The sequence below is a fragment of the Prinia subflava genome, chromosome 3, assembly GCF_021018805.1.
Source record: "Prinia subflava isolate CZ2003 ecotype Zambia chromosome 3, Cam_Psub_1.2, whole genome shotgun sequence".
NCBI classification, from domain to species: domain Eukaryota; kingdom Metazoa; phylum Chordata; class Aves; order Passeriformes; family Cisticolidae; genus Prinia; species Prinia subflava.
Window position 1 is genome coordinate 100323263 of NC_086249.1, and position 60669 is coordinate 100383931.

The window sequence follows — 60669 nt, forward strand, 5'->3', positions numbered from 1 at the left end:
CAAGGAGAGCCCTGAGAAACACAGCGAGCCTTGCCCAGTCCAGTGCCAGCTTTACTCCAGATGAAGAGGTGTGGAGCTGGTAATCCAGACCATCCACACAAAATTAATTCCATGCATAAACAAGCATGCATATGAGCCTGTCATTATAGGCTCCTACCACGTAACTTCAGCTGCCTAACGTTGAACAGGCAGCAGGTGAAAGCCCCGTTGGAGGTGCTGTGTCTCCCGTTGACTCAGCAGGATGACAAACCTCCTCACTGGTGCCTACAGCCAGCCTGGCCCTGCTCCCCCTCCCACTGTGCCAATCCCTCCCCAGGCACTTTTCCATATGCAGCAGGCAACTCACATGCTGCATATACATCACTCCTGGTGCCTGCTGCTATCCTACAGACATTTATAAAATAGTTATTTGGAAATGGCAGAGCTGCTTAAAGAGACAGCCTGCTAAATCTTGGGATACAACCCTTCTTTCTCCTTTGCTTTCTTCTTTCCATTTCTCTTCTCTGCTGCTCCTGTCCAGAATTTGGCACTGCTGTAAAAGTTGTTGTGCCAGAGGGTTTAAAAAATTAAGATAACCTTCTCCTGTTTTATAGAGGTCCATCCATGAAGACCAGAATTTTCTATCCTGCAACAGTAAAGAGTTAATATCCCTGAGATATTCTACTGTTGTACATCTGTAAAAAAGAAGCCAAAGCAAACCTAAAAGAATTTAGTATGGAAAACATATTCCAGCTTCAATGACACACTGGGGTTTTGTTTAGGTTTCTTCATTACAATGACTCACAGTATGTAAACTTCACATGCAGTTACTGAAGTCATGTGTCTGCCTTATTTTAGCTTCAAAAACAGCAGCAATGCCAACATCCTTTGCTGCCTTTGAGACTTGACAAGTCCTGAAAGCCAACAATGCTATGGTCCCATTGTAAGCACTGTGTTGCTTTTTCACCCTTTGGCTAGAAAATAAAGGTGATGATTCTCCAGGTGAGCCTTCTCCACCTCAGGTGCTCCTTTCAGTACCCTGGCACTGGTGATGCTGGCTGGACTCTGCTGCTGTCAGCAATGGAGGGATCCCCGTTTGGGATGGTCTGACAAAAGGATGTCTCATTCTCTGTCTCTCCTGCCTCCAGCAGAAGTGAACCATGCACAGGTAAAATCAGCAGAGTTCTTAGTGCTGGAAATTCCACTGCTACTTTCATTACTGGAGCTGTTCCAATCTGAAGTCCAGTTAGGGTGAGGGGAGTTCCCACCCCTCTCCACCTTTCAGCTAGGCCCGGCAGAAGGCTTAAAGTAAGCAGAGAGATTCCTGCTGCTCCCATTCCCCAGGTGAGTCTCGTGCAGTGCAGCTCTCCAGTCCCATTCAGGGAGCCAGCAGATTCCCCTGGCTCCAGTGGGAGAGCAGTGCCTGTTCTTGCAGGTATAAAAAGGCAGCGTGCAGTCATCTATATAAAGAATGTTCTTCAGATGGGTTATGTACAAACTGCCTGATGGCAAGGGTATCAAATGAAGGTCGAACATCAGAGACCTTTCGGCTATTACGAAATATGACTCATGGATTAGTTAACTGCCTGTCAGATTTTCCATTATGAAATTTAACCACAGCCCATATCTGCACAGCAGCAACACCTGTAGAAGTGCAAACAAACAAGGGGTTATATATGTACTTGCAGTGAAATGGGTCAGCAGATGAGCTACGGTATCAAAAGAACAATTTTCCTTATTAATGAACTATTAGCTTAGGAACAAAAATGAGAGAAGGGGGAGAAAATGCTGTGGGAGTAAAAAAAACATTGTTTTGAAGTTTCTGTTGGCCAAAGAATATGCAAGATAAATCTTTACAGTTCAATTGTATCAGATGAATCAACATAAAAATTCCCCTCTGCAGAATATTATTATTATAGCCATAATGAATATCTGTGCTTCCTAATCCAAGCATTTGCTTTTCATGAGCAGAAGTCAAAAAGCAACTATTCCTGTTCTTGAAAATGACTATTTAGATGTTAAACTAAAAAAAGAAGAACATAATAAATTTTATTTCTGAAAATCAGTGAAAAGATTTAGCCATTTGGTGGAAGACCCCCATAATTCTCTCAGCAGGTTGTCTGGAGCTGTCTGTAAATTCAGAAATGCAGATGTGCTCTGAAGGTTCACCATAGGAAGTGGGGCTTTTGACCTGTGTGTCACTGGTTTGACTCCACAGGTGAGAGAGACTCAGCTCAGCTAATTTTAGATGTCTACAGTGTCTATCAATACATCTGAGCCTCTTGCCCTGTAGGCAATTTAAAGGTATGTCTTATCTAATCTATTTTAAATATCTACCTTAGGATGAGATGATTCATGACCTCGGTGTCTTTTTCTTGCTGTGGCTGTATCAGGGGCCTGGCTTGGTGGGAGAGCCTTCTATATGGCCAGAGATGAACCCTGCCTGAAAGCTCTGCCCCCTCAAGGCCAGTAGTTTATGTGAAATAATTTGGTTAACACAGCTCCTTGCTATTGCAATGGTTTATCCATATCACAAAGCCACCACCACATCTGGCACAAATGAATGCTAGCAGGCTGAAACAGCCTAGAGGCTACTGATTAAAGAGGAAACCTGAACCACTTTGATGGATTTCATCATTACTTCCTATTCTTGCCTCTAGAGATGTTCCAGATCACAAAGTAGGCATGGAGTTCTCACTCCTCCTACCACTGTGGCATCTAATCTATGAAGACATAAGTCTCCATTTCCATGCCTGTCAGTCCAGCTCATTTCATAAACACCACATTCATTTAAATGCTAAACTGCTGCTCTACAAGAAGTTCAGAAGACATAAATTGTAAGGCACAATGAAAAACAATTCAGTCTCAAGAAGCAAAGTCTGAAGAGAGGCAAAATAGCAGCACACAAATACATAAAAAGCTACTGCAAAGAGGAAGGAAATAAACTATTCTTCCTGTTTACTATGGAGACTTAAGTTACTCCACAGTGAGGTGACATACAACAAGCTGTGCAGCCACTCCTCACAGCTGAAGAGCAGCACTTTTCCACCTTTTAGACAATGGGGAAGTCACCAGGAGCTGCTGTCTCACAGAGAGGCAGCAGCAGCTCCTACCTCACTGCAGGCACTGAGCTGCCTGCCTTGGAAAGGGGTGGGAGGCTTACAGCTCCACCGTGTCCGTGGGTGTCTGAAAGGATCCAGGAGCCCTTGGTTCACTAAGCAGCTTTTCAGCCTCAGCATGAAGCAGGGGTTCCTTCCTCACAGCTGAGGAGCACAGGCTGTGCTGGTGACAGCATCCTGGGGCCCTGACCCTTAGCAGAAACCAGTCAGGGTTGGGAGCCCTCCCTGGGTTTGGGGATGCAGTTGGTATTCTGGAGATCCAGTCTGATGAGCATCCACCCAGAGTGGATGGATATATTTAGTCTTAAGGCAGTGTGATGGACTAGATGTCTCCAAAACCCTTTATCTTTAATTATTTAAGTGGAAAGGTTGCAATATGCACACTGAAGCCTGAGCTAAGCCTCTTAAAGGGAGTGGGCCAGAGCTCCAGCTGTGTGACCTGCACTGCTGACCAAAGGCAGCAAGAGGGACAGGGTGGCCTTTGAAGACTCATCTAGAAAATGAGAGACTTTTCTCCTGACAGTAAATTTTTAAATAAAACCTGCCTTTCAGATGGCAGGTTCTTTCTCTACTGTCATCTGAAAGATGGGTGCTTCTGGGTGCTTCTCTTTACTACTCCTTGTTCTTCTATAGAAAATACTGCTCCAACATGGTAAAAACAAGGTAGAAAACAATAGGAGAGGTGGGGATGAGGGTGGAAGGGGAAGAAAGTGATTTAATTTAAAATAAAACCAGAAACAAAACAGGTTTCACTCAGCCACATTCATATTCTCACACTCACAAGAGCAGCCACTGGGCACCTAGCCAAAATGTTTAAGCCATTTAACCAAAAATCCAGGCAACATGAAGTTTGTGCCCAGGTAATGGCTCCAGGATCTGTGTGATGCCATAGAGAACACAAGGGATATCAGCTCTGGAGTCCTGGGTTATTCTTGGATTGGTGACTATGCACAGGGTTTGGGTATCTTTTTGTAGCTCTTTGGAACTGTCAGCATCTCCACTTGTCTCAGCTCTGGCAGTCATCACGATTAACCATGTTTTTACAGATCTGAATGCCCTGAGGGACAGCAGGTCGATGCCCTGTGGTCTTGATGACCTGCTAACCTGGTGACATTAACTCAGGCCACCAACCTTTGTGTTACAAGTCCCTACACCACTCCCATTCCCTTGCTGGTGATCCTTCCCCTGCCAAGTGACAGAACCTTGCCCTGTAGCAAGAGTGAGTAAAATAGGAAGAGGGACCTTCTTCCCCCTTTGCCCCAAAGATCAGTGTTGGGTTTGCTTCATGGTCTTCATGATTTGTCCTTTCAGTTCCTGGCAGGGCTGTGGGGAGCTCGGAGTATCCTCAGGACCCTGACAATCCCTCAACTGTCAGAGTCATCATCTCAATAAGGAGCAACACCGGGCATTCCTCAGATGGCTGAGGCCACACTCCTAACCCAAGCACTCCTGGCAGCTGCACCACATTGCACAACCACCATCTGCAAAGGGCAGGCCTTGCCAGGTGCTCACAGCTGGCAGCTGAAGTCAAACTCTTGCACACCAGAGGGGAGAGTGCTGGCAAGTGGTACTTGGTCAGTGACGCTCTGAAGGGCTCTCAAAGAAGAGTCTAATGTTACATTTATGTTACATAACATAAAAGTTACTCTTGGTATTTAGAAAAGCCTTACAGAAACTGAAATGAGAAACATTAGTGCCTCCCTCAAAGTATAACTGATGCTGATTAATGTAGGAGCCATCTTGACTAGGTGCCTATTTTGATTTAGGCAATTATGAGCTTACTAGTTCAAACCAGTTTGCAATGAGAATGTGAATCCAAGATTTACTGATGTGTCTCTTTCCTTTCTTCTTATGCCTAAAAGTCTCTCTTCTTTTGTCTTCATCATTTCTTCTTTGGGCTTACCTACAAGAGAAAGGCACACTCATAAAACTACAATCTACTTGTAAACCAGTATTTAACTCCAGGCATTCATTCATTCAAAGAAGGGCAGTAAATGGGTACTCACGACTTTGCCGTACTGAACAACACCATACTGTAATTTTTGGGGGCAAAGGACGCCGTTTTTAATACCTACATGAACAGAGTGGAAGGAAATACCTTGCACAGAGGCAGCAGTTCCTATTTCTGTCCTCTGAGTGCTGTGGATTGGGATGTCCTGGTAGGAAAAAGGCTGCAGTGGGCAAGAGCTGCTTCACAGCCCAAGCCAGGGCAGTGACAGCAGCAGCCACCTCTGTCCAGCAGATTGCGGCTCCTGCAGAGCCCCAGTCTTTCTTCCCATTTGGAGGTTACAGTCTGCAGAAGGAGCTGCTGGACTCTCTTTGTTCTGATGTAGGAAAACTTAGTGCTTTGCAAGTTCTTCCTGTTCCTAATTGACCTGATCTAACCTGAAATAAGCCATTTGTATTTCTGCAGAGGAATACCAGGGAGTCCACATGGCCTTTTGCCCAGGTTTAATGTAATTTCTTTAAAGCAAACTGCAAATTAATAGCAGTGTAACTTTCCTGTGCAGGCAAGCCCTTAATCTAATTAGAACATGGAAAACAGCATTTGGGAAGACACAGCAGTGCATAAACTTGAAGAGTGAAAGAGGGAGGCAATATAATTTCGAGACCAGTGGGGATGATGGAGAAATCTGAATGCAGAGAAGTCTGAATGCAGAGAAATAAAAAATTATTAAGGTTTTAAAAATCCAAGCTAGCAAGGAATCCCAGGATATGAAAAAATAGAGCCCAACTCAGGAATTTTCAATGTTCAGAGAATTGCCACATTCTCTCCATTCACTTTTCCACTCAGGACAACAACCCTTGTCATTTTAGTCAAAAAACATTCTCTCTTCCATCCCCTAAAAGTCTGAGTCCACATTCATGGCCTCATTTCTCCCTGTTTCTGATCCTCATGTAACAAGAAGAAATAAGAACAAAACTATGCTTGTACTTCCTCAGTTCCCACAGAAGCCTGTGACTACTTGATCTCGTCATTAAACCATTACAGAAAATAAAAATAGGACTTCATTAAAGAAAGAAAAAGAGAGAGAGAGAAGCCTTGAATGCTGCCTCAGACAAGGACTAGTGTATATTCGAAGGCACTAATTTTTTTGTGTGTATCCCTGCTCTAGAGTCATAGCTTATAAAACTTCCCAATTCTGTCTCTCCTTTCAGATAAGAATCCCTGCATTCTGCAAACAGTCTTTTGTGGTTTTTCAGGACAAGATGAGAATTTCTTTGAAGCCTGAAAACAAACTCCAGGCATCTCTTCAGAGAATCATCATGAATCTGCTCTTCACTAAGCTCCCTCCAATCAACTGTGTGCATTTTACCTCCCAGAAAATGGAACATGGAGAGACAAGGGAAGGGGAGCCAGCAGGGCTTGGGTGGCAGCACACTGGCCAAAGGACAGGGCAGCTCTTAATCAGATTGCCTTTTAATTCTTCACATGACTTAAAGGCATTATGTGCTAAGATTGAGGATACAGGTGAATCCAGTAAAGGCAGTGATAGAACAAAGCGTTGCAGCATGGGGAGTATTTTGTCAATATTCTGTCAAATGCTGTCCAGGCACAGTTTAGTAATCACTAAATCATGCCAGTGAGAGGAATCCTTGGCTTCAGTGCAATGTCTTTGTCCCACACACTAAAATTCTGCCTTTTGATGCCTAAAAATGTCCACAGAAATTTGGGAACTGATGGAGCATGTGGAAGTCATGCTGCTAAAGACAGATCTCTGATATTAATGAGAGATATTCATTGTTGACTAAAGGCTGTTTCCAAATCCCTTGGCTAACTTGTGGCTGCACAACATTAAATTTATATTTTGATTGCCCTGCCATTTTACAGTATGAAAGACTCATAAAAATATGGTATGAGTTCTTAGCCTCATAGGCAGCTGTGTAGAACAAGAAACAGGTCTTCACTACTGCAACTTGAGAATTACATCTGCGGTAGGATTAATCTTTTATCACACTCTGGGTGTCTGACCTGCTTTACCATTAGTAAAATACCTTCTTTCCTAAGAAGGGGGTCCATAGTTGTGTATAATGAGAAATCTGCTTGTTAAGATGGTCAGTAGTGTAGGACCTGTTGATAGTTTCAAAATGGATAAGGAAACTCGTGTACACAAGGCCAGAGTCTGTCAGCATTGGGTAAAAACACTTCAAAAGTCCGATATAACTTCATAAACACACTGACTTCACAACACATACATGGCTTGGTGGCAGTGGGTGATATTTGCCTCCTAAGGCAACCTCCTCAAGACTCACAGAGCTGCATTTCTGGCTGTTTTGGGGCTATCAGTGCAGCCTTTCAGAACACCTACCAGATGGGGTTCTGTAGGGGAAGGAATACCAGATTTGGCAATTTGCTGGGATTTAAGAACTCAGTGTCCAAGCGCTCGCCAGTGTCAGGTTTTGAGGCGCTTTGGTTGAGCCCATTGGCAAAAACTTGCCTGAGTTTAAAGTGAGCAGTTTGTGAGGACTCTGGTGTTGACTCAAGCGCTCAGGAGCTGCTCAGCTTCCTCCAGGGAATTGTGTCTGAGTCAGCTGTGGGAGAATTAAAAGTGAAACTGAGAATAGTCCTGCCTAGTGCAGATGGCAACTCGGAGGGAAAACTGACTTCTCCAAGAACTGACTTCCCTGCCTGCAGGATCAGGCTTTCAATTGCTGTGATACTTCTAAAACTTGCACAGCAACGGATTAATTAATGTCATTTTCTGGTGCATATGAATGATCACAAACGACGCCCTTGTTTGTAAAATGCTGCAGACCTTGCAGGGATTTAAAGGGAATGACAGAATTGTTTACAATTTTGAATTGTCTACAAAGTTGTAAGAAGAAAAGGAATTAAAAGCATTATTTGAAACTTGCTTTCAAAAAACCCAAAATTTGGGCGTACACCCAGTAATAGCTTCTTAAAGGACACAGAAACTTTTTTCCTTTTAACTCTCAGGCAGCCTCGATGAAGAAACCTGCGAGCTTTTAATTTATACAAATAGGTGTACCTAGGGAAGAAATACAAGCATAAATCTTTAACTCTGGAGCTGTAGCTGGACGGAGAAGTGTTATGGAAGGTGAAAGCAGAAGACTGGTAAATGTTTTGTTTTAGACCAGAGCATCGCAAAATTGTGTGGTTTGCCTGTGAGAAGCATGTGTTGCTCATTCAAGGACTTGTTTGTGGATGTTTAAATCTTGTAGGACCTAATTCTGCAACAGGAAGACTTTGGTTCTAGAGCTCAAATTTTAAGGGCAAGGAAAAACCTAGGCAGGGATGGGCTGTTTAATGCATGAGTACTGTGGAAAAGTTCGGTCTTGTTTTCAAATCCCATGGTGAATCATCCTTCTGGAGAATGGATCTTCCTTGTGGTTTTCTTCTGGGAAGAGGCAGGAGCCTGAGGAGGAGGGAAATGGGGGAGTAATTGCTATGTGTGGATCAAGGACAGCCAAACCTCGTGTCCTTTTCCCTGTCACTTCACAGCCCCGGCCATGGCCTGCTCCCCTAAGCACGCTCATCAGTACTTTTACTGACCCAAATTCAAGGCAGCAGCTTTGCTGTTCTCTGTGTCAGCAGGCTGTCATAGAAGGGAATGGGGTTATTTGTGGGGTTTTTTTTCTAATGACAGACAGTTCAATGCTTACTATTTGACTGATGCTTACAGCCTAAAAGTCCTGATGAATCCAAGGTGGGGATATTTGTGGATGTAGAGATAGACGGCAAAACTGACACTACAGGGAAAACAAGGGCAGTCCTCCGGCACGTCAGTATGTTTGATGGCTAAGGGTCTTGGAGAAAGAGCTCATGAATACGTGCAATTACTAGTGGAAGGCACCAGCACCGCGCTGGGGTGAGCGGCTCACAGCCACGTACCGCTGGGCAGCAAGCACAGGGGATGGTCTGAGCCCTGCACAGCCGCAGGTTGGGCCTACGCTACGAGCAGGCGAGGGAGCGAGGCCGGTGTGTTGTGGGCGCAGCAGCCCCTCCTCCCCGCCGCGCCGCCATTACGCGCTGCGCCACTGCCCGCCGAGGGGGGAGCGACAAGATGGCGGCTGCGCCCGCCCACGTGACCCAGGGCCCGCCTCCTTCTAGGGCCGCCTCGGCCGCGCGCGGGGCGCTCTCGCGAGGGCGGCGAACAAAAGGACAGCGCAGCGCAGGCTGTGTGTTGGTGGCGGGGGTAGTGATCTCGCGAGAATTTGCTGCCGCTCTTCTCCCCAGCAGAGCCGGGCGGGAGCGGGGGGAGGGGAAACCTCGCGGTACCGCCGGAGACCGCGCGGGTCCGGCGCCCCGAAGTCTCGCGACACCTCCGGGAAAGCTTCCCTCGCCGGCCACTGAGCTGCGCGGAGTTCTCGCGATAGCGCCGGGAAGGGAGGGCGGAGAGGCGGTCGCGTGCGCGCTGAGGTCAGTGCGCGCGGCCGGGCGCGCGGGGGGCGGGGCCTATATAAAGGCCGGGCCCGCGGCGGGGGGGGCTCAGTCAGGGAAGCGATTCGTGGCGGAACCAGTGACACCCACGGCAGCGACCTCCCGGCCCAGCAGATCCCCATTTCTCGAGGCGGAGCGGGACGAGCCCGAGACCGATCTCTCGTTATGAGTCATGTGGCGGTGGAAAATGCCCTCAGTCTAGACCAGCAGGTGAGGGACGAGAAGCGGAAAGGCCGCTCCGTTACCCGGGGGAGGCGCGCGGCGGAAGCTCTTGGCGCAGGGAGGGCGTCAGGGATGGTCGGGATCCTTCGCGTGGGGCTTCGCTCCTCGCTTCCCGGCGGTCGTGTCGCGATTTCCCCCGCGGTAACCCCCGTCTCCCCCCCAGCGCGGCCTGTTGTGGCGCACTCGCTCGTTGCGCAGTTAACGCCGTGCGGCGGCCCCGCGCCACGCCGGGTCCCCCCCGCCACGGTGCGTTGTCCCCGCGGCCGGGGCGGCGTTGCCGGGGTGCGGGGCCGCCGGTGCCGCCCGGCCCGGCCCCGGTCCCGCTCGGGCCCCGTGGCCCCCGCGCCGCGCTCGGTCCGCTTTGTGTGGGAGCGCCGGGAGCGGCAGCGGCCCCCGGCGGCCGCAGCGGGAACTGCAGCGGGGGGGGGAGGAGGAGGAAGGGGCGGTCAATGGCCGCCATTGTGCGGGGCGGGGGAAGGGGGACACACACGCACACACACGATACGGCGCTTTGTGTGACGCTCCTTCCCCGGGGAGGCGGCGCTGGCGGCCGCCTTTGTTCGAGCTCCGGTACTGCCGGGCACTGGTGACGCAGTTGGGCCTGGACTCGTGTTAGTCCGCACCATTTTTTGTTATTTTCTTCCTCTTTATCCCTCCATCCCTCCTGCCCGCTCCCCACGCTGGGCGGGATCGATGGTTATCTAACCATGGGGGAAGGCGGCGGGGGCAGGAAGAGCCCATCTGGCGCGGCGGGGCCGCGGCCGGGCAGCGCTCGCCCTCGGCCGCTCCCGCGAAGTAGGTCATGGAGACGGCCCTTCCCTTCCCTCCCCTGCTCCCCCGCTGCCCCCCCGCGCCACACGTGACGGGCGCCGGCAGCCGGATTAGCTGCTCCCGCTGCGCCGGGAATCCAGCCCGCAGTGCCGCACTGAGATGGCGCCGGGGCTGCGCCACCGCTGCCCCAGGCAGCGCCGGGGAAGGGTTGTCCCCGCCGTGGGGATCTACTGCGAGAAGATTCATCCGTCGCTTCTTGTTGATTGTGGAGAGGCCCCTTGACCTAGTGGAGAGCCTTTGTTTTTGTTGGCTGTTAAAAATAAGAACCATTCTTAAGCCCTGCGTTGGTGCTTCGATCAGCTAGAAAGATGGCATTTTAAGTGGTGGCTTTAAAGACAGGATGTTATGAGGTCAGCCGTGGGAGAATTCCTAAAGAAGTGAATGTCTTAAGGCGGCAGCTCACGCAGCTGAGCGCCAGAAAGGACAGAGCATTGGAGTCATTGCTTTGGATTAATTCAGCTCATGTTGAAAAACACTTCTGTGCAATACATAACGTAAATTTTTTTTTTATTTAACATGCCTTATTTTTCTGATACAAGTTTGTAATCCTGCTATGCAGGCAAACAACTGTAATAAGATGGTTCTTAAGCTCTATCGGTTTCCCACTGCTTTCTGCTGAAATGAGCCCATATTGTGTTTGACGTAAAACCTCTGAGCGGCACACCAGTAGTGCGTGAACGGAGTATCTTTTGGAAAACTTTACTGGGAGACTGAAGGCTATAAACGTTTTGGAAAATTAAACGAAAAATTTGTATTTGCTGAAGAGGTTGGCAGACACCACCTAATGTTTTGTGAGCAGTATTTGCGTCAAATGTAATGTCTTAGTAGTGTTATTGCAGTTAAAAATATATCGAGTCTCTGCAATTGAAGTGCCCAACTGAATTGGCATTGCTTGTGCTGGAGTTTCTGGAGCAAAAAAAAAAGATTGTCACTGACCCAAATCCGAATGCATTTGAGTGCACTGAAATTTAGTCTTTAAAATGTCTCTTTAGCCTGCATGTAGTGTGAAGCAGAAGTTTGTGGTAGTGATTTGGTGGGTGTGAGATACTCTGCTGTCCTGTGTGGGTGTGTGTTACTGGTGGGTATAAAAACATTAAAGATGACACAGTGTAATAATAGGAGACCTAATTTGGTGTGAGACAAAAAAAAAATCTTTGCAGTAGCTGGGTTCTGATAAGTGAAAATGTTTTTTTTTGTGTCTTAGCATAGGTTAATGGTAAAACATGTTGACACTTGTCTTATTTCTTCTAGTTTTCTGGTCTAGACTTGAACTCCTCAGACTCTCAGACTGAAGGAAGCTCTACAAGCAGTAAGTACACACAAATTCTCAAGTTTTAGAAGTTGGGGGTTTGCAGCTGTGAAAAGCAGTTTCTAAAGCCAAAGTTTACAGAGGCTGATGAGGAAATAGGAGGTAGCCAGTTAAGCTTGCATTGAAAACACTGTGGTTTAGATGAAACCGCTTAATTTTGTAGTGGTAGAGTATACGTGCACATTTCTGAAACACCTAATTAGCTTGAGAGAACTAATTGTGTTCCATAAGTAATTAACAGAATTAACCAGTTCTGTCCCAGATTTTTAATTGCCTCATCTGAGGCCACTGATTGTAGTAATGTGGTGATTTACCTTCTTAAAATACCTAGCTAGAGTAGGAATGTTAACTCTGCTGATCTCAGTTCGTTGAATAGAAAGTGATATAGATATGCAAGGCCTAAGTATGTTAAGAAGACAGGAATCTTCCAGGAATTCACCTTCATCTTGTGGCTGATATGTTCCCATTCATGTTGCTTTAGCAGACAGGTTTCTGGATTGTAAACAGGAATGCTATTCAGAGGCAATTAGGTGTGGCTTCTGCTTTGATCTGACCTGAATGGATGGGGATGGGTGAATTTAAGGGGAAGGAAAAATACTAGTAGTAATACCGTGAGTGCCAGTACTTAAATGTCACAGTAAATATCCTGAGTTGCTCAAGTATCTGGCACCAGCTTGAGCCTTAATGGGTTCAAGGAAGGCTTTTGTTGTAGACACTGTTACACCCATAAATGGGAGTGTGATTCCGTCAGAGGAACACAAGACATCTGTGCCTTAAACCAGCTGCCTAAATGAGCGTGCAAGAACTGAAACTTTAACTGAGAGCATGCTACCAAGTGCTGTATTAAAGGATTCTTGTTTAAAGTGCTGCAGGAGATCCTAAAAGCAGATGGTTTTTCATTAAGCAGAAGCTGTTGTTGACAAGATAAGCATTTCAAGCTGTGCTGACACGGGTTTGTAACACTGCCTTTCTTTTGTCCTGTAGAAGGCCGATACATTCCTCCTCACTTGCGGAACAGGGAAGCTTCAAAACAGGGTATGTATCAAAAACACGGTGACAACACTGAACTGGTTCTTGCATCTCTAGGAGCACACTGCAGAGACTCTGACAGTACTGCTGGAGGGAATTGCACAGACTGCTTGACTGTCCTGTGCAAAACACGGCAACTTCATCTCTGCTTGTAGTGTGCTCTTCTAGATCTTTCACCAATTTATAGCATAAGCTCAAGTTCAGTATCTGACTGACAAGATACCCCGTGTGTTTGTGTAACAATTAGCTGTGACTGAAGCAAGATGGAGACTCCATCTTAACTTGCCATAGAGTCTTGAGTGCTGGTCTGAATGGGCATTGTGGGTACCAGTTTTTCTGTTAGTGACCGTGATGTGGAACTTAATCAGTTGTTTAATATGAACAAACAGCCCAGTTTCACTCTGTAAATGCGTATTTTACACAAAGAGATGTCCTCATTCAGCTTCCTGCAGTTTTTATGGAAGCCCCTGGGAGAACTTGCAGAAGGAAATGCAGGCTGTTGCTGAAGCAAACATGAAGTACATGACCTATTTTGGTCACGTGTTTACACAGGGGTTTATGCTGAGAAGTGGCCCTGCCATCTTCCATTTAAATCTCTAAACAGAACATAATACAACAGAAAAGTTTCTTAAAACACTTCAGTGAAGTAAACTGTGACCTTTTTGTGTGAGGTCCCAAGGGGGCAGGGGCTGCAGCACTGTTGCCATGTCTGCTGACTTGAGTGGATATGAGAGAAACATTTCCTCTAACACCTATTGAAGTCTACCAGAATGCAGCATCTAAAACACTTCCTGCTGTGTTACAAGTAAAGAATTGAGGTTCTGTGACAGGAGAGGACTTGGATCTCATATGTTTCTAAAGCAGTAAACATCCACAAATCCTTTCCATTACTGCAGGAGGATGGCTTCTGTTGTGAGTGGGTGGGAGGACAATACTTAAAAGATAATATATCTCACAGTCCTTCACTTGAAATCTGACTAGATGAAAAATACTTTTAAGCCATTTGAAGAAAGATCAATCAAAGGCTTGCCTTCGTATGTGTCCAAATTTGTGGGTTTTCTGGGTGTTCAGGGTTTGGTGTGGATTTTGTTTGCTTGTGGTTTTGTTGTTGTTTTGTGTGTTTTGTTATGTAAAAGAACCTATAGCCTGAAGCACCAAGTGATGAGCAGTGTGTTACCAGAGCTGAATGTTTCAGGAAAAGGAGAGGGAGTGGTGGCAGCCAGTTCAGTGCTCTTGTTCCCAGTCACACTGACCTCCAATGAGCTGTCTTGCAAGAACCTGACTTGCCAAATCTGAGGAATGTGCAGGTTTCTCAAAAGCAGGAAACAGCATTAAGGTGGTTGTGAACGTTTGCTCTTCGTAGATTCCTTGTGTGACGTTCAGTGCTAAGTTTTGTGGGTAAAAGATGCAATAACCTTGAGTTCCACCATGACCTATTATGTGTAGGACTGGCATTGTACTTCATTGTGTGCAAAAGCAGAGTTCAGACACAGCAGTGTGGGTGTGATTACGTGAGGCTTTTCTGAGGACTTCACCTTACAAAAAGGTAAATAGGTCATGAGACCATAATCTGACATGTGGCATGTTCAATCAATAGTTGGCTGCCAACTTTCCTTGGTAAACCTAATGTTCAAAAATTGCCTTTAAACCTGCCTGAGTGCTGTACCACTGGCCTCTTCCTGGTTCCCTGTGGCAAGGTTCATAATTGCTGAATGGAAAAGTTTCAGTTCAGGACCCTGTCGGAAGCATCATGAGTTTGTGCTTGTAAAGCTGAGCTGTCTTGTCTTGTAGGATGATTTGAAGTCTGTTCTACAGTTGTACTTCCATTAAAGTTACATTTGCTTCTGTTTACATAACTCAGTGATTTCTTCAGCTGCATTGAAGCTGTTCTGAATTTTGTCTGCTCCTTGGAATTTTTAATGGCCGATTTTTCAAAGCTGAGATGTGAGGAAACAACCTTGCATGGCATTATTTAACCATACAACAAACTCTTGGTGCAGCCTTACAAGTGTAGTAACCTGATTGAAAAAAAAACTTCCATTTACTTGCAGATCTGTCCCACTAATATTAATCTTTTGTCTTTGTAAATAGGAAGCAGGGCGGTAGTAAAAAACAGCCTGCATAGAAATAATGTCCTTAGGTTACTTAGTGGCAATTCTGTTTCTCAGCTGCCGGAGCTCGGTATGCAGGGCTTCCTGGCCTAAAGTGTCTTGCTTCCATGAGCTCAGCTTGGCAGTACCAAAGCTTGTTCTTATGTAAGTTTCTTCTTAAACTTCCTGGAAGCAGCTTCTGGATATCAAACTGTAATCTGATCTATAGGAAATAAAATAAAAAAAAAAAGTTAAGAACTCATCTTAAAGGTCTTATCCACCCTAAAGGAATCTATAATTCTATTTCTCCCATCTTTTAAAAAAATGATTATTGCTGCTGCATGTGGCAGGTTCTCAATTGAGCCGGCAGTGATTTGTGTTAGTGTTACAAAATGTGAATTAAAATGCTGGTTGAGGGAGACATATTGACAACTGTAATGCTGTTCATAGGTGTAAGGAGTACAGAACTGCTCTGCAAGTTGATTACTTGGTGTATTCTTGCCCCTGCAGTGGGGAAGATGTGCTGGATGGACTCTCTACAGGTTTTTACTTAAAAAAAAATATAACCCTTGATATTTTAAGGGATTTCTGGGTAGTCCTTGCACAGCATTGTAATCTTCACTTTTAGAGAAGTTGTTCTCTGGTCTGTTATGGGTATTCTCAGGGCATTTACTTCTGGTTTTAATTTGCAATTTGATGTCTGAAATTCCAACAACTAAATGGCTGTCATTTACTTAAAATTGACTTGTATGCCTGGACCTTTGGATACCTGTCTTTGGTGTAGAAGTTGCTGTGCTACCTTAAAATTGTGGCAAGGTACCAGCTTCAGAAATGAGTGCTGTAGTGGGCAAGGTGAAGGAGGTTGCTTTGTAGATATTTGGAGTATAAAACTTTGACTCTTTGAGCTTCTCAGGCTTGGTAGAAGATCTTAGGTATACTGTCATCTCAGTTTTTTCACTGTTCAGAAACTGTGTCTGTGTCTGTGAAGATGGCTCTGTCGGTACCACTGCAGTTAGATCTCTGGGCAGGATGACATCCCAATAGTTGTAGTGTGGCCTGAAAGTTACTCATAATAAAATCTGTGTTTAGCTATCTTCTAAGCAAACCAAAACAACTTTCTTGAAGTTGTTATCTTTAAGGACTAATGTTGCTTCTTAAAGCAGTTTGGAGGTCTTGAAGCTCATTCCATGATCTTGTGTGCTAAACAACTTCACGGATGGATGATTTTTGGTGTCTGTTTCAGTTATCCAGACAAAAGAGTTACAGTTACCACAGATTTTGAAGTTCCCTTGTGACCAGTATGTTTCTGGATTCTGTGTACTAGAATTTAATGGCACTCTTTACAGAACACCCAGAAACATGGGGTAATTCTGGTAGCAAAGCCTTTGCAGAGAGACTGAGCCTAGAACAGCCCCTTTCTTTGGAATGAGTTTGTTCTGTGGTTGCTTTTATTGTCTTATGAATAGGTCTGGACTGGTTTTGTGCTGTAGAGCTGGCAAAGCATGCTCACAGGAGTGACATTATTTGTTTATCTGTTCTGTTATTTAATATAACAGATTGCTGGAATCCCACAGCTGACATCAAAATATGACACAAACTTGGGCAGGTTGGACCTCTGAAAGAGAATTTATAATTTCTTAGTTCAGTACCAGAGCAGTGTTTAAAGCTTCTGATTTGTGCTACCTCACAGGCTCTGATAGCAGAATAAAAGTGAGGTTTTTATTTTAGTATTGGCAAGTTAAGATACTTTGTATTCTTTTGAGTTAACATACCTAAGTAGGTACCTACTGTTGGCAGGGGTAGAAGTGCTGTGGGAAAATTCAGAGTGATTAATTTTTTGTGAAGAGCTCCATATACCTTCTTTGTGTAGGGTGCTGTTACTTTTAGTCTGTGCAGATCACATTGCTTTGTGTACTTGCAGTATGATAAAACAGTCTAACCTCTGTTTGTATTTTGGATACCATTTATTGATCTCTGAGAGGCCTTGTTAACCTCCAAAAATTACATGTGTGATCAGGGATTTGTGTTGGAGAGGTGACATAGATGAGGTTTGGCAAGATTCAGGGTAGGCAGCTGAAATACTTGTACTAAGGCAAGTGCATATTTAAAAAAAAAACAAACCAACAGGCTTGTACATACCGGGAGAAGTTTCAGTTCTGATGGGTGGTGAGAAATGCTCAGCCCCTTTTAGAGCAAGTCTTAAGGTTCATGCCTCATCCATTCCTGAGGGAGTTTAGACCTTTCAGTGCAGATTTCCTGGACAGAAGCGGTGTTTTCTCGTCAAAGCCTGGACTGTGCCATGTGTGGCTGAATTCCCTCTCTCTGCCAGGTTTCGACAGCGGCGGCTGGAGCTCCAGGCGAGACAAGGATGCCTACAGCAGCTTCGGCGCGCGCTCCGACCGCGACGCCAAGTCCAGCTTCTTCGACCGCGGAACCGGGTCCCGAGGAGGGAGGCAAGTACTGGTTGGGCTGGTGCTGCACATGGAGTCTGCCTCAGCCCCAGCACTGCACCTGTAATCTTGATGTTACAATTAGAGTTCCAAGTGTGAACAGCATGAGGTAGGAGGAGCTTGGGAGGGGAGGAGAGAGGGAGAGAACCTTGCCTTTGCAGCTACATGATTTCAAGGATGGGCCACTTGCATGTGTTGAAAAATGTGCCCTGTAGTCTGCCAGCAGCCACTCACTGCAGCTGTAGTGACTGGCTGACTTCAACATTCACCACAGCAGTGCTAGGTGGGTGGCTATGTCCTGGAGAACAGTGAAGAGCTGTTGGGAGCACACACAGTACATCACTACGGATATTTTTTTTTTTTTTTTTAATTTCAAATTTTTTTTCTTGTTTAAAAAGTGTAGTTAATAAAACTGGGTGAGACTCTTGCAGGTTCTCTGCCTTACTTGATCAGTCTTACACACATCATGCGTTGTATGCACAAGTGTGGTGAGAGTGACCTTTACCGACTACTTAGTAAAGCTGACCTAGTCCTGTATCCAGAGTTTTCTCAAACATGATTTACCAGGCCAAAAGCTAAACAGTTGAGGTAAGGACTTCTTCCACCTTCTTGCCAAGTCAGTAATACAGGTGAGCTCCCTCTTTATGAAATACTTATATGACATAATGGAGGTATTTGGTCACACGTGTGGTGGGGTAGTAAAGGAACAAATTGCAGCACTGGAGGGTTTTGTCTGGACATGGGAGACCTGTGTAGAATGAGGTGGATGAAGGGGTGGGGGAATACAGAATAATGCTGCTTAAGAGGTTTAAACAGAGCTCCCTACAAAGAAATGGCAAAGACTGAGCAACTTGGATTCCAGCTCCACTGGCAGATGGCTGTTTACATTTTTTTATGCATAATCAAATAAAACTGGTGACGCAAAGTTCAATGTGCTAAGCTAAACTGAGCTCTGAAATCATGACAAGCTCTCCTGTCTGACAAAGAAAAATGTCCTGGTCTGATGGCCAGGACTAATTTCTGTTCTTAGGTCAAGAAGCAAGTGTAGATAACCTGATGATTTTGAATTGTTCCACCGCTGTGTGTGTAATACACAGAACATACACTGCTTTCATTGTGCATGTCAGTACCCCCATTGCCTGGGAAGGATGTTCTGATTCTGGTGCTGTGTTTAGATACGAGGAGCGTGGCAGAGGAGGGGACTATGACCGGAGTGGCTTCGGCAGATTTGAGCGTGGTGGGAACAGCCGCTGGTGTGACAAATCAGATGAGGATGACTGGTCCAAGCCTCTCCCCCCGAGTGAACGCCTGGAACAGTAAGTCATGGAATGGTACCCATCCATAGGGGAGGGTCATTTGATAATTCCAGCAAATAAAAATACTTTCCTCTTCTGTTTTTAGGGAACTCTTTTCAGGAAGCAATACTGGCATTAACTTCGAGAAATATGATGATATCCCTGTTGAAGCAACAGGCAGCAACTGTCCTCCACATATTGAAAGTGTAAGATCTTTTTAAAAGTCTGTTTTGCTAAGATATATGTAATAGTGACTATTTTGCATGGGTAGCTTGATGTCTGAAGTTTAGGGAGGAAAGGAAACACTGTCTTCCCTTCTACAGCTAAGCTGTTTTGCAGAAGAGGGTTGCATATGATGAACTAAGGGAAGAAATAGCGTAAGCTTTTTCAGTCAACACTCACAGCTTACTTCTTAACTGTAACTTGTCCTTAAACAGTGAACCTGTGAAGAAGTGGAAGTGCTTTGGAGATGTTGATTTGGGAGCAACTACTAAGCCATAGGTAGTGTTAGACCAAGCACAGTGTGTGTGCTAATGCAGCCTGCACTTCAGGCTTGGCTGGCTTTTTAAGGATTGCTTAGAAAGCTGCACTAAGTGTATACTAAAGTTATAGATAAAAATTCTATATGAAAGGCTGAAACAAGAGCTACCTTATAAACGACTTATTACTGTTAACGTGGTGGTTGAAGGGAAGGATTCTGATCTTACTCCTTTTAAATATCTCACAGTTCAGTGATGTTGACATGGGAGAAATTATAATGGGAAACATTGAACTCACACGCTACACCCGTCCTACTCCAGTCCAGAAACATGCAATACCTATAATTAAAGAAAAGAGAGACTTAATGGCCTGTGCTCAGACAGGTGAGTTAATCCCTCTTTGCTGCTTACTCTCAGTAGAAGTGGGGTTTTGTATTACTGCACGTAAGAGGTAGAACCTCCTGTGCAGAGTGTACTGAAATAGTTGTGTGTTGGAATCTAATTAACTTTAGTCTTGCATGTACTTTAGATATGACTTGACTAGATTTACTGTGCTACTGATACAGGATTAGTGCTGTAGTTGATAGTAACTCTTAATAATACTGGTTTGTATTCTACTAGGGTCTGGGAAAACAGCTGCATTTCTTCTACCAATACTGAGCCAGATATATGCAGATGGCCCTGGTGATGCCTTGAGAGCAATGAAGGCAAGTATTCAAATACCCAGTCCTGGAAAAGTGACGACCTGTGTCATAGGTTTGGGTTTTTCCCCTCCCCACATGAGCTGATGAGTGCTACTGAACACAACATCTGCTCTTAAATGTCATCATTTTGGGTATGATAGGCAAGCATCTTAGCTTCAAGAAGACTTTAGGTGTTTCCCTTAAAAAATCCAGGCTGTGGATTACTATTTTTTCTTCTGAAGAGTTGTATGCATAACTGTGCATTTTTTTTTTAATGAGAGGTTTTGTTATTGCATAAACTTAAAAGACACTTCCACTGCTACAAAAAGCAACTTGGTCACATTTCTGTGTCTTAATAATTTCAGAATAGGGAGTAACTGGTTCTGTGGCTGTTAATTCTGTGCTGCTGAAGTTGAGGATTGCAGTGGTTGTTGTAGAAACCAGGATTGTGCAGCTGTTGCCATAGTAATCCACAGCTGAACCTTGGGCACTCTAATAGGGCTGTCTTCAGAGGCAGTGCTCAAACTGACTCTCAGTCATGCTTTGTCTTTCTTAAACCTGGTGACCTGCCTTAAATATTGCCTGTAGTAGCTTTTTTCTTTCCCTTTGTGTTTTGGTTGCTCATGCCAAAGTTGTTTTTTTTCCTGCAGGAGAATGGGAGGTATGGGCGCCGTAAGCAATATCCAATCTCACTGGTCTTGGCTCCCACCAGAGAATTGGCTGTGCAGATCTATGAGGAAGCCAGAAAGGTATATCTAACAGTTTATTATTACAACATAGCTCAAGTAAAATTTTTCTTGGAGCTAACTTACTTTGTTTTACAGTTTGCATACCGCTCCAGAGTTCGCCCCTGCGTTGTGTATGGTGGTGCAGACATTGGCCAGCAGATCCGTGACTTAGAACGTGGATGTCACTTGCTTGTAGCAACTCCAGGACGACTGGTTGATATGATGGAGAGGGGAAAGATTGGGCTGGATTTCTGCAAGTAAGTAAAGTGTTGCTTGTCCATGTACAAATGGCTTAAAGCGGGATACAGTTAAGGATGTCAGATAGTAGCTTTTGGACTGTCTAAACATGTAGTTCAGAACTTGTAACCCAGTGCACACCAGAGCAGAGCTTCCAGAAAAATGTTCTGAAGATGTTTTTTATTGCTGTTTAGGTACCTAGTCCTTGATGAAGCTGACAGAATGCTTGACATGGGGTTTGAACCTCAAATTCGTCGAATTGTTGAACAAGATACTATGCCACCAAAGGGGGTTCGTCACACCATGATGTTCAGTGCTACTTTCCCCAAGGAAATCCAGGTACTTAACAGGAGTTTAAATACTTAAAAAGCTCGTAAAGCCAAAGAGATGACATCTTTGGAAGGAGGGCAAAAGTATTAATTAATTGTGATTTATTTTTTTTTTCCTCCTCTTTTTTTAGATGCTTGCTCGTGACTTCCTTGATGAGTACATCTTTCTGGCTGTTGGCAGAGTAGGTTCTACATCTGAGAACATTACACAGAAAGTAGTATGGGTGGAAGAGCCAGACAAGCGATCATTCCTGCTTGACCTGCTAAATGCCACAGGTAAAGAATACCTGCAGATAAGCAAATGAGGCAAAATTCAGAATAGGCAAATATTCACTCGAGCACTAAGAATTTCTGTTGATTGGGTGAATGAAAGGGTATTTTGTTGATGTGCAGTGAATATGTTGCACTGGCTAAAGGCCAGTATCAAGTTGATGTGGGCATGTCTATTAATAAAAAATGGGGAGGGAGGTCCCCATTGTTACTTGGGAATAAACAGGCAGAGAATTGAATCTGCCTCTTACTAGGTCATGGAGCCTGTATTTGTGCAGCTTTTCTTTGGCTAACCTGGGCTTCAATTTGTTTTTAGGTAAAGATTCCTTGACTCTGGTGTTTGTGGAAACTAAAAAGGGGGCAGATGCTCTTGAGGACTTCCTGTACCACGAAGGCTATGCCTGCACGAGTATCCACGGAGATCGCTCCCAGAGGGACAGGGAGGAAGCGCTGCACCAGTTCCGCTCTGGCAAGAGCCCCATTCTTGTTGCCACAGCAGTAAGTGAAATCTGTCAAACTCCTCGAGCATGTGAGCCTGTTTCTTGGCCTGTGGAGCCTTACTAAGATTTGATTGAATCCTTTAATCACTATAGGTAGCAGCAAGAGGGCTGGATATCTCAAATGTAAAGCATGTCATAAACTTCGACTTGCCAAGTGACATTGAGGAGTATGTACATCGTATTGGTCGTACAGGCCGTGTGGGAAACCTCGGTAAGTGTGACCTGGGGTTTTCACAGACAGCACTTCATACCTGAGTTGACAGGTGCAGTCGTATTGGCTGAGTAATTAATTCCAAATAAGTACTTGAGAGAAGCCTGTGAGCTGCCTTCTGTGACCAAAGCTGGTCACTGCTGCCAAGCTGCTGTGGAAAGCTTACCAGTTCCTTTGGGTAATATTCTTAGTGCCATCAAAAGGCTCTCTTACTACATGTAAAGCCTGGTGTCTTCTGTGTCTTGTCAGTAAACAGGATTTTGTGACTAGCTGTGGTGGGGTAATGGTCTCAAACAGCTTTCTCTCCAAGTAATGCTAGTGTTCTCAGGCTTGGCTGTAGGGAACTGGACGAAGCAGTGGGTTTAAGTGCTGTGGTGTACTTGGATTGTGTTAGCTAAAACTGAGTATCTACTTCAGGTCTTGCCACTTCATTCTTCAATGAGAGGAACATAAACATTACAAAGGACTTGCTTGATCTCCTTGTGGAGGCTAAGCAAGAAGTACCATCTTGGCTGGAGAACATGGCCTATGAACAGCATCACAAAGGAGGAGGCAGCCGTGGGCGATCCAAGAGGTAAGAGGCACAGCTTTGGCTAGAGGTGTATGTTCAGTCCAGTGAGAGACAGTTCTGTGACCTGTTCTCAGTCTCAGAAAATACAATTAGAGGATGAAAAGTGCAGTATTAGCTGACCTTGGTTTGTGCAAAGGTGACAGTGTTTGTCTGGTTGTGTTCTATCTATTCATAAGGCAGTTAACACATAAGACCTCTTTCCTCTTCAGCAAGCAGCTAGATACAGCTGAGGTAGAATGATATTATCAAAAACCATTTTAGGACTGTAAAAGCAGCTGTAAAACATGGAAGTGCCTGTGCCAGAGATGTACCTTAAGCAGCTGTTTTGATGTTTAGGAGAAAGTAATGCAATGCCTCCTGACAAAACAGAGAGAGAGAAAAGAATGCAGTTACGAGGTCACTTGTAAAATAGTCTTGCTGTGGAAACCTGAAATACTGTAATACAAACTTTTATTTACTGGCTTACAGGGGTAGAATGAGGGAACACTTCATGTAGTTAACACGATCCAACCACATTGGGTTTGGTGTGAGTTTTTTGTTTTCCATTTTGCAATATATGTGTAAAGTACTCATCTTGTACATTATGAGAGATAGTCAGAAAAGGTTTGCCTAAACACCTAAGGTTGGAAATCCTGTAGAGGCAGAGATTTCACCGAATCAAATCTTTCAGGTAGCCTTGGAATGCTTATCAAGTGTGCTCACCTCAGCAGTGGCTGTTGGCCAGCTGTAGTTGGTACACAAAGTACGTGAGTCTGAGTACGTGCAGTGCTTAAAATGCCTCCTGTTGGACTGACAAATCCTGTTTGTCTCTTGCCCTCTGCAGCAGTCGGTTCAGCGGCGGCTTCGGAGCCAGGGACTACCGGACAAGCAGCGGCTTCGGCAGCAGCAGCTCCAGCAGCAGCCGGTCAACCAGCAGCCGCAGCGGCGGCAGCGGCAGCAGAGGCTTCGGAGGTGAGAGGGGCTGGGCTGGTGCACCTCAAACGTGCTGGGGTCAGACTGGATGTGGTGTTTGAATAAGAGATCGTCTGGTGCTTGTCGTGCAGCCTCAGCATCCTGCTTGGATCTAGGCCGGTGCAGGTTACCTGACTGATGGTTGGACGGTACCTGCCTTTCCAGTATTAATGTGCATTTGACAGTGCTGCTGGGTGGGGTGTCTTTAATAGACAACAGATACCTGGGTTGTTTTCTTGTTGTGAAGATGCAAATCTTTAGAGTAATTAAGCATCACTTTCTCTTGCCTTTCATAGGTGGTGGTTATGGAGGCTTCTACAACAGTGATGGATATGGAGGAAACTATAACTCCCAGGGGGTGGACTGGTGGGGCAACTGATCTGCTTGTAGCAGATACCCCACCAAACAAGCTAATATGGAAACCACATGTAACTTAGCCAGACTATACCTTGTGTAGCTTCAAGAACTCGCAGTACATTACCAGCTGTGATTCTCCACTGAAATTTTTTTTAAGGGAGCTCAAGGTCACAAGATGGAAATAAAGGAACAAGTAGCCCTATCTCGAAGGTGGTTTTGAAGACTCTTATTGCTGTAGTCAGGATTAACTCCCCTCCCACCCATCCCCACCCAGAAACTGCATTTATAATTTTGTGACTGAGGATCATTTGTTTGTTAATGTACTGTGCCTTTAACTTTAGACAACTTTTATTTTGATGTCCTGTTGGCTCAGTAATGCTCAAGATATCAATTGTTTTGACAAAATAAAAATTACTGAACTTGGGCTAAAATCAAACCTTGGCACACAGGTGTGATACAACTTAAACAGGAATCACTGATTCATCCATAATATTACAAAGAAAAACTTATGCGGTAGCCTGCATTAGGGCTTTTGGTATCTGCAGATTTGAAAAATAAAACATCTTGAAGCATATCAATGCAATTAGTTTCTAATGTGGCAAAACTGTACTAAGTTAAAGTTCTGATTTGCTCACTCTATCCTGGATAGGTACTTAGAACCTGATAGCCTTTAATAAGCCATTCCAGTCATGATGAGATGATGTATGGATACATGCATACATTAAAAGCACTGTTTTTGAAGTTAATGCAAGTAAATACAGCAATTCCTTTTTCAATATTTAGGCAGATCATTAACGTGAGCTAGCCAAATGTGGGCAGAACATTACAGGGAACGTTTAAAGGTCTGATAACTTGAAATAGTTTTTAGGAGAATTCATCTATTTAGACTTTTTAAAAATGCCTGCCATATGAAATTGAAATGGTAGAATGGCTGACCATGGCAGTGATTGGTCCTCCTTAAGGGCCTGACTGAATTTTTGGTCTAATAACGCATGCTAGTGTTGATGTTTTTTGGTCAAGAGGGTATGAACAGGAAGAATTATGCAGCAGGCTTTATTTTAATGCAGATTCACATTACTCTGTTCAAGCTGCGTGGAGATGTTAAACTGGCTTACTGTAGACTTTGTAAAATGGCTCCAGAAGAGTAACAAACAAACCTGAGATCACAGAGGTTGGAAATGTACATAAACTGCACAAGGTTTCAATTCTGCTATCAAAGTGCAGTTTTAGTCAGTTTTAGTTGCATAGGTTTCCATTGTATTTATAGTCTGTTATGCTAAATCTGGCCAAAGATAAGTATTGTCCACCAGAAAAATGCCTCTGCCACTTGGAATTTCTGTGCTAACTTTGCGGCCAGAGCGTTTAACAACTAATCTACAGTGGCATAGGAAAATGGCAAAAATCTCCTAAAGTGCAATAGATTTTTTCAAGTGTATTGTGCCTTGTTCTAAAACTTTTATTAAGTAGGTGCACTTGACAGTATTGAGGTCATTTGTTATGGTGCTATTTCAAGTCTAGGTTTAGGCCCTTGTACATTTTGCCCATAACTTTTTACAAAATACTTCTTTTATTGCACATTCAGAGAATTTTATATATGTCTTGTGTGCGTGTCCTTAACTTCCAATCTTATTTTGTCTCTTGGAGATTGAACGCAGCTTGTTTAAGGAGAAGGAAATAGATTCTAAAACTTATTTGGGACCATGGGAATGATAGCTGGGAAGAAAACTATTTGCACACGACAGATTTCTAGATACTTTTTGCTGCTAGTTTTGTGTAATATTTATTGAACATTTTTGACAAATATTTATTTTTGTAAGCCTAAAAGTGATTCTTTGAAAGTTTAAAGAAACTTGACCAAAAGACAGTACAAAAACACTGGCACTTGAATGTTGAATGTCACCGTATGCGTGAAATTATATATTTCGGGGTAGTGTGAGCTTTTAATGTTTAAGTCATATTAAACTCTTAAGTCAAATTAAGCAGACCCGGCATTGGCAGTATAGCCATAACTTTCTGATAGTAAAACAAAAATTGGCAACTTAAAATTAAACATGCCAAGGTTTTGATACACTTGTCTTAAGATATTTATGAAACACTTCTAAACACTGATGTGAAGTGTCCAGATTCTCAGATGTTTGTTGCGTGAGTTTTGTTTAGTTGTGTGGTTTTTTTTTTTCAGTGAATGTCTGGCACATTGCAATCCTCAAACATGTGGTTATCTTTGTTGTATTGGCATAATCAGTGACTTGTGCATTTTAGCAAGTTTTATCAGCCAGCAATATTTTCAGTTCAGATACAAGGATTCAAACCAATATGCAAGAACGGATTTAAACTTGCTGAATGTGAAAATTGAACTTCAAGTCACTGTAGGTTTAGAATTGCTTATTGTATTAGTTTAGATGCTAGCACTGCATGTGCTGTGCATATTCTTGATTTTATTAAAATAAAAAAGTTGAACTGCACAGTCTATTCATTTGTGAAGCGTCACTCCTGGTTTATGAGCTCTGTAGCCCCAGCAGTCTCATTCATGTGCAGCTCTGGCAGCAGGTGACTCTAGTGTGGCACACGTCAGTGTGGTGACAGATGGCAGCCAGGCTCAGGGCTGTAGCTGAAGGAACCTGAAATGGCCTGTGCCCCACAGTGCAACTGAGTGGGACAGACGAGGAGAAAACCACCTGGGGTTCTTCATCAGGGGAACTGATTTTGGCTGTGACAACCTAATTAAACCTTGTGAAGGTAGGCTTGGCTCCTCAGCCCCTGACTGCGCAGACTTCATCTCTGAGTTCCACAGGAGTACCTTTTGGAGAGCTTTAAGTTTTGATGTCATACCTGTTCGTTCTATGTATTGAAAAGTCAAAATGAGTGAAATTTGGAATATCCAGGGGAAGAGAGTGGAAGGGAATAGATTTGGGTGTTTCCAGTTTGTTTAAAGTGAAATAAAATTGCTTCATTTGAGAGTGATTTAGAAAACAGCCTGGGTTTCAAGTTAGGTCCTGAAACAACTGTAGAAACTTGAGATTTCCTGGTGAGTAAGGAAGAGAGTGGGGGGAAAAAAGTAGTGCCTGGGACCTCTGACGCATAAAAGCATGATGCAGGTGAATGGCAGGGGGTGAGGACTGGTAAAGGTGTGTTGTGCCCCTGCAATCCTGGATCCATATAGGAAATGAAATCTACACCACCAACCCAGTAGTGTGTATGGACTGTGGAGAATACTGGAAAGGATGGACATAGGTGATTCCCAGGATGGCTTCTGGAGCATCTGCCTTGGGCACACTGACTGTGGACCACACTAAATTTACCTGCTTTAGACTTGCATTAATTATCAACCTCATCATGCAGGGCTTTGTGTTGTCATGCAATGTCCCTGGATGTGCAACGTGCACGTAAGGGTCTTCCAAAGGCAGTTTTCCCTCCCCTGTGTATCTAGAAATCCTAGAACCGTAGTTAGGAGATGGATACTCCAAGGAAAATGGGCGCTGTGGAAGGTGCCCGTGGGATCTGGAGCTCCAGCTCGGAGTGTAAAGGTTTGCACTTGGTGCTTTAGATAGGTTTGTCCCTGGCAGAGTGCTGGAGTGGCAGAGGAGCCACAGGGCTGTGAGCAGTGCTCTGCAGTGGGGCTTGCAAAGGGGATGGAAGGGCTGATGTAAGGCAGCAGTGGGCACAAAGTGAGTGAAAACCAAAGGAGGCAGTCTGGTCCTCAGGAGGATTGTTCCTACAGCCTGGAGGAAACCCTTTACCTCTGGAGATGGAAGTTAGGCTGGGGAAATGGCAGAGAATGAGGAGTCTTGAGACACCAAAGCTGATGGGGTGAGAGAAGCACAGAGCGTGTTCCCACAGAGGTGGAAGTTTGTATTTCAGTAGTTCTTGGCATGCTGGGCAGTAATTTTTTTCCCACAGTGAGGAAAAACTTGGGAAGAGGTGGGCAAGACATCCTAAACTATAAAGAAAAAGGCTGTGGAATTAAATGGTAAAAATTATTATTGATTTGTCTTAGTGAAGCTTTGTTGTGTGAGGCCTTCAAAACGTGCAGTAAAGTCAGTCTTTGGGCAATAAATGTGCATATGCCAACAGTGGCAGAGGTTATGGCAGGAAGATTGTAGTAAATTCTGCTCTTGGTTTGCCAGTGAGGTCACTGTGACCTGTGCAGATAAGGAGAGGTCTTGGAACTGTTTGACTGTGGTGATAGGGGTGGGAGGGACTTGGATTGATGTCCTAGTGTGGAGTTCATAGAAGTGCAGAGAGCAATGGGGTTACCAGAGAGACTTGGTTACTGTTTGTTTGGTGCAAGGACTGAGGACAGGAAAGGCAGCTTGTACAAAAGCAGGGTGCTGCTGAGGCTGGGGCAGCCAAAAGCTGCCCTATAAACCTCGTTAAAGCTGTGTGCCTGTAGCCTTCCAAGTTTGTGAATCCTCATCCAGTGCAGTGTTTGCTGTTGCTCATATTGATCAATGTGTCTGTGAAAAGCCTGCAGTGTTATGACAGGCCACTCTGAAATACAGATCCCAGGTGTTAGTGCTCATTCTTAGGTGGAAGGGAGCAAAGGACAGGTCTGGAGTTTGACTCCTGCTGTGCTGTGAGCTCTGCCCCTTCACTGAACCTGGCTGGAGCTGTTGTACCAGCACTCAAACCAACCTCAGAGTTGTAAGTGGATTGTTTTTGAGGGGCAGATTGCCAAGGCTGTTGAGGTGACAGTTTCATGCTGCATTTGCTGTCTTAGGTTACCACTTTGTGTCAGAAAACAGCAGTACAGATCCTGTCTGGTTCTGCCAGCCCCTTGGCTAGCTGCCTCATGGAATCAGTGGCCTTGTGCATAACATTGCTCGTGGGTAGCAGTTGTGTAAGTAGTCCCAGGAAGTGGGAAGTGGTTTGTGTAATTATCCTGTGCTCACAGAAGGATGACACTTAAACAAGCTGAAGTCACCTGCTGGTGGTTAATGAGGCAGGCCTGCAGCAGAGCCAGGACTGGGAAAAGTGTAAGTGGTGGGAGGGCCTTTGCTGATGTACCATGAGAGAGTTCCCCTACTGCTGTCCATAGCTCTTTCCTGGCATTATTTAGGGATGGTCTGGGAAGGCTGTCAGTGCTATGGATCTACAAGTCTGGCCTGTCCATTTAGGATAAGCAAATTCTGCTGTATATTTCATCATTAAGGGTACTGCATCTCCCCAGAGAGTTTTTGTAAACAATCAAAATTCTGCTCTAAACTGCATCCTAGCAAGGGTAGGGTTTGCTCTTTGTCCTGCCACTTCAGGGGAAATTCACCATCTTCTGATTTGTTAGCAAAAAATATTGCTGCAAAAGGGATTGCACAGTTCAAATAAACATTCAGTGTTCAGAGCACAGATTACACTGTGCTGAGCCTGATTAATGACCTGTGCAGGTTTCAATACAGTGATGGTATCAAATGATGTATTTGAAGTGATGAAAGCTTTGCTCCCACTGGACTTTCACACAAACTGGAGGTTGTAATTGAGGGTCATGGGGACTACAGGCTTTGCAGGGAAGGCTGAAGTACAGCCTGCAGGAAGTGTTGGCATTACGTGCTTGGATATCCACTGCAGAAAATGAAACTGTTGCTTCAAGGAGGGACCTGATTACCAGGGTTTTTTCAGTGGCTGAAGAGTTTGTCTAATCTCCTTCAGTTGATGACTCACTGGGAAAGAAGGAGTACTGATAAATTTGAAAAGGAAGCAGAATAGGTTTGGCAAAGACACAAAAGCATCTGTTCCCAGCTGTGCTGCTGCTCTGGGTTACCTGGGGTCAGTCACATCTTCATGCTGTAACTGTTCTGTTTGTGTCTTGTTCATCCGGTCAGTGTAAAAACATCAACTTTTTCAATCAGCAATTGCAGCACCAATATCCAGTCTCACCTGGGACTTCGAGGTTCAACTTGAAACCAGTAATTTGCAGATAGATTCAGCTTAAAAAATGACAGCCCAGTAAAAGCATGGGGCACCCTGGCATATTCCTTGATTATTCTGCTCTTACAAGAGAAAGAAATGAGATTTCTGATAGCATTTCTCAAATATTTACCCTTGTTCTTTCTAACCCAACTTCCGTTGTTTAGTTTTCTCTTTTTTTTTTGTACGTACTTGTTTCTTCTTGCAGTCAAAACAAACATTGCTTCTGATGGCACTTGAGATCTCACAGGCTCGTGATTGAAAGGATTTCTTGTGCAGCAAGAGAAGCAATCGCTCGGGGTTATTTACAAAGAAGGAACAGCCAGAAATTAAGTGGACTGGGACTCTTAATGGAGGCTGTTTGTTAAATACCACTTGTGTGCTGAGCTTAGTCAGAGATTAGATGTAGGTTAAGGGAAGTGTTCTCTGAAAAAATACAAAAATGTTTAAGAGCTGAGAACTGGCTTATGGAAACAGAGTACCACATTGCTGATCTTTTCCAGCTCTCTCCATTTATGCATGAAGATGTGCCCAGGACTCTCTGAGTGAAAAGACTGTACTTAATTAAGTTGAGCTGTGTGAGTCTACAAACATAGCAGGATCATGTACTTGAAAGCTTGCCTGAATTTTCTAACTGTATCAGCTGGTCTGAGGAAGGATGCATCCTCTTCTTGGCTCTGTAAACAGCTGAGGAATCTGGTAATTAGGCTGTTAAATCTGTTAAATCACAGTGTGCTTTATGACAATTCCTACAAAGACTCAAGTACTTGCCTATTTTATGTGGATAAATTAAAATGATGGGCTCATTGCAACCACTGGTGCTTCTGCAGGACTTCTCTGGTAAATCTCAGCAGAGTTTTGAGAAGGAGATCAGCCGTGCCAGGAAATGGAGAGACAGAACAGCCAAGCAAGAGGCCAGTGGCCGAGTTAAGAGTGGAAGCCCAGCTCTCCTCTGAGTGAGTGACCCCATGTTGCTGTGGCAGCACAAACATGAGCTTCCTCTCACGATGACCTGGGGGTCTGGGAGCAGCCCAGGCTCGTGGTCATAGCATGGGAACCTCCACCACGCCTGCAGCCACTGCCTGTACCTTGGGACTCGTTACCCTTCAGTAAGAACTCCCTTGGAATCAGAGTTCCTCATGCAGGATGAGCCTTGTGGTGGTCACCAGGGTTTTAGGAGATTTTCTGCTACTGCTCCTTGGTCTTTGGTTTAGCACTAGAGTGATTTACTTTTGCTTCACTTGCTATAAAACTCTGAGGTCTTAACGCTGACATTCTTAAAGGAGTTAATTGTGACTTTGAAATGTCCTTGACAGGAGCCCCACACAGACTGGTGGCTGCTTTCAGTGTTGCAGTCTGTGACAGCATCCCCAAAACTCGTAGCAAATCAGAGTTAAATTTTGTGGCCTGGGCTGTGCTGGAGCATTATGAATGTCTTAACAAGCTGGAAGCATCAGGACATCCCTGGTTGTTGATGTATGCTCAAAGAATGTCTGTCTGATAACAGCAGCCACTTCTCTAGGGCCATGTTAACTCAGTGAGGACTCTGGGATGCACCAGAGATCAAATCATGATTTTTAGTTTGGATACTGGAGTCTCCCTCCCTCCTATGTCAAGAAAAGATCATACTACTCTGACTACTACTCTTAATATTATTTGCACAGGTTTTGGTTTAGAAGTCTGATCATCTTTTTTCAGTGAAGCCCAGGTGGACAGGCTGTAGATTCCACATACAGGTTCACCCATTCCTCAGTTTCAGTTCTTGTGCTGAAGGCATTGGGTTGGAGAACTTGCAGCAGTGGAAACATCTGAAAGCACTTAAGGTTAAGACTTACCAAGAATTACGTGAATTAATAATAAATTAGGTTTAGGGACAAGGAATGTGTTTCCACACGGATGGTTCAACTGGAAACCCAGATTCTTTTTTGCAGTGCAGTCAACCTTGGCTGTTGGAGTGGTTTTCTGTTTGCAGTCACCAGATTCTCTATGGTTAGAGATTACTGGTCTTGGTTTTATATCCATCAGTGAGTAGGTAGGCTGTTAATTGCCAGCCATGGAGCTGGGGCCCACCAGTCATTTACTGCTGTGTGTTGGTGCCATTTGTCCCACTCGAAACCATTTTGTTTTCCTTCTGTCTTCGCTGAATCACTCTGCCAAGCCCAGGAACTTACACTTTCCTCTGAGTCCCAAAGACCTGTGCTCATCCTTCTGAACCAGGTAACCCTTCTTTTTTTCCCAAACTCTGTCCACCATCTGCAGCCTCTTCTTGGTTTGGGTAATTTCAGAGATCTGCCTGCCTTCTCAAAAGTCAGAAATTTTCCATGCTGTTGTTTTCCTTGATGTTCCTGCTCCCACAGGCCTCCTTCTAGAGGAATAGTTTGCAGGGCTGCTCAGACAGCATCTGATAAGTAATAGCTGCAGGAATATGGCTGTGCAAGGCTTTTCTCAGCAGAATTGTTACTGTAGGTTATTTAAACATAGCTCTGCTGGGTCATTGAATTCTTTCAGCCCAGAGCAGTAGCTGGCAGAACTGTAAATGGATATGGCTGTCAAATTTGCATGCAGTCCACAAAAACTGCTTTATGAACTACTTGGTATTTGAATTCTCATCAGTTCAGGAGATGATACAGTGGCTTAGATTTTTTTATACTATTATTTTACCAATAGCATAAAAATAACAAGAATGCAGTGACTGATAAACCTCCAAAATGAGGAAGAGGCTGGGTTTTATTTACATTTTATATTTAATTTTGTTTGCAAGAGCATGCTGTTTTATTAAAATTAGACCTGGATGAAATGTTTCTCCTTTTCCATGGAATCTTTCAACTTCAAAATTAAATTTTTTCCTCCTTGCCAATACAGATGAAAATAGCATGTCTTTGATGTAACAACGTCTGGGTTGTTTGATAGCTTTGGGCTTTGTTCTACTGCTTCCTTTATTAAAAATTGCAGTAAAATGGTTTTAGTTTCTAAATCCAATTCTCCAAACATACTCTTTTGAAGAATTGACATTTTGGCAATTCTGAACCAGTTTTCACAATGGCCCCACCTTATAAATGTTTTTTGAAGTATCAGCATTTTCTAACAGCCACAGAACAGTTTTGTTGAACAGCTGCTGTCCAGCTCTGTGGTCACTTCATATCAATGTGTGACACCATTTTCTTTGTCACAGCGTGACTCAACATCTGTAATGCCTGTCACCAGTTCAGCCTTGGGTGCTGTAGGTTCAGGGTTCCTGTGTGGGTGACACCTGACAAGAAAAACCTTATTTTAGCTCCAGTGATCAACAGGGACCCTGTTTTGCCTTGCTATTCACTGTACTGTTTTATATTTTCATTTTACAAAGTTAGCACAAATTTACAAAAGTACAGCCTCAGCAGCCTATGTGTTCAGTGTGTGGATTGCAGAATATATCTGATTTACAGCCCCATCCTGGTGTCAGAAATGTACAGAAACTGTCTATTGGGTTTTCAAGAGCAAAAGTGGTCCTTTAAGCTCTGGGTTAATTTGTCTCCTTGTGTGCACTGTGCAAGGCTGATTGTGCTGAGGCCAACACTAGTGTTACATCATCTCAATTAATGCTCCTGCAAAGCACTTTTCCAAGCTCAGAACAGACAGTTGAGGCAGTATTTCCAAAGCATCCTGGCTCTTGCTGTGCCTTCACCACTGTTTTCTTGAAAGGAGTGAGAAGAAATCTCGGCAGCACAACTCTGCTGGCACCCTGCCCCACAACCCAGCACAGGCAGAACAGGATGAGAAGAGCACCAAGACTGGGCAAAAAGGGGAACCTTCCTTGGGGACAGTGGGGCAGGAGAGGTGTTCTGTGGCCAGGCAAAGGCATCAGTGTCAGACTCAGAGGTTTGGTTGGTTTTCATACAACAAAAAGTTTCCCCTTTCCCTCAGTGTTACTGAGTGATGCTGTTTGCACACTAGGCAAGAGCTGCAAAGAGTTAAACAGCACAGCTCATCGTTTCATGCTATAAAGAACCCTGCTAATGTCACCTGTGGGCACTGGGCTTTGGCTACCAATGGGCCTGGTTTTCTCCTCCAAAAGAGAAAGATCACAGAATCTTTGTGTCCAGGAGGCCGAGGCCTACTCACCTGGCTTGTGGCAGTGAATAAAATCGCCACGCTGCCCCTCAATACCCAGCAACTTCACGAAGGCACCCCTTAATGTGACCCTTGGGGGTCTGGCATCAGCCCTCACATCACTGAGGGAACAGCTACAGAGATCAGGAGACATTTTTGCCCCACCCTGTCCTATTAAAGGGTGAATTCAAGCTGCCCTTTTCTTCCCAGCATCTCCTCTCCTGAGGATGTCAAAGTAACCAGAAGGAGGAAAAATGCCATTCTGTGTTTTGTTGTGTCTGCAGCCTGCAATATCCATTCAGAACCAAGGACCTTCTGAAAACCATGCTGTGGATGACTGTTGTCATCAGGAGGAGGTTTGTGATCAAAGGAGGAAATTGTATTTGGAGAGTAAATCAAAGTTTCAGAATTCTTGATTTGTCCCATTCCTTTTCAGTAGGTTCTGCTTTGGTTTCCAGAGTGCCACCTTCTCAGCCTAGTGCTCTTTGTGTCCTCCTTTCTCTTCTGCTTTTCTGTGTCTGCTTTGTTTCTTTCATAGTGTTTGTCTTTACCCATGGCAGCTCCAAGCCAAAAACCCTCTCCAGATTTTTTTTTCCCAGTCCATGTGCTAAAATAACTCTTGATAAAGTTATGCAGGCTGGTTGTGAAATGTCATTGTAAGGTCTTGCTCCACTTGGGTTTCAGCCCTTTCAGAGCTCTGCCTTTAAGGGCAGGAATGTCCTTTCCATGCTGGAATATGGAATTCCAGACCATTGCAGTGTGTGCCATGGATCACAGAGGGGAATTACTGAGGCTCCTGGGGTGCTGGTTCTGCTGTGCCTCTCAAGGGAGCTGTGCAGGTGACAGGTGGGACCATGAGAACCTCCCAAGGTTCAACAAGGCCAAGTGCCAGGTTTTGCACCTGGGTCAGGGCAATCCCCGAGTCCTGGATTCATCCTTCTCTTGCTGTACCTTCATCACCATTTTATTGAAAGGGAAGTCTGGAAATTTTCCTGCTGATGCTGAGTGGGAAGAAATTTCAGCAGCTCTCACCACTCCTGGTGGGGAGTTCCTGGTGGGCAGCTGAGGATGATCCTTCCTCTGCTGTGCCAAGGGGCTTGTCTGAAGGAGGGGACTTCCTCAAGCCTTGAAAGCAGCGGGTGCCCTTCACGGGTTTGGTTCTGGCTGCTCTAAGTGAGGTTTGCAGTGGGTCTGACACCTTCTGGCGAGAGGCAGCTCAGCCTTGCTGCAGAAATTGCAGCGTAGGCTTTGCCCTCTGACGTCAAAAGCGGAGCGGGAATGAGATCAAAGCTTTGGATCTTCCTGCTTATGATCACGGGACAGATCCCAGTCTGTGTCCCAATCCGTGTCCCGTGGGGGCTGGCTGGAAGCAGCAGACTCTGGTGGGGGAGGGAGGAAGGGTGGCAGCTGTGTGTGCTGGCACTGGGGTGAGCTGGCTGCTGACGCTCGCAGGCTGGCAGGAGGATGTGCTTGATCAGCTTTGTGGGTAGAGAAAATGTCCTGGATCAGTTCATGCTGGCAGGAGACGAAGTGAGAAAAATACTGAGGCTGAAGTGGTGGGTGTGAGTCTTTCCCTGGCTTTCCATGCAGAGCATTCCACAGTCCCCCCTGCTCATAAGGTACATACCACATTTCTCTTTTGAACAGCACTGAATTGATCCTCTCAATACAGAATTTACCTGTTTCCTTGTCACAGTGGGGATTATTTAGCCATTTAACTTGTGAGTGGCTGGTGTTACCCTTTATTCCCATTATCCCCCTTGAAGTTCAAATTTGAGTTTCCTTGAGCTGGGAGGTGAGGAAAACCTTGTGGCTCTGGGGTGACACCTCCCACCCAGCCTGATTTAACCTGTGGTGCTCAGGTTAAATTTAAAGATTAAATTCTGCCCTCAGAATTATTCTGGATGTGTTGTGCTTCTCCTTTTCTCCCAGCAGAAAGTTCCCACTATGATTCTGCTGGAATCACCAAGGGGTCCTCGGAGTTCTGGCCTGGAATAGTGCTGGGCATGGGAGAGTGAGCAAAGCAGCAGCTAAAATGAATGTGTTGATGGGTTTGATTTCTGTGGTTCTTGTACATTGTGTCACCAGTGACTTTCGGAGCACATTTTCAAGTATGGATAATATGACTGTTAATAAAGGAGTAGGCAGGAAAGAAACATGTCCAGGTTCTTGCAGATCAAACTGGAAAAGAAGCAGCTAGGGAGTGAGGAAATAGTGATTTCAGTACAGTAGAGAAGGATATCAGGCTTGGCAGGGTGATTGCTGATGGGCAGGAATGGAGTGCATGTGTCAGAACATTCCTTCCCATGTCGCCTCAAGTTTCCAGGCCCCAGCTGGTGCAGGATGCATATTTGCATTGTGAAGTGTCAGTAAACCAGGCTAGAGAGCAGCCAGGCTTCTCCTAGCTGACTTAAATTACATAAAACTACTGTCCTTTACTGGGAGACACTAATAATCCCAGAGACAGTGCTCAAGACTCTTTCATGTGATGAGAAATTAATTAAATTTCAAATTCAACACTGTATAGCCAATAGTGAGCCTAATTTATGCTTCAATTTCTAACATTATTCTTTAATTTAGTCCAGTGTCTCTTCATCTAGCTGAGTGCTCAGCATCTCCTGACTCTGCTGTTTTGACTAAAGGTGCTGTTCCTCAAGGGCTGTAGCCTCTCACACTCTGGAGTCACACAGAGCAGATGGTTACCCAGGGCAACAGAGGCAGACCTGTCTGCTGAGATTGCTCAGTCTGTTCAAAATTGACAGCCTGTGGATTGGAACCTGGATGTTCTATTAGTTTTGGAGCTGGGCTCTTAAACAGTGCAGGAATCCTTCCTTTTTAACTGAGGATACTTTAGTTTGTCTTGGACAAGGAGTTTGCACCTTCAAATATAATCTTTCACTCTTCCATTCCAGCTTTCCTATTTTGGTGTACAGTCATGTGTCACTTGTGTTACAGCTGCTCATGTGCTCCTACAGACTGAATTTTGGGGGAAGTCTGAGGCCCCAGAGCACACAGGGGTGGTAAGGCAGAGAACTCCAAACTTTTTCATCTGTTTCATTGTCTCTCACCTTGTTGCCAGGTGCTTTGGTTTTAACACCACAGAACTCCTGCATAAACTCTTTCTTGGACCATCTTTTCATACCTTGTCTCACTTTGTTGGCTGTGGAATATGTCTATGTCTCCTTTCCATTATTTACCTCCTTTGCCCAAATGGGATTATAGAAAGGTTAGGTCCCACACTTTAGGTGGGACCCTAAAGATCACTCAGTTCCAACCTCCTGCCATGGGCTGGGAACTTTCCACTAGATCAAAAAAAAAGTTGCTTAGAGCCCCATCCAGCCTGGCCTTGAACATTGCAGGATGGACTCATGGGGTAACAGGAAACCTGGGGAAACTTGTAGGAAAGCAGGAACACAGTCCCAGGATATCTGTGATGTCCTGCAGACTTTTGCTCTGTGTTTGTACAGCATTGAGGAAAGTAGCATCTTATCTGAATTGCCATGCAAATCCAAAGGATTAGTTATGGGAGCAGGGAGGTTTAACTCTGTAATTCAGAGAGTGATGCTAATGAGAGCTTCTTAGAGAGGTCATTTCACAGTGGTGTCTTAGGTCTTCTTCTCTTCTGGTCTCGCCTGTGAGCTGTGAGAGTGTGGCCAGCAAACCGTAGCCAGATGTCACAGACCTGGTGAAATTCCTGTCTGGGGGAATAAACAAGCAGTGTTTTATGCTTTGCTGTAGGAAATTCAGGGATTAGCTACGGCTGTGTTTTAAACCTCCTCCATAAACAGATTCCAGCTGTGGCAGTCCTGGGAGCTGAACCCTCTTGCTCCAAGCTGCAGTGCCAAATTGGAAACAGGCTTTTTCCTGGGCAGGCTTTGTCCTGAGACGATCTCCCAGTCTGTGAATGTGTTCTGACTTGGCAAAGCCCCGGCTGTTTCAAACATTCCCGGAGCCAGCTGTGAACCTGCACACTGTGCCCTGGTGTGATGAGTGACCAGAGGAGCCAGCAGTGGCCTCTGCAGAGCCACAGCCAGAGCTGTGCCAGGGCTCACAGCTCCAGCCCGGGCCATTGCTGAGCACATCGCCCCTCATCTGCCACAGCCCAGAGATGGAAATGCAGCTTCTTCCAGGAGATAAGAGACAACAGGAAATAAAACCCGTCAGCAGCCTGGAAATGCCCTGCAGTGTTTGCATGGCAGTCTCCTATGTGCAAGGCTAAAATAGGGCATGTCTATGTCTAGCTTAATAGGGGCAAAGTCCTCCAGTGACCTTCCTGGACTGTAAAGCTCAGACTGGATCATGGTGTCTATTCACAGGTATAGAATCAAATGTTTGGGCCAAAAGGCTTGCTGCCAATTTGCTGTGCAGGCCATTTGATTAAATCTCAATATATGATTTTCTCTTTGATGGAAAGGAAAAGCCAGCCCTTACAACAAACCCCCGTGGAGCTTATTTATGACAGCACAAGTTAGGCAGATGAATAACAGTATTTGGAGGAAATTTCTGTAAGCTGCTTAGTGGTTACAATAGCCAGAGCTGAATTACATGTGTCATTTGTCCAAGTGGAGTCACTGCTGTGTCCCCCTTTACCTCATTCCCAGCATCACAGATCCTGTGCCAGGATGGCTGGGCACTAATGATGCCCCTTCTCTTATTTAGGGATGATTATCTGCAGCTTTCACTTATCCTTTCATGTCAGCCCTAGGTGACAGCACTGAGTTTTCCAGGCTTATCAGTGGATTAAAGCTGGCAGAAAAGTAAAGAAAAACAACCCAGTAATTTCTTCTCAGCTAGCTTATGATAGATAAAGGAACTCTGAAGTATTTCTATTTCTCCCCAAATAGGGAACATCAGATAGACTGTTTCCTGCCTTTCCTCTCAGAAGAATATGGCGTGGGAGGTCTCAGCAGTATTAAATTGTTTTTACTTAATCAGAAAGACAAGAGCCTTGGAGCCTTAATAGAGACATATTTTCCTCTCAACGCTTCTCAAACATTTGAGCTACATCAGATTTAATGATACAGGAGTTTTAAAGAGGCTGAATAAATCACTACTTTTGCTTTTTCTCAAGTGACATGCTGGTGATAAAGCTTCTGTTAGAGACCTGGTAGACCTTTCAGGAAAAAAACCAGACTGGATTTGCTGTGTTTAAAACACAGCAGTGGAAAAACATGCCTCAATTACATAAATGTTACTGTTCAGCACAAAAATGTCAAATGTGCATGAGGTTCTTGGAGACCTTGGTTATATTCAGTAAATATATTCAGTTACTAGTGGTAACTTGTAAGACACTTAGCAGGGAAGAGAAGGAGGGATCACTGAACAGAAAGCTGACAAGGGGTGCAGCTGTGCAAGCATGGCTTGGCTGGCTGGAGCTGCAGCATTAAGGCTCTGGTAGGTCACAGCACAGTTTGTTCTTTCTGATTTACGAGCCCCACTCTTTGAGCATGTCCTGGCTTTGCTCTGTTAATGGCTTCGAGCCCCAGGAGTGTGTGCATATCTTATCAGGGATCTGTGTATCACCAGTGTCAACCATGGGGCAGCAACTCTGTGCAAGCACTGCTGCATTCTCACCTGCTCCAAAAAGGTTTTGCTTTTCAAAATGCAGAGCCAGGGCTGTGTCACTGCCTTCCAAACAGGGCCCTAAAGAGAGCAGTCAGCAGCCAGAAAGGACACAAAAGATTCTCATTGCTGTCTGCAGTTAGATCAAGCTTGTGAACATTGCACCCTGTATTTCCAGCACAGCTCAGCTCAGGTGCTGCTAAGCCAGGGAGAAGGAAAACAAATAAAGCAATATGCTTGCATGTACTGCAAATACATCACATCCTGTTTATTGCACACAACTCCTCCCACCCTATTAATAAAATGCCCCTGAGGTTTCAAAGTGGAAAACTCAGCAGCTGCTGATGCAAAATGACAGGAGCAGAGTGATGGTGCTTTACACCACGCACAGATGAAGTCTGAAAGCTTTATTTACATGCTGCAAACCTGTTTGCACAAGGCCTTACCCACTTTGGTGCGTGAGAAATCTGGTGGTAAAACAATTCAGTTGCATTACAAAATTAAAAAGCCTTCTAAAGACTTAAGGCATTAAGTGCTCTTTGCGTGCTGCTGTATTACATTCATAAAATACCCAAGCCTGGCTCTAATGGGCTGTAAATGAACTCTTGGTAAAAAATATATCAAAATAAAACTACAGGCAGCCTGGGAGAATGCCTTCCAGGTTCCTCATAAAGACTTCATACCAATTAGCAAAGCGAGTCCCAGAGAGCACATAACAGGCTTTTTACACTGGGCCTTGCAGATACTAGGATGTTACTTTATTTTTTACAGTACCAGTATTTACACCAACTGTGGGCTTTAGTCAAAAGAAATGCAAGATTTTCTGTGAGAGCAAGGAAACCGTATCGTTTACAAGGGAAGATAAACAAAATTGCTACTACCAGGAAAATGGGAAGTCAGAGCTATGTGGGCTGAATTCTGTCCTTATTCGGCTTTGGAGAATTATGTGATTTTATTCTGTGACTCAGAGTTGTTTTTACAGCATTTGCGTCACCCAGATAAGTTGAATCTGCATAAGACCCAGCGTGTTCCAGGAGAGAATATTTTGTTCTGTAATGTGAACTGGCTAGCAGGCGCTGACAGGTCTCATGTTTTGCTTTATTATTATTATTATTGTTGTCATTCAGGCACAAACTGCAAGATGGCTCAGAGCTATCAGTTTGTGTTACTGCAGCAAGTATGTGCAGTATCAGGGAAAATCCTAATACTCGGAGAATCATTTTACAAATCAGCAGCAGTGATTTCCATTTGCTTTCAGTTTGCCTCCTTTGACCTCTGTTCACATATATTTCCACATGTGTGGAAAAACACAGCCTGTTTATGACACAGATAGTGTCACTTCCCTGCTCAGTTCCACCTGGACCTCACCATATTATTTCACTTGCAGAGCCTCACCCATTATAGGTGCCACAAATTAGTCACTGCCCTGAAGTGTAAATGCTTGTGTTTTTCCATCCAGGAGGGTGGTTAGAGAATTTGGCACACAATGCTGCAATGAGTTGGCAGAACTGAAAGTAGGTGAGCTCAGACACCGGTCTGAAGAATGCAGCAAATCCAAATTTAGGGCTCTGGAGGCTGGGTCACAAGTGCTGCAGCCCTGAGATACAAAGTGCTGATCTGATACTGGCTGGTTCTGCTTGTTCAGATGTGTTCAAGTGTTTCTGAGAAGTTATTTTTGTGCTGGCAGGCTTTGTGAGAGATCAGGTGGTGTCTGCCCATGCGGCTCTGTCTTTCTGCAAGGCTGGAGATCATTTCTCTTCCTGCAGCTGGCACGGAGCTGTCATTAAAAGTCTGACACTGACATAAGCACTGCTCTGGCTAATTAGACAGCAGTGAGCTGGGGTGCCTGCACCCAGCCTGGGGGAGGAGCATCACCCCCCATCCATTGCTCAGGACAGAGGAACAGCTTGGGCAAGGCTGAAATCCAAAGCAAAACAAGTTTGTTTTCTCATTCCCCAAGGGCAGGACACTCACTTTTCACCGCCCTCTTTGCTGGAGGGCGCTGGCACTGGACTTTGACTCCAGTTCACTGTGTCACTGCTTTGGCACCAAATTTGGGGCTGAGGCTGCAATGTGGTCCTGAAGGCCATTCCTGCAAAGCAAAATTCCTCCTCACTCACCCACTAATTTTGTTTTCTAATTTTTAAAATTTTAAACAGTGTTTTGCTAGTGTCTGCTTTTGGCTTTTGCTTTTCAGTTGCTCAGATTTTGTCAGAGAAAAAAGGGTGAGGCTCAGCAAGGTGCAAGCATCTCTAAAGCCTGGGAGAGGGAGCACTGCAGTGATTTCCTGTTCTTTGTCTCTTCCCTTGTGTCCAGAGGAGAAGAAAATGAAGCCTGACATGATTATCAGATAGCTCATTAATGGAATCCCATCAGAAGTGGTCACTCTGCAAATTCTTGGTGATTTAATTCTCCCATTTATTTAATTCCTCCCCTAGAAATTATCAGCTCACATTAGAGACAAATTGCCTGTTAATTTTCCATTTGATAATTAGTGTTCTTCTGGGGCCTAGTTAAGCTTTTTTGCCTTATGTCAGGTTTGGTCAAAAGGAGACACCTGAGCCTTTTGATTTGTGTTTCTGTTGCTGTTACCATTTCCCCCTTTATGTGTGGAGCACTGGCTAAGGCAGGGGTCTGACAGTGCCCACGGGACCTCCTGGAGAGGTTGTTCCCTCCCCACTTCTGCTGGGGACTTTGCATGGGCCTGGAGAGACAGAAGACAAAAAAGAAAATTCCAAAAATAATTACAGTGCAGGACTGTGACCTTTGCAGCTTCTGCTCTGCTGGTGCCCAAAGTCTCTGAGTGTTGATTTTTTGAGTCGGGCATGGGGCCAAGGGGCACTGGCCTCCAGAGGGGCTGCAGTGTGAGGGGTGCATGTGAGGGTTTTCATGGTGGATGGGGGAACATTCTTGAGTCTCTACCCCTGAGGCTGCTGCTGTATTTTATCCACAGATTAGTTCAGTGCAAAATGCAGAAGCTGCCCAGGAAACAGAAGGCGATGCTTCCACCCCCAGCCACCCCCCCTCCTCGGAAGTGTTTGCAAATCCCATCTCCTCTTTCATTTTCTGCCAGAGGCTGCTGGCATCATTTATTCATTTTGCTGCACAGTGTCATGGTTTCAACAGGAGGGGGGGATAGTCCCCTTTTGATCCCTGCTGGCCCATGGCTTCCCTTGGTAGGACACTTCTCTTGGTGGTGGGGTGGGTTTGGCTCTCCTGAGGCTTGGGGCTGCTGCTCTTGGGGCTGCTCCTCATCAGGCAAGCACTGAAAAAGCTGCTGCTTGTCCAGCCTGTGGCTGGTGTTGCTGATGTTAAGGGTTTGCTGTGCTGCACAGTTTGTCCTTGCACGCTCCCAGGGCAGGGGTGGAGAGGCTCAGTTCAGGCTGGCATGGGACAGAGCTCAGGGCACTGGCTGGGGAGCTGCAGGGCTGGGCTCCCTGCAGGAAATCAGGGCTGGGAGCAGTGTCCCTGTGACACCTGACACAGCCTGTTTGGACTGGGCTGGTTGGTCGTGCACATGGACAAAAGGCAAACAACCCTGCAGACTTTGTCATGGAAAAGTGATTGGCACGTTCCAGGCCTCAATAAATAAAATGTTTAGATCATCTTCATGTGCTGTCTAGGTCTCACAAAACACTTCTGATTGAACATTCAGGCCCAGAACCTCGAGGGTGTTTCAGCATCTGTGCTGCTGACATTCCCTGGCATACAGTTAATCCTTTTTAGGTCTCTCAAGTGTGAATAGAGCCACCCAAACACAGGTGCTGCTGCATGGCACAGCCCCAGAGCTGCAGGAGTGGGTCTCAGGCAAGGTGAGTCCACATCTGGGCTTTGCTAGCACAAGCCAACCTCTCTGTACTGTGGCAGTGCCCTGGCTGCTCGTCCTGCTCCCCAGGGGATGCTGCTGCCCACTGAGCTGTGAGGGCCCTGTGTGTGCTCCTGTCCACACCCTGAGCTGAGCCCTGGTGCTGTGGCCCTTCAGCTGGAGACTCAAGCAACACAGAGCCAGCTTGAGGCACTGGTGGGATCCCCCAGGCTCCATGGGATGCTCTGTCAAGGCACCCACTCAGCATCTACCCCAAATAATAGTCTGAGAGCATCCCAGCTCAGTGCTTTCATTCATTCCTTCCATAGTCTGCTCCTTATTTTGCAAATTTTAAACTGCACCCATTGCAGTGAGGTTTCCCTGTCCAAAGGGAAACATTTCTGTGACACTGGTGAGACCATTGCTTGGAGAGAGACTGTAGAGGCTGTCAACAAGTGCACCTGAGTGGCTCCTGTGAATGCTCAGAGTGCCAAGGAGGGACAGGGTGTTTTGGGTGCCCCAGAGGCGCTGCCCTATGTGGCCCAGCAGCTCCTTCCCCCTCCCACACCCTCATGTACCAAACGTGTCTCCCCTGCACAGCTCAGTAAAGCTCAGAGAAGTGTGAAAGTGCTGCTGAAATCAGAGGGAAATGATGACCATAGTGAGAAATTCTGGGTAGAACACAGGTTTTTGAGGGCTGTTGTCTCTTGCAGAGCCCCAGTGTGATTTATTTTTAATGGTGAATGTCTGGCCCTCCAGTGCATTTCCCACACATGTTGTTTGCCCCCTCATTTATTTGTTTCCCACCACACAAGGAGGGCAGATACTCTACTCTCTGTTATAACTCAAATTGGGCACAGTAGCTCCAGCAGCTTGTTGCAACACACTCGTGGCTAAAGCCCAGCGGTTGTGGCACAGCTTCTCTGACAAGAGCACCGAGGGTTTCCCCCACCTGCCTGCAGGCTCCTGTGAACCCACCACAGCCTGCATCCCTGGATGCAGCCCAGAAATGGTTAAGGGATGGGCAGGCTGTGCTGCTGCTGCTGTCAGGCTCTAAGGATGGAGCTTTCTCTCCCCCTTGCCAGTGTTTGGGACTCAGCACCAATCCTATCCAGGAGCTCAGTGCTTGCCCTGCTGCAGAGGAGCTGCATCCTCTGCCACCATCACTTCCATGTCTCAGAAAGAAGGTGCTGAGCTCTTTGTTCCTCAGGTAACGAGGCCTTCTGCAGCTGGCAGGAAACGGAGTCTTTTGCATGAGCAGAGGGCTGTACTTCTGTGATCCATAAATACACCCCAGCGTGGGGGATCTGCTGTCTTTGCCATGTCATGGCTGTGGGGGCTTTTTTTTTGGCTTTTTTTGGAGGAGGAGCTGTCAGCAGCCCATAAAATCACAGGCAGGGAAGGAGTGGGAAGCAGAAAATGTAGGTGTAAACGTGAGCTTATCTCCTGCAGTGGCTGTTCCCCTCCCACCCCCAAGCTCTGCTAGCTTTAATCATCTTAGACCTGTGCAAAAACTCTGCATTCATCAGGTGCAGGACGCTTGAGTAGCTGCATTACTGAGCTGGAGGATCTAAACCCCTTGCACATGGACTTTGTGGAGATGGCAGACCCCAGGGCAGCTCCTGAGGCAGTGAGTGCTCCATCCCCCTCTGGTGTGCCCTGGAGCAATGATGTGTTTCACACCTGGGCTTGATGTATTCAGAGAATGCACGCCCACTGCATATTCAGTAAGGCATGATAAGTCCATTTAACAAATCTTCCAGATCATCTGTGAGTGTCTACTGCTCTAACCTCCAGTTTAATGTGCTGGTTATTGTGCTATTGAAGTTTATTCCCCATCTGATGCTTTCCTCCTTTCCTGCCTGCCAGCATCTTTGACAGACAACAGAATTCTATTTTAGATCTATACCAGGTAATTATGTTTGCTCGGCATGTTGCAATGATCCTTGTTACTTTGCATTCAGAAGTGTTAGGCAGGGAAAAGTGCCATGGCAGGTGGAGTAAAAATCACATTGCAGCTCAGCTGTAGCCTCCCAGGTCCCTTCCTCCAAGAATCCCAGGGCTTCTGGTTCATTCTCCCAAGTATTTGACCTGGCTACAGAGCAGGATCCTGACATAAACAGCTGAGTTACAGCAGAGGCAGGTAAGTGATGAAGCTGCCCCAAATATTGACTCTACAGAGTGGGGAGAAGGTGCCACTGATCCTGTCCTGGAGGGGGAGAGATGAATTACCAGGAGGTGAATAAAGTGTCTGGTGAGTCCTGGGAGGGCTGTTGGCTTGGGTAATGTATGGCCTGCTGTGCCTTTAGTGCAGAAAGGCTGTTTCAAAAGGTGTTTACAGAGCTGTGTGTAAGTTCATTGTGCATTGCCTGTGTGTGGCTGTGGAGGAGTTTTATCAGGATGAATGGACCCATGAGCATTAAGGGGGAATTAAGCAGAACTTGCTGCCACATCCTTGCCTTCCTGTGTGCACTGTGCAGGCCTCCCATTAGATCACAAGGAGCTGCAGGGAGTCTGCCCTGGGCAGCAGCCTGTGGAAAGCATGGCATGAGAACCTCAGCAGGACACAAGCTGCTGTCCCTGCTACTGCTCCCGGGTGTGACCGGGAGCTTCAGACAAAATTTACTAGAGAAACCCTGCCACTGAGTCACGAGGTGCAGAGAGGAAGGAGGATCCAGGTGGCTGGATCCAATCTTAGCCTCAGACTGTCAACAATCCAAGTAACTTTGACCTGCAGGATTTAAAGGTGGCAAATCAGGTATGTTTATAGAAAACAAATTATTTATTATGACAAATGATTAGAAAGATCTTAATCAGAATTACTTACTACACAGAATAAAAGCTGAAACTACTAATATACAGTATACTGTAGTGCACTAAATTAAAGCAATTATATTAAAGCTAGCACAAAGAAAGTTATGAAGTAGACACTGATGTAACTCACCACACCAACACTCAGAGTGGGCAGAGAGGTGCATCCCCACTCAAGGGAGAATCTCCAGACACAGTCCAAGAAGGGGTATCTCAGAAGAACCTGCTGTATGGAAAGTGGGCTGGATTTTTAGTGTAGAGGTGTTGACTATCAGTCCTATGCCTCCAGGCCAGTTTAGCAGCTTATCTGCCAAAGCTCTGCCTTACTGTCAGGATGTTGATTTGGGGTTGGTATGCCAGACTGATTTTTAGCATAACACAACACCAGAACAACACATAGCTCCCCTTTCATTCTAAAAAAAAATTGATTTACAAATAAATTGTCATTGTCCACTGAGTTGCTTGACCACATTCCAGGTCAAAGCATGAGGGGGTGAGGGGGGAAGCATCCTGCAATCACACAGGATAGAAACGGCCCCACAGAGGGACCGGAGCAGAGCAGCTCCCCAGCTGCTGGAAAATGCAGCATGAGCCCACACTGTCCCAGGGCTCCCTGACTGTGCATGCCCACATCACTGGCACCCTCAGGTGCCACCTTCAGCAGGGGGGCCAGGCTGGCTGGCACAGCCTTGGCTTTCCCCATCTGCTGTGTGACACGGGAGCAGCAGCTGCTCCTCGGATGCGCTCTGCACACCGGTGATGCCCTGCTACACATGAGGGCTGCTGGAAGGCAGGAGAGAGGGTAGGGCTCTCCTCACCCTGCAGAGGAAGATGATGCAGCCCTGTTCAGGCTTCAGCAGCAGCGGTTTTTCCCTGAACAGAGAACCCTGAGCATGGCTGGCCAGTTTTAGTCAAGACCAAGAGTCACGGTGCGGGTGTGGGAAACATGGATTCAAGCCCCTCTTCAGTTTTAATTAATAGAGATCTGAGCTCATCTTGCCTCCTCTTCCCCAAGACTGCTCTGGGTATTGTGGAGAGTTACCCAGCAGCCCAAATGATGGTTTTCAGCACTGCATCCATACCCATGTACTGCAATGGGAAGAAGGAATTTACTTCTACGGAAAATGCCCAGCCCCTCACTGCAGAGCTGTTCCTTTCTTTCTGGAAATGTTTCTGTTTGATTGGCATGAGAGAGACATGAAACCACATCTGCAGGATGGGCTGGGAGAGACCTTGAGAGCTGATGTGAAATGCAGTGACCTGGACAGAGTTGGAGAGGATCTCTGACCCGCCCTTGCCAAGCACTGTGAGGATTTGACCTTGATGGAGCTGCACCCCATCCCCAGGGCTCCTTGTCCTCTTTGTGTGGGATCTGCGTGGTGTGTTACAGGGCTGCAGGCAGAGGTTTGTGCTGACAGATGAGTGCACTCGCCCGTGCTTTGCTGTGCACTGCATCTGCTTCAGGCTGCCTACCCTAGAGTGTGCTGTTCCCTTTCAGAACATGCTCCTGCTGCAGCTGCAGGCTGCTGCAGCACGGCTTGGCCATCGGGGAGAACCTGGGCTGGGGCTGAGTTCTGCTGCCCAGCCTGACCCTCTCTTCTCCCTGCTGTTTCATTGGCTTTAACTCATCACTTTCCTCGTGGGTAAGTGGCTTTTTGGTGGCTATTAATTGCCAAGTGCTGCTGCTGGCTGCATTGTTGCATCCACAGAGCAGGTGGTGAAGAATCCTCCTGCAGGATTCCTCCTGCAGACAGCCTGCTGTGCCCTTGGGCTGGGTTTGGGCAGTGTGACACGAGTGTGACATGCTCTCAGACACAGTCAGGCGTCCATCAGGAGCCTGTCCCCTCTCAGAGCACTCTGTGATGGCAGCCCACAGGTCTGTCTGTGTGTGTGGTGGGGACATGGCCCAGGCCAGAGGGTGAATGGGGCTGGGGTGAGCTTGAGGCCCTCCTTGCTGAGGATGCACAGGGAGGACCTCGTGGGGGGAACCACAGCAGCTCTTCTGTCCAGGAGGTGTCTGGAGGTGGTGTTGGTCTTCTACAGGGACCAGGAGAAGGCACAATGACAAGGACAGGGCACAGCAGCCTGAGGGGCTGGGCATGCTGTGAGGGAGCTCTGGAACTTAGAGAGTTAGAACTTAGAGAGCTCTGGAACTAAGTGCCTGAGCAAAGTTTGGTGGCCTTGATGCTTTGGGAAGGCTGACCTGGAACAGAGACTAGACAGAGCTAAGAGAATAAAGTAGATATTTATTAAAAGGCCTTTAAAGATACACCTTGGGCAGTACAAGAGCCTGAGCAGGGCTACACCCAAGATGGACCCAAAATGGTCACAAAATGGATGCCCGGTCATGAGGTCTCAGACTTTTATAAATTTTGGTCCATTTGCATATTTGGGTTAATTGTCCAGTTATAGCTTCAGGTTATGAAGTTCCTTCCTCCTTGCTGCTCTCTTCAGTTCTCTGTTGTTTATACCTTTTGGGCCTGAAGCTGATAACAGTTGTCCTTGGTTCCAAGCTGGAAAGGGATTGTTTTGTCTGCCTACCCTGTGAAGAGAGCTTACTGACACTTAATATGAAGCTCAGAGCTACACACCTAGGCAGCACAGAATCGGAAAAATATGCTAAATAAGCTAAAACTTCAGGCATCTACACAAAAGGCAACCACACAAAAATTAACCCCCTGCCTGCAGATGGAAATCTGTCCTCTCTCCTGAGCAAGGAAAAGCTCTTAACTCCTTGCTCTGCGTTTCCTGTGAGCAGCAAGATTGCATGCATGTGTACCAAGCGCTATTTTTGGTGGCAGCACAGGCTGTGCAGCAGCTGCAAACCCCAGCACGGCCACACTGGTACATCCTGTCTGCTCTCAGCTCTGTGATCCTGCCACAGGACACCTCCTGCCTGCCCCACACTCACCCCAGCCGGGGCTGTGTGTGACCACCCTGTGTGACAGCCGGTCCCACGGGCGGCGCTGACAGCGGCAGCTCTGCCGAGAAACGCTGAGGCAGCTCCTCCAAAGGTCACCCTGGTGATTACGAGCACAGGAAAGGCTCAGATGTGTGACACAGCTGTGGCTGTGACAAGAGGGGAAGCGTGCGCTGAGCTGTGACCGCTGCTTCAGGAGCTCAGGAAACCAAAGCCTGGGGAAGGCGGAGGGGCTCGTGCTCTGTGGACCTCACCCCCAGCACTGGTGCCATGAATGCAAGCAGCTGATGGAGACAAAAACCAGGGGAGTGAAGATGTTCAGCCACCAGAGTCAGGCCACCAGCTCTGCTCCTTCACTGCTCTGAGGAAGACAGCACGTGGCTGGAAGCATTTGGATGTGCAATGCCTGGGCTCCAGCTAACCCAGCACTGGTGTCACCAAAGCTGCATGTCCCTGGCTGCCTTGCCATTCTCTGTCAGAGAAAGTGAGCCCTGCTGAGGGCCATGGTGGTGCCCACAGGTAAGTGGCTAAAGTCCAGCTAGGTAAAATGAGTCCCGCCAGCTGTTCTTGGACAAATTTGGAAAATAATGGCAATATTTTAACCTGCAAGAAGCAGTCCCCAGTGATAATTTAAAATCATATCAATGTATATTAGAGATAGGAGCTGATCCTGAAGTCACCATCACATGAAATGCCCTTGGACATGAAGAAATTGGCTTTTAGAAGCAATCTTTGCACCAAGTCTGCACAGGACTGCCCTGCAAGGCAGACTTGTCCTTACTGCCAGCTGTTGAAGCTGTGCCAAGGTTTATGTCCCCACAGCACACACCTCTGGAGCAGAGTGGGTTCCTTCAATCAGGACTCAATTCTCCAAATTCTTTTGGTGGAAGATCAGATATAAACATCTATTGATTTTTTTCAGTGGCAGCATATCTCTGCAGCTTTCTGGTCTTGTCTCCACAGCACTGTTGACCCCTGGCTTCTCCAAGTTCCCAGAGATTAAAAAGAGCAGGGTAGATCATGAGGAAGAACTCTTGGTGGCAAAAGAATTAAACAGCACAGAGCTGCAGTAGCACAGTCTATAGCTTCTGAGCCCACTTCCAGCCTGGCAGCCACAGCAGCTTCCCAACACTGAGCATCTCTAGTGTGCTCAACCAGCATGGCATTAACCAGCCATGAGTCATGCTGAAATAATGCTGAGGTGTGGTTTAGAGCCCAGGTTTGTTTCTTTAGAGAACACATGCTGGTCCCTTTATGTACTCTGGTATTTCAGTTTTCCTACCTAGGATGACTAGAAACTTCTCCTTTTCAGGCCTCCTTCTCACATTGTCATGCCCTTTCAGGGCCAACGGTTATCAGGAAATGAGTCAGGAGTCACCAGGAGTTCAGGAGGGCACAAGGTGCCCTGCTTGGTGCACCTGCAGTGCTCTGCTGAAGCCACTCACAGGCCGATGCTCGACTTTCCTAGAATTTGGGACCTCAGTTGCCTCCCACTCCCAGCTCCCCAGCCTCCCCCAGCATAAGCTGAGATGTTAATGTCTTCTCTGTGCCCCTGGCTGGAGGTGTGCAAGACTCCTGTCCATGGAGAGTGCAGGGAAATTCATGCTGTGAGCTGTGAGCTGCTGCTGCTGCTGGGCAGGAGGAGCTCTGGCTGTGGCTGGGGGTGGGAGGGCTCATGATGGGGCAGGACTGGGGCTCTTCCAGCTCCTTTACCTACAGCCACAGTAGGAAATCCAAATGTTTGGCACAGCTGCTGTCAGGAGCTCCTGCAGGATCTGTGCTGGCCTTGGTGAGGCTGCCTGCTGCAGCAGCCCTCCCAGAGGTGCTCCCTGCCAGCCTTCCTTCAGCAGCATCGCCTCACCAGCACCGTGCTGCTGATTCTGCAGTAGGCACCTCCTGCCACTGCCCCCTGCCCCCAAAAGGGGCTGAGAGGTGCTCACAGCTCCCAGTTCATCAAACCCACCAGTTCTCAAGCCATCAGCCCCCACCCACCCGCTGTGCACAGCAGAGGCTCCCAGTGCCCTTCATTGGGAATGTGTTTTGTTAGTCCTGCAAGCGGCTCCTCCGAGGGAGGCTGATGATAAAAACACTTCCCGAGGCTCTATGGTCCTTCACATCCCACCCCTCCAGCCCTTGTATGTGCACATGGGAGAAGAGCAGCGAGGCTCAGGGGAGCCCCAAAATCTCACAGAACTGTGGTGCCCCGGTGCAGACCAGCCCCTCCTTGCTCTCTGTGAGCAGGTTTAGTGTTGCTGTGTAAGCTGAGCTGCAGGTCTAATCCCTGGGCAGCCGCCAGCTGCTCACACACCAGCCTGTCCCCAAATCCCACACACCCTCCTCGCCTGCTCCTGCCCCTTGCTGACAGCACATGTGCACCTGGGGAGAGACATGATTCCTGCTAGCCCTGATAAGGCTCTTGCAGGAACTGGGGAAGAGAGAAGTAGGAATAGCACTTTCTCCTCCTCCCCTCTCAGTTTCTTCATGGCTGAAAGGTCAGTGATCTGCTTTCTGTGATCAGGTAGGCTGTGGCTTCCTGCTATTCCCATGGGAACCAGAGCTTCCAGGGCAAACCTCAGCTGCCCCAGCACTGGTGAGGACCCAGCTGGTGCTGGTTCTGTCACCACGAGCTCTCCAGCAGCTTCAGCTCTGTGGTGGAGGCTGCAATGTGCCTGTCTGTGGCTTTGCAAATCTCTTTCCTCCTGTGCAAAACACCACGGTGCAAAGCACTGAAGTGCAAAGCTGGAGGGTTTATTACAGCAGGTGGTGGGGAAAGGCTTAAATCTAAAATACAGCTAAAGTCTGTGCTCTGTGGGTCACCCCCTGCCCTCCAGCCTGCCCCAGCACAGCCTGCTTACACACTGTTGGGATGGACAAGATTTCCTGAGCTGCCAGCCAGATGCCTTAAGACTGAGGGAAAGCCAAACAAAAATAAACCTGGTGTAGCTGAGTGCTTTAATTTGCAGGAAGAGCAGTGCAGCAGCAGCCTGGTTCCCAGCTGAATTTTTCTTGCTGTATCAAGCATAAATTCATCAGGTATTCCATTTCCTGGGAAAAAAAATAAAGCAGAATAATTCACTTGGAAATAAAGTGTGGAGCTATTTTTCCCTCTGACATGGTGAATGCAATTACCTAAGGCATGGGAGGCTGAGATAACTCACTTATTCAGCCCCCACTCTCCAAAGAAACCATCATCATTCTGTCAGAAAAGGCTTTAAACTCCAATTCACATCCTGAATGCTAAAACATCACCACATACAGAAGCTGTCCTTATGATTTCCATGCACCAGCTACTGCATCACAAGGAAAACACACTCATAGGCCAGAATTTACTATTGTCAAGGCCACATACACAGTGCAGGCTCTCTGTGTTTGCTGACCCTTTTCCCAATGCTGTTGGTGTCTTCTTGTCCTTCAGGAGCAATTCTTAGTGAAGCACAGCACAATGGCACACTGCTAGTAGTGTGTGAGCCACACTGGGGCTGGGAAAAGGTGCATGGGGGTTGAGAGTCTCAAGCTGTGTCTGTTTGGAGAGCTCAGTGCAGGCAAGCCATAAGCCTGGGATTGCCCCCAAATTTAATTCCATTTAGGCAGCACTCTCCCATCTCTTCTGCCATTACATAATGGGGAGTGAAGTAATGACTTTCAGCAATGCTGTTTGAGTGGCAGCAGTCCAACTCTGGACTGTATTTTTTTTTTTAATGGTGGGGGGAGAGCAGGTTGGCAGAGGGGAGAAAGCATCCGTTTGGTTCGTCTGCAATCCCTGTTTCGCTTTGGGAGCTTTAGAGGACAGACACATTCTTCCATCTCCGCTAATCCTCCTCTGATACAGAGGATTTTCCTGCCATTAAATGATAGCTTGTGAGAAAAAAATGCCAACTTTTCAGACTCATATGGCTAAGGGCAGCCTCACGAGCAGGAGGGAGGACACAGCCACTGCCTGGCCAGGTAAGCAACGCATCCAGATGATTTCTGTTGGGAATTTTGGTTTTCACTATTTGATGCTAAGCTGGTTACACTCCTCTGTACCAGCACCTGTCTCCTGGGGGTAGAGCCAGTGTCTTACTGCTGGTGATCCTTTCCCACCTCAGATGACAGGAATCTGCCTTTGGCATGGCTTGTGGGAAGGACACGGATGAGCTCCTGAAAAGCGGTGGCACAAAGCTGCAGGATTCCCTGAGAAGGTCAGTGGTGGAAGAAAGATACTCACCAGGAAGGTGCTGGGGACTTCTTCAGCTTGAAAGTGTGTGAGAGAAGAGCATTTTCCTTCATCTTCCTTTCTAAACGTAGATCTTTTTGTGGAAAAATGATGCAGGGAAATGACAGAGGATGAAACCCATCTCTGTTCTTCCTGTGTGCTTTTAGATCCCTCAAGTTTGCTTGCCAGACCTGAAATGCCACTAGAGAATAATCAAGGTAATGTTTGCCATCATCCTAAATGGTGAGTATACTCTTATTCTGCATTATCCAGTAGTGGATTAGACAGATCATTTGGAAAGGTGGTGGTTAAATGTTCAATTATTGCAATCATCGTCTCTTTACCCTTCTTAAGATTATACGACCTTTCTTTCTTGTTTCTTTTCCTTTGGCCTTTCACTCTTTCCTCCAAATACTGAGTTACATGGATGAAGCTATCATCCATAGGAGGATTTTTTTATTCTTTAATGTCACAAATATTTTTGACCTTACTGCTCTATTTCTACTTCTATTTTGACCCTTTTGCTCAAACACACATCTCATTCGAGTGCTCAAATGTGTTACTGAGTCGCTGAAAGCTTCTAGCTGCTGCTCTGTCTGTGAACATCCTTTTTAAGGGAAGGAATAAGGTGGGAAAGATGGGAATGTTTGAGGCTATGTTGATCAGAGATCTTGCCAATGGGGAAGAGCTGATCTCTTTTGCTCTGAGCAACAGTTCTCCCGAGGGTTTAGTAGGGTTCAGGTGGAGGGGATTTTTTCCAGCTTCCTTTCCAGGAGAAAGAGGGGAAATTGCCCACAAAGGCTGCATTGCTGAGGGGTTTCTCTGGGCTCCTGTTGCTGGGGGGATTTTTTCTCACTGGGTGGTCCTCCTGCTCTTACTTTCCATGTCCTGCACATTGCAAGGATGCAGCACTTGTAATACAGATCTTAGAAGTCTGCTGTGGAATGCCACTAGCAGAAGACACAGATTTGACACTTGTGTATAAGGAAAACAGGCTGGATATGGTTTGGGGGCAGACATTGCCTATATTGAGTGATTAGAGAAGAAGCAGGGAGGGGAAGGAGGGGATTTGGTTATCAGCAGGCTCATTCCTACACTGCCCACCGTGTGCACAGCAGTGGGTGGAGGTCTGCTCTGAAGCCCAGGGATGTGACTCAGCTTGGGGCAGCTGGAGCTAAACACGGATCTTACTCAGGACAGCCTCACCTCTGGGACAGTCCATGCACAAATGCCACTCTGGATGTCACCCTGAACCCACACAAGGCTCCCTACCAGCAGCAACACTTGCATCCCTCATTTCCCAGACAACCACCTGCAGTCAGACATTTGGGAACAGGCAAATCCTTAATCTGTCTGGCCCTCAGTTTATGTAACTGCCTAACAAAAACAACATATGCCCCTGTTGGCACGCAGAGGATGGACTGGTGCAGAGGGGAGCAAATGAGGCAGCCCCTGGCAGGCTGCACAAAGAAAGAGCAATCTGAGACCAGCTTATTGTTCCCCTTCTTGTCCTTAGGCTCCAGCTGTCGTCAAGGGGACTGATGGGGACTTTCCTTCGGCTGTGACTGTTAGATAAGGATGTGGGAAAAAGGGGAAGAGCAGACAAAATGACAACCTGTCTAAAATCCTTTCCACCTCCCAAAGTCCTTCACTATCATTTATCCTTGAAGTGATGTTGTTTTGCTAATTCTCCAGTCACAATAGTGTGCCCAGGCATGATGAGACCTGAATTTTGATGAAGAGGCCACAGCTCATCCTTTTGTGATTCTCTCTCTGTGTAAAATCTAAATCCCTTTCCTACATGCAGTAACCAGAATGGTTTGAACAGACCCAGGCTCCAGGGCAGCTCCTGGGCTGATGCCCTTCAGTGGGGACTTGCCCAACAGCTGGTTTTGCACAGGCAGTGCAAAACTCCTAAATACAGTCCCATGCATGTTGTCTTTAGAAAGGATGGAGGAAGGGATGGAGGGAAGTTTGGAGCCCAAACTGTAATTTATCCTGTACATTAAAACCTTACGGACTGCAAAAAATAAAAGTTGATGCTTGCAGAAGCTTCTGGGCATATCACCTCACAAGTCTGTCTTACTAAAAATACCCGTGGGAATACAGCTGTAGTGAGCAATCACTGTGCTGCAAACCACAGGAGAGGCAGCCCAGCTGCTGGGAGCTTCCCTCTCTGGACACTCAGCAGGAGTGTGGAGAAAACACCCCTGATCCCAGCAGTGCAGTAACAGAGGTGGCTGTTGGTAAAGCTGTTGGTATCCCATGTTTTGCTGAAAAAAAAAAAAAAAAAAAGAAAAGGGTTATGTTTTTATGGGAGTTAATAAACTGCAGCAGAAAACCAGTCAGCAGCAAGAGCACCATCTCATGCTTGTGACTACATGGAGACTGCTGCTGTGGCTGCTCATTTTGTTGAGGAGAAGTTAGGATGTGTCTGGGAGAGCAATTTAAAAAACTGCCTTCAGTTCTTCCTCTCAAATGAGTTTACTTTCATGGGATCAGAGAAAGGGTTGTGCTGGAAGGGACCTAAAAGATCATCTCATTCCAAGCCCCCTGCCATGAGCAGGGATACCTCCCACTAGCCCAGGTTTGTCAGAGCTTCATCCAACCTGGCCTTGAACACTGACAGGGTCGGGGCACCCACAGCTTCTCTGGGTACCCTGTGCCAGTGCCTCACCACCCTACAGTAAAGAATTTCTTCCATCTATCTAATCTAAATTTCCTCTCTTTCAGAGAGGAAGAGCATTTTGCATTAAAAAAAATAGTTTTTCAGATTTTATTTGACTGGATGTTTTTTCCCCACAAAAAAACCTGTCTGTGGAGGCTGTCTCCCAGTCCTTTTGTTCATTTTTGTTCTTTTCTCTTTTCTCCCAAGAGCCTCCTTGTCTTCCTTGTTGTTCACCCATCTGTGTGAGACTGACCTAGGAGGAAACAACAGCCTTGCACCTCCCCTGTCAGGCTGATAAAGGACAAAGTGGCTGCTCCCATCAAACATAATGGTGGCAAAGCAGCAAAAACTGTGCTGGAGATGAAGAGTTTCTCATCTGTGATGAGATCATGAAGCCAGCAGTTGAACAATATCTCTTAGTTTGTTTTTACTCACGCTGTCATATCAGTACACAGTGGGAATATGTTTTCAAACTCTGCATTGCATCTCCTTGAGAGCTGAGAGTTCCCCTTCCAGTGCTGCACCAGCTCATGGCTCTGCTGGAGAAGCACTAGGTTGAAAGAATAAAAGAAAAAAAGAAGCAAAAAGTATGAATTTGACACACTTCAGGCAATTAATTGATCTCCCCTGCCCATTGCCAGGCTCAGCATACACTGTCCTACCCTTTTCCACACCCAGGAATGCTGTAACCCACCCACAGCTGCTGGCCTTCAATGCATTTCTGTCTGCTCCTTGGCCAAACCATGTCACCATTGGGCAACAGAGACACCTCAATACAGACACTTGAGAAATACTGAACTCTAGGCAAGCCTCCTCTTGGGGAGAGGAATTAATGAGATATTATGTTCTGTTGGAATTCTGGAAACTTAGATTTTAGTATATAGTAATATATGTGAGTCAAGATTGAGAGCTTTGGGTGTTGTCTAAGTCCTTCTTCTTCACCTTCTTCCTCCTTCTTCTTCATGGATTTAGGTGGCTGTAATTGGGTGAAAAAGGTCTTCATTGCAAGCCTTGGGTGGTCATTATTGGGTCAAAAGTATAAATAATATAGGTGTCATCTTGTTATTGAGTAATGATCACTTAAATAACCTTAGAAAGGGTCAGAGGTACTCCATTTTACCTCGTTTCTCTAACTTGTTAGTTAGATCTCATGCCTTGTGAGTCTGGAAATAGATAAGAGATAATAAACATCCAAGTCCAAACTTGAAAACCACGTTTCCTGTGTCTTAATCTTGACCTCAGCAGAGAAAAAAGAAACCAGAGTTATCACAAATGGTGATTACATAACTAGGTGACATATATTCACAGCAGGTTTGGAAAACCCAGAAGATTTTTAGGAATTTTACACACGAGCTCCTCAGTCAGCACTGGTGTGCAGGTGGCAATTAGCTTGGCTAGAGGGGAGGAATAGACAGGGTAATTTCTTTTACTGCTGTGACTAACTAGTTTGCTAATGATGCATTGTTTTCTCTCCTGCCCCGCCTCTGTGGGGATGGCAGTGATCCTTTGGGTCCCACGGGTGCACGGGGTGTGGGCCTGCGTGCGCTCCTGCCCGCCCAGCTGCGTGTGCACCCCGGAGCGGAGCTGCTCCGTGCTCTGTGACCGCGCCGGCCTGGGCCAGATCCCCAGCCAGTTCCCCTGCGAAGCCTCTTCCATCAACCTGGATAAAAACAGCATCAAGTTCCTGTCCGAGAGGGCCTTCGGGACGCTGCCTTCCCTCAAGTCCCTGTCGCTCAACCACAACAACATCTCCTTCATCACGCCGGGGGCGTTCAAGGGGCTGCCCAGCCTGACGGAGCTGAGCATGGCCCACAACGAGTACATCCGCTATCTCCACACGCGGACCTTCACCGCGCTGCGGCGCCTCGTCAGGCTGGACCTGGCCGACTGCAACCTCTTCAACATCCCCGACAGGATCTTCATCGAGCTGCCCGCTCTGCAGGAGCTCTTCTGCTTCCAGAACAACTTCCGAAGGATCCCGGGCGCCATCAGGGGCATGGAGAACTTGACCCATGTGTACCTGGAGAGAAACAGGATCGAAGCGGTGGCCTACAACTCCCTGCAGGGCCTGACCAAGCTGAAATACCTGAATCTGCAGGACAACAAGATAAATGTCATCCACGAGCGAGCTTTTCAGGGCTGTCAGCGGATGGAGTACCTGTACCTGAATGACAACTTGATCAGCGAGCTTCCAGAAAACTCCTTCGATGGCCTGAGGCGCCTGAAGATGCTCAACCTGGGGGGGAATTTTCTCAGGAACATTTCCAACACCTGGTTCCGCGACTTGGGGGAGCTGGAGTTCCTCTACCTGGACCGCAACAGGATCAGCTACATCGAGGAGGGGGCTTTTGAGAACCTCACCAGCCTGGTGGCTCTGCACTTGAACAGCAACAACCTGACCACGCTGCCCTTCTCCGTCTTCGAGCCCGTGTACTTCCTGGGCCGGCTCTACCTCTTCCGCAACCCCTGGGAGTGCGACTGCCGCATCGAGTGGCTCAAGGAGTGGATGGAGAACTACAGGCTGGTCAGGGACATTCCGTGTGCCTCCCCCTCCTCCGTGGCTGGGATCGACCTGACGGATGTGCTCTTCGAGAGGTCTCCCGAGGGTTACTGCCTCGACCCCGTGGAGCTGAACGTCACGTCCGAGGGGCCCACCCCGAGCGGGGAGCCCTGGTCTACCACAGAGAGCAAGTTCAACAGCCTTATCTCCAAACTCCTGCTCCACATGGGCCTTCCCGAGGAGGTGGCAAATGCCACTGAGGTGTACAGTAACACCACGCAGCTGGACGGACAGACTGAAGGGGTTTCTTCTGGTGTGGGGGAAGACAGAACCGAGCCTGACTCCTCTTCCTTGTTCCTCTCAGCACTTTTTACAGTGATTGTCCTGTTGTGCAAATAGTCCAAGGGCTGGATGGAGCAGGGGTTCTGCTTAAATATTTAGACTTTGCACCTACTCAGCCATCAGAGAAAAGTTTTATTGTGGGCCTCTGATACATAACAGGCTCCAAACTCTTCCAGGTTGGGTTTGTTGGATCTGGCTTCAGATTCCCTGGGAGCTGGTGAGATCTGGGTCCCACTCTGAGTGACAAACCTGGGTGACACAATGGGTGTCCCAGAGCAGCCTGGATACTCACAGGGAGATGAGCAGCACCAAGACTGGATTTTGCCACAGATGTGTGATGTTCCCCACTGGGAATGGAGGGAAGAGGGGTCTGTCTGTGGCGTGTTTGTTCTATCGGGCCAACTCGTGAGAGCAGCTTCATGACTGTGGTGACTCAGCTTCAGGAGAGCAAGATGAGGCCACAAAACCTGGCCCCTCTTCATGTCCTGGCAGACACCCACACCCACAGCAGGCACTGCTGAACAGCGGGAAACCATTCCTGATTTCCCCCAGCGGGTGCAGGAGGGAGCGGGGCAGTCCTGGGCAGCACCCAGGGGTGCAGCACTAGGCCTCATTAAAAGGAGGAAAGCACCTGGGGAAGGCACCTGCCCTGGGCACGTCTGGGATGGGCACAGTATATTGGCTGTGACCAAAGGCAGGATTTTGATCCTTTCTCCTCCCAGTTATCCTGGCACTGGTGAGGGAGAACCAGATGGACCCACGTTTGTCCAAATATTCTTCGCTGAAGCAAAGCTACTTAAACTTAACCTACTCATTTCCATAGTTTCAATGTGTTTAATTTCTCAGTGAATATATTGTTTCAATGAATACTTTTTTTTATTTGTAGATTGTTTCATGCCATGGCAGCTGGGGCAGACCATGGGGATGATAAATGCAACCAGGCCCTATGAAATATTTTGTATTTCCACCACTAATATGTACCATGTAGTGTGTCATATTATGCCATACTGATCATTTTATTTTATACAGCATCTTAAATGTTTTATCTATGAAAGCTGCTAATATGACCAGAAAGAATGATGTTTTGTGTATCAATGCATATTAATAAAATAATTTGATATTTTACTCACAAAAATAAACTGCTTAAACCTAGGGGATTTTTTTGAGATCCCTGAACAACTCTGGTGATTTTTTTTGTAGGCTACTCAAATGGGTGCACATGAGTGTCCTTTCATGGCCTAGAGCAAATGGCAAGCTATTTATTGCAACATAAGTACTTTCACTTAGAACTTGACCGTGCTTATGTTTGTGTTAAGCAGCAACACTTGAGAATATAAGTGACTATATAGAAATACACTTCTGTCCAAAAAGATCTACTGCTTTCTAATTAGTGCAAGAGATTTCCAGAGGAAAGCTGAGTACAGGGAAAACCAAGCCTTCCCTGCTGCAATGGCTTCTCTGTTATCTGTAGCTCAACCACAGTTTCCCCAGGAAATCAAAATGCCAGATGGTTTGATAAATGCCTATTTGACCTGTTCCGTGAACTAAATTCAATGAGTTTGGATTTCCAGGCTATTTATGAATCCATTAATCTTCTTAAGTGCTAAATTCATCTGTGTATTTTAAGAGGCTGTTTTTCAAACCTAGTCCAGCCCAGTGCTGTAGAGGCGTATTAGGTTAAGGATGCCTTTACAGGAGCGCTATTTCATCCTGTCAGGGGAGCTTTATCAATAGGCCTGGCACAGATGGTAGGACACAAATGGTTGTATTTCACTGCCTATAAGTACGGATGCCTCATGAGTGAATTGTTTTTATAACCCACATATTCATTTTCTG

General features: G+C 46.3%; 2 protein-coding genes and 1 long non-coding RNA gene across 6 annotated transcripts; all 3 read left to right on the forward strand.

Moving 5' to 3' along the window:
* The first annotated feature begins 588 nt into the window (after positions 1-588).
* On the forward strand, positions 589-6971 carry LOC134548687 (uncharacterized). Of its 2 annotated transcripts, none has more exons than XR_010079865.1 (3): positions 589-1147; positions 2198-2283; positions 6303-6971. It is a non-coding gene; the product is annotated as an uncharacterized LOC134548687 (long non-coding RNA). The 2 variants fall into 2 exon arrangements; XR_010079866.1 differs by lacking the exon at positions 6303-6971 and adding an exon at positions 4410-4980.
* A 2567-nt stretch (positions 6972-9538) lies between these two features.
* On the forward strand, positions 9539-26505 carry DDX3X (DEAD-box helicase 3 X-linked). Its single transcript, XM_063393037.1, has 17 exons — positions 9539-9711; positions 11806-11863; positions 12848-12898; positions 17312-17435; positions 18608-18748; positions 18834-18933; positions 19455-19590; positions 19828-19913; positions 20540-20638; positions 20714-20874; positions 21049-21193; positions 21315-21459; positions 21770-21951; positions 22047-22164; positions 22582-22738; positions 23559-23686; positions 23983-26505. The coding sequence occupies exons 1-17, from the start codon at positions 9667-9669 to the stop codon at positions 24063-24065; spliced, it is 1959 nt and encodes a 652-aa protein (XP_063249107.1). The 5' UTR covers positions 9539-9666; the 3' UTR covers positions 24066-26505.
* Positions 26506-51878: 25373 nt separating this feature from the next.
* Positions 51879-59884, forward strand: NYX (nyctalopin). Of its 3 annotated transcripts, none has more exons than XM_063393039.1 (3): positions 51880-53309; positions 53491-53566; positions 57491-59884. In XM_063393039.1, exons 2-3 carry the CDS (start codon positions 53545-53547, stop codon positions 58888-58890), a joined length of 1422 nt encoding a protein of 473 aa, XP_063249109.1. In that variant the 5' UTR covers positions 51880-53309; positions 53491-53544; the 3' UTR covers positions 58891-59884. The 3 variants fall into 3 exon arrangements, with proteins under 3 accessions (XP_063249108.1, XP_063249109.1, XP_063249110.1); XM_063393040.1 differs by having other exon boundaries at positions 53491-53541; XM_063393038.1 differs by having other exon boundaries at positions 51879-53541.
* Positions 59885-60669: the final 785 nt, after the last annotated feature.

Excerpts from the sequence above, each read along its gene's own strand:
- DDX3X (XM_063393037.1), top strand. The coding sequence starts at position 9,667 with ATGAGTCATGTGGCGGTGGAAAATGCCCTCAGTCTAGACCAGCAG. Across the intron at positions 17,436-18,607 it reads ACCGGGTCCCGAGGAGGGAG|ATACGAGGAGCGTGGCAGAG; the intron begins GCAAGTACTGGT and ends TGCTGTGTTTAG. Across the intron at positions 21,952-22,046 it reads CCATTCTTGTTGCCACAGCA|GTAGCAGCAAGAGGGCTGGA; the intron begins GTAAGTGAAATC and ends TAATCACTATAG.
- NYX (XM_063393038.1), top strand. The coding sequence starts at position 53,445 with ATGACAGAGGATGAAACCCATCTCTGTTCTTCCTGTGTGCTTTTAGAT. Across the intron at positions 53,542-57,490 it reads GCCACTAGAGAATAATCAAG|TGATCCTTTGGGTCCCACGG; the intron begins GTAATGTTTGCC and ends TGGGGATGGCAG.